The 58,856-nt window shown below is 33.3% G+C and overlaps 4 protein-coding genes across 7 annotated transcripts; 3 read left to right on the forward strand and 1 right to left on the reverse strand.

Moving 5' to 3' along the window:
• The first annotated feature begins 5,724 nt into the window (after nucleotides 1–5,724).
• On the forward strand, nucleotides 5,725–17,522 carry LOC101246452 (uncharacterized GPI-anchored protein At1g61900-like). 3 transcript variants are annotated; one of them, XM_004244694.5, is made up of 8 exons: nucleotides 5,725–6,008; nucleotides 7,367–7,506; nucleotides 8,006–8,857; nucleotides 10,293–10,538; nucleotides 10,644–10,658; nucleotides 14,381–14,524; nucleotides 14,654–14,701; nucleotides 17,283–17,522. In XM_004244694.5, the coding sequence occupies exons 2-8, from the start codon at nucleotides 7,473–7,475 to the stop codon at nucleotides 17,348–17,350; spliced, it is 1,407 nt and encodes a 468-aa protein (XP_004244742.2). In that variant the 5' UTR covers nucleotides 5,725–6,008; nucleotides 7,367–7,472; the 3' UTR covers nucleotides 17,351–17,522. The 3 variants fall into 3 exon arrangements, with proteins under 3 accessions (XP_004244742.2, XP_025888272.2, XP_025888274.2); XM_026032487.2 differs by having other exon boundaries at nucleotides 5,772–6,008; nucleotides 7,903–8,857; XM_026032489.2 differs by having other exon boundaries at nucleotides 5,772–6,008; nucleotides 7,903–8,857; nucleotides 14,384–14,524.
• Nucleotides 17,523–19,046: 1,524 nt separating this feature from the next.
• On the reverse strand, nucleotides 19,047–25,264 carry LOC101246738 (protein NLP9-like). Its single transcript, XM_004244695.5, has 5 exons — nucleotides 23,670–25,264; nucleotides 22,413–22,457; nucleotides 21,550–22,299; nucleotides 21,096–21,219; nucleotides 19,047–20,871 (listed from the first exon to the last, which is right to left on the reverse strand). Exons 1-5 carry the CDS (start codon nucleotides 24,492–24,494, stop codon nucleotides 19,730–19,732), a joined length of 2,886 nt encoding a protein of 961 aa, XP_004244743.2. The 5' UTR covers nucleotides 24,495–25,264; the 3' UTR covers nucleotides 19,047–19,729.
• Nucleotides 25,265–50,662: 25,398 nt separating this feature from the next.
• On the forward strand, nucleotides 50,663–53,048 carry LOC101247045 (cell number regulator 1-like). Its single transcript, XM_019215067.3, has 4 exons — nucleotides 50,663–51,408; nucleotides 51,500–51,571; nucleotides 51,831–52,046; nucleotides 52,751–53,048. Exons 1-4 carry the CDS (start codon nucleotides 50,847–50,849, stop codon nucleotides 52,843–52,845), a joined length of 945 nt encoding a protein of 314 aa, XP_019070612.1. The 5' UTR covers nucleotides 50,663–50,846; the 3' UTR covers nucleotides 52,846–53,048.
• A 2,693-nt stretch (nucleotides 53,049–55,741) lies between these two features.
• On the forward strand, nucleotides 55,742–58,426 carry LOC109120846 (protein PLANT CADMIUM RESISTANCE 7-like). 2 transcript variants are annotated; one of them, XM_019215068.3, is made up of 5 exons: nucleotides 55,742–56,228; nucleotides 56,490–56,561; nucleotides 56,963–57,175; nucleotides 57,679–57,802; nucleotides 58,192–58,426. In XM_019215068.3, exons 1-4 carry the CDS (start codon nucleotides 55,943–55,945, stop codon nucleotides 57,765–57,767), a joined length of 660 nt encoding a protein of 219 aa, XP_019070613.1. In that variant the 5' UTR covers nucleotides 55,742–55,942; the 3' UTR covers nucleotides 57,768–57,802; nucleotides 58,192–58,426. The 2 variants fall into 2 exon arrangements, with proteins under 2 accessions (XP_019070613.1, XP_019070614.1); XM_019215069.3 differs by having other exon boundaries at nucleotides 58,103–58,290.
• Nucleotides 58,427–58,856: the final 430 nt, after the last annotated feature.

Consider the following 58,856-nt stretch of genomic DNA (forward strand, 5'->3'; position numbering starts at 1 on the left):
AGGAAGGGTTTCATTTAACATTTTGATTTAGATGATAAGGTAAAAATATCAGGAATGTTGGCGAAATAATAAGATTAGTGAGCGAGACAACAAAAGAAACAAGAGTCTAGTATATTGAAGAGTTCAAGATATTTAGAATTTTATGTCATGGGAAAGGTCTCGTATAAGCCATTGATTTGTAGTTGAAGGATGTATTGGTTTTTGCCTGAATTTAGATATGATTGTGAGATGTGAACTAGTTTGGTACAGACTTATTAAGAGTTTATCATCAACTTCTTTAAAGATTGAATTTTTATTTGGGTGACAAGCAATGATGTATAAAAGATTCTTTGTGGTTATGCCAAGCTAGATTGTTCAAATTATAATAGGTATGATCAACGGTGTAGACCTACAATTTTATATGATTAATGAGGATTTGAGGGGATTGAAATTACTTTGTTGATGAGACGATACAAACCGTTATGATGTGCTGCATAGACATTTGATAGTGAGTAGAGGTTATGAGCTTATAATACACCGAATTATTGGAGTAATCAAAAATTTCTTTAAGTTTTAATATGAGGTATATGACAGGTTGAATGGTAATTGAAACTTGATATATAGGATACTGTGAAGTTGTATTTGGATTAAATTCAATAGTTTTATCTCGATGAAAAGGTACTATTAAATTTGAAATCAGTGTTATCAGCCTTGTGTGGGAATCATATTTATCATAAAATGCTTATTTGGAAAGAGAGAGCCCCATAGTTTGAAAATTTTGGAGGTTATAATGTGTTTGTTAAAAGACTTTGATACTAGTGACAATTTGAGAGTAAGGTAAATGATTGGTGTGGTTATGATGAATTGTTAGTATTAGAATGTTGACTTTAATGGAGTATTGTGAAGATCATGTGTGGTTTAATGAATTGAGTAATGTTTATGATTGTAATGAGGACTCGACTAATTATGAGTGTGTGGTGGTTGGTTAGAGTCCACTTCTGATTGTAGTCAATATCAATAGAATGTTATTTTTCTTATGTGAGAAAAGATTTGCCATGATGATTGTGTTTCGGTACAATGATTTTCATTTTAGATTGAGTTCATGGGTTGGTCAGTGGCTTGACAATCACTTCTAATTTATAAATTTGTCAAATTTTGATTCTAAAGTTCAGCTCTTAAATCTTGATGAAATGGTCCTAAAGACGAGGTTATCACTACTCGGAAAGATGAACACGACTTTAAAAAATCATACCTCAAGCTTTTGGTCTTGTTGGTTATTCTTCCTTCTTCTTTTTTATCTTCGAGACCAAATATAGTTATTAGTGATGTATAATGTAATGACCTGAAAAGTTATCTTTAGATATTTTCGTAAAAAAATTATAGTTTTATCCCTCCTGATAGTTGTCCTGAGTCAATTATGATTAGTCGGTGAAGTTGGTTTGAAAGTCTTAAATTATTCTATAACTATATGGTTATTTAATTGATGGGTATGTATTAAATAATTTACTTATTTAGTTGGTGGTTAATGAACAATGCCATAATTATTTAATACCTATACGACTTAACCCGTATTAAAATTAATTAATAAGATTTATCAATTTTAGTACATAATTAACAAAGACAAAAAAAAGGAAAACAAAAATTACTTGAAAGTGTCGCCGATGAGAACAATTGTCCAACTAATAGTCTTAATTGTGTTTTGCTGCATTTGATTGTCTCTTTTCTAATTAATTAGTAGTATATCATTAGTAATATTATGTTGTCATTATGAACGTGAGAGGAAAAAAAGTTGATTGTTGCATGATGTGATTCGACACAAAGAGAGTAAATTTTGTTATTAGTTTTTACTTAATGACATGGACAATCATTGGATAATGATGTCCAATGATTGCTGATAAATTTGATAATTGGTTTAAAATCTATTTATAATTACATAGTAAAGTTACAATTTAAGCTCTTGATTTTGGGTATGAAATTTTCTTGTGATTATCACATTTTGTTATTTGGAGATATTGAGCGAAACCTTAGACTTGAGATTTAAAAAATATGAGAGTTGACGTGTACGCAAGATAAGAAAATTGATGATAAATTTGAGTGAGCTTTTTGGATCTAGACTAAACATATATTAATATGGGGGCAATAATGCATAAACATGATCCTTAACTTGGCTTCAATTGACAATTATGACCTTTAACTTTGGGTGTGCACAAGTAGACACTTAAACTTGTATAAAATTGTGCAAATGGTCACATTCGTCCTACATGGCACCATACATGGCAATTTTGTGTCCTACATGGCGTCCTACATGTATTGTGTCATGTAGGACACTTGTGTCTACTTATTCAATTTGACTATAAGTTTAAGTACCTATTTGTGCACATTCAAAGTTGGAGGACACAACTATTCGTTGAAGCCAAGTTAATGGTCATGTTTATGTATTATGCCTAATATGAGTGTTGTTAGTTTGATAGATTATTGTGATTATTTATTTGAATAGATTGTAATTATTTGAAAGTCCAATGAAAGGGGAAGACTTAAGTCCCAGAGTGATTGTTCGACTATTTGAGACACATGGATTTCTAAATTATTGTTAAGTGTATGAAATTCATGTATTTATCCTTGCAATATGTGTTTGAGAGTAATGAGAATTAGTGATGGGTTGACCTGTCCATGTTGAATAATTCTAATGATGGAAAAAGGTAATAAAAAGGTAACGTGATAAATTGTTGGTGTGTGATATTTGAGTATGATTGAAAGTTTATTGCTTATTTATTGATGTTGTATCACAGTTGCATTACTGTAAATTGTGTCTTGTTATGAAAATGGTCATCCCATCATTATTTGTGTGAATATGTCCTTTGCATTGGTTCTGAGGCATGGTTGTGATAAGTGACATTTGATAAAAGGATATACCATTTTAAGAGACATATCACGCGTTGCGATTACTATATTTTGAGAGACGTATCACGCACCGTGATAGATATTATATATCAAGGGTCATATCGTACACCGCGATGGATGCATGGACAAATATGTCCTCCATGTGTTTCGGACGAAGAGACAACAGATGTATATCACTAGGTTAGACATGCATCACCATACTTGACATTACATTCCATTGCATTGCACATATTTATCATTCTTGATATTATATTTTGCTGATCTTATAAGTGCCTTTATGTGGAACTTTGATTAATGAATAATGAGCTTGTTGTTGAGAATATGTAATTGTTAGAATGTTGTTGTTGAGTTGTGTGCTATGTGAATCATGAACTGTTAGATTGGGCTGGTTTTAGGCAGATTGTAGTTTTAGAGGTTGTAATTGATGAATATTGAGTTTGTTGTTGAGAATATGTGATTGTTAGAATGTTGTTGAGATATGTGCTTGTAAATTGTGAATTGTTAGGCTAAACTGGTTTTATGTAGGTTGTAGTTGTGAAGGTACGGTTGGGATGTAAGGAATACCCTTATTTTATCCCCTTAGCTTGTGTTTCGAGTTTACTTGTTGAGTACCTTGTGGTTTGGTATTCACCCTTGCTTCTACAATTTTTTTTTGTATGTTATTAGCGTGAGCCTTTGTGATATTCTCTCTTATCCTTGTCAGAGGCTTCTTGTGGAAGTTTGTGAGGTAGTTGCTTGTCATTTTGACAGACATTCTTACTCTTATTTATGATTTTTTTCTATTCTAGAACTATTGTTTGAGACTTGTATTTTTCTTTAGAATCAATTGTAATAGTTTAGAGACTTGTACACGTGACAACCAGATTTTGGGGTTATTTTTGAGTTTATTATTCTACACTCAACACAAAGTCACCTTATAGACACTCAGAATTCATTTAGCATCCCGATTACACAAATAAGATATGATACCCAATTAAATTCGACGTTCCAAAATTGAATAGAACTATCAAAAAGGGATATATCGTCTCCTTTACCCAAAAACTATAAAAGTCGCAATATACTAACTTAAGGCTAATGCCAAACAATCCTCAGAACATAAGAAAATTTAACGTGACCTCTCGTACGCCTAATTTCATTCCTTGAAACCAATTGGAAATTTGATATGACCATCAAAACTCCGAATGTTGATAAAAATCATCTCATAATCTAAAATCACTTAAACTTCCAACTCAAGGGCTCAAATTCATGAAACAACTTTGAAACAGAAAATGACAATTGTTAGACCAAATTTCATATTTCGAAATTAACAGAATTGATGAAGTTTCATTTCGAGACTCAAAACTCCGAATGTTATCGAAAATTACCTTTAACAACTTAAACCTTTTCAAAATTCAAATCTTTCAAAGATCACACCTTTTCGATCAAATTACAAAACCAACTTCGCAAACTTATCAAACATGACTTGGTGTAGTTATCGAGATGTGTAAGATAATTTTTCAAAAATAATATTTCAAATCATTACATAACTAGATGATGAACTTTTATTACAAGAATGTCATGTTGATTATTTTTAGAGATAGATACGAAAACTAAACTAAAAGAAAATAACTTTAGTGAAAGTGTTTTGGATGAACCATATGATGAGACTATTTAAGAATTTGAGATGAATATGTATGACAAATGCCCTACTTGCTTGATACTTCATATATAATTTTGTACTCGTTTGAGAATGAACATTTGTTTATGTTAGGAAGAATATGACAACCCTCTCCCTCATTATTAATAACATTTTTATTTTTACAAGATAAGAATAAGACGGCATACAATCCACCATTTTTATAACCCATTTATAGGACTATATTTAGTATGATGTTATTGTGTTTTTAGAATTTAATGATACTTCGATTTTTTGACATACATAGCTGATATTTTCCACTGTTTCCATCAATTTTAAAGAATATTAGATCATCTCCAACCTACCTCTATTTTACTCTCTATTATCAGTTTATAAAGTTATTGAAGAATTATTATTCATACTCACTATTTCACTATTTGATTATTTTGTTATTATTTATATTATATAATATTTGTTAATATATTATAAATCATATAAGACCATTAATTAAATTTCTAAATTATTTTTAAATGTAATATAACATTTAAAAGAATATATTATTTAATTTATACTACTTTCATCTTAATAATATTTCATTTTTTTTGTCATTTTAAAGATATAAATTAAAGTAATTATTATTTTTACTACAAAGAGTGAACAAAATTTAAAAGATAAGATGAAAATTTAATTTGAAAATATTTACACAACATAATTATTTAGGACATAAATACTCATTTTTCACTTTTTAATCCATTAATAGAACATTTATGTTAGCAACGTAATAATCTTAAAAATTGAGTATTTCTATAATGTTTATCAAATTGTATTTCATTACTAATTTCACCTTTATTTCAATTGCTTTTTAACATGTATAATATCTAATATTTATTTATAATATATATCATTTAAATAAAATGTAAATCTACCTCAAATAAAGAATTTAAAAAGAATAAAATTTTTATATTATAAGAAAATTGTATAAGTTGATTATTTGAAAAAAATAATAATTTATATTTATGAAATAATAAAATATAAACAAAGAGAAGAAAATTTATTTTTAAAGAGTAAAATAAAGAAGTTTATTGGAAAAAAAATCATAATTGTTAAATATTTATGGAAGACTTAAAAAAGTTAAAAACAAATTTAAAGGACCAAAACTATTCAATGCATAGTTAAGGAGCTATTTTGTATGTACCTCAAACATAAGGTACCATTTTTGTCATTTTCTCAAAAAATGGAGTAATCAAAGTCGGTCAGTCGGTCAGGCGTGTAGACTAGAAACCGTTTGGCTTCATCTAAAAAAAAAAAGAAAAAAGGAAAGTTAACTTTACCTACTACTACTCTTCTTCTTCTTCCTTTGCCTCTGGTTCTAGGGTTTTTTATTGGGCAAATCCATTTACTTGAACAATTTTATTGATTTATTGAGTCTTTTAGGTTTAGATTTTGGAAGCAAACATTGTTTAATGACAAATCATGGGGAGGATTTCTGGTCTTTATTGAATTTTAACTTCAGGTATTCCATTATTCATGCTTATCTTCATGTTTATCTAAATGTAATTGTGCATTTAAGTCTGTAGTTTTTGTTTCTAAGCTTTTAGTAGTTCCGGATCTTACGGGTTTTGAGCTGCATTTTGCTTTTTGCTGCTTATTTAGTTATTGAGTTAGAAGAACTCAATTTTTGTTTAAACAAATATTAGATAAAGGCCCACAATTTTACTATGTCGGTTTAAGTTCTGTACACACTTGAGTTCCTTGTAAGAATAATTAAAGAGTGAGTAGGTCGTAGCTGGTATTTATGTGGCTTGACGTATACAAATTATCTATATTGTCAGTGTTCAATTAATATATCAAGTAAAAATGTGTTTTTTAAAAATTAATTTTCTCCTGTTAATGCCTAGTTTCTTTCTTTTTGGGTGTAGGTAGTTTTAATTTTCCTCCTTGTTTCTTTTATGGTGATGACCCTTTTTTTTGTGTGTGAGGAAAATGTTAGTTGGAATAAAGGAGGAAGGCAAGATTGGGTTGATTTACGTGTTGCTTGGATATTTATAGTATGTTTGAGTGAAGTAGAAGAGAGATTTTCTACTTTTTGTTGTCACAGAGAAAACATAGAAATTTGAGGTGAAAAAGCTTCTTTCTTGTCCATTAGTAAGTTAATGACCTAACATCTTGATTATGGGATGTCAAATCACGAGCGAATAAACTAGACACCTCTGTCATCCATGAACGGACTAGGATAAGTTCTGTTAAGATGGAAAGCTAGGGTGGAGGGAAAGAGTTGTTGAACTTTTCTAGGTCCGATTGTCACCTTTATGTGTATATGTTCTGCGACGAAGTTTCAGTTTTGTGGTAGAAATTTCAGCTTATACATAGTCGAGGGAAATGAGTGAACCTAATGTTCCACTTCTTATACAAATTGGTAAATCATTATGCAGTTACAGTGAAAGCTATGTTTAGACATTTGAAAACATTCAACCTTCTTTTTTCTGATAGCATCTAGAGCGTGCAATTTATGACAGAGTGATGAGATTCTACATTTATTTAGTTGTGTGAAGTTCCTGCACTTATTTTGCTACCTTATTAGTTTACTCATAGTAAGGTTGCTTTTTCATGATATGGAGAGACATCTAAGACGGTAAGACCGTTGGCTTGTTTATGTTTCTAGAAAGAGAAAATGATGCATTTGGAACTTCCTTCTTAACAGATGAAGAATGTTATGCTCTTATTAGATTGTTATACCTCTTTCTTTTACAAATAAGAGCATAACATTCATAATGTTTATGAGACAGATCCAATCACTGTATCTAAGGCAATTTCGAATTTTATTGTGTTTCCTTAATCTCTTAATTAACCCAGTGATTGAATCTGTCTCAGGTACAGGTACGTCATAATGTTTAAGTGACCAGCTCAACTGCTGTAGCATCAACAGCTTTAAGGTACCGATTGTGTGTCTCCATGTTGCCAGAGGGTTAGTGGACGGATGGCTTATGCAAAGACCGCCACTCGTCTCAAAGGTATAGTACTGGACTTATATGCTAGACTTTAATTTGTTAGAGATCTGTGAAGAAAATTTGGACTTCCCTATGTGGCATCTGTTATAAATGTCTCATATTTTTGTGGTTTTCTCTTGTCCCCTAAAGAATGACATCCAAACTATTTTTACTAATTCTAGCAGACATAATGTTGAGAAGGTTGTATAGATTTTTGGTTGCATATCCTCATTTCTTCCAGCTCCAGGTAGTGGCATTATGATGTACTTTTCTAAATGAAGATGAGCAAGCTGCCGTGTAGTTATTGATTTTGCCTTGTGGTTTCTTTGTTTCACCGACATATCTTTATAATGCTGAATATTTTGTCAAAAGTTATAGCTAATATTTACATAAATTAATTCCATGAATTACCACTTCCAGATGCGACATGATATTCTCAACTCCTGCTTATGCCTGTGCATGCGTATCATATCCAGCCCTTTGCTACTCTATACACTGAATGAGGACTTGCATCTGATTGCAGGTTCATTTATCCATCAACTGGTAGTAATTGCTATCTGTTTGACTAGCTATCAGAATGTAGTGGCTCTACATGTGCCACATAAGACAACTCAAACTTCTTCCACGTCTGAACTAGCTACCCCTCCCAGAAGTGGAATCTTTGAACCAATTGAGATACCACCTGCTGTCATCCCTCATTATCCTTTCCCCGGGAAATCATTGCCGCCAATGTACCCTTCCTTTCCGAAGACATATGACCCTGTCTTGACTGGAAGATGCCCTGTAAATTTTTCTGTCATTTCAAGCATCACAGAAAAAACAGCATCTGATTGTACTCGATCTTTGTCAACGATAGTTGGAAATGTAATATGCTGTCCACAGTTCAATAGCTTACTCCACATATTCCAGGGATTTTACAGCAACCGTTCTGATACTTTAGTTTTACAAAGTGCAGTAGCTGATGATTGTTTTAGAGATATCATCAGTATATTAACTAGTAAAGGAGCAAACAGCTCCATTGCTGGTCTGTGCTCTGTGAAGTCGTCAAATCTAACTGGTGGGTCTTGCCCTGTGAAGGACATTGGTACTTTCGAAAAAATTGTGAATACAAGCAAGTTGTTGGAGTCTTGTAGCACAGTCGATTCTCTTAAAGAATGTTGTAGGCCTGTTTGCCAGCCTGCAATTTCGGAGGCTGCTCTTCTGATTTCAGGGATCAAGACGGCTCTTGGTGGTAAGAACATAGTTGGAGTACCAAATGAAATTGATACACTTAGCGACTGTAAAGGAGTGGTCTACTCATGGATTGCAAGAAAACTACAATTTGATGATGCCAATTCTGCATTCCGGTTATTGTCTTCCTGCAAAGTTAATAAAGGTTAGTTTTTGTCACATCTATCCCTGAATGTGTTTGTGAGGTTTTTATTATTCTCAAAGAACTTGTGTTTCTTGTTTTTTACTATGCGACTCGATATTGGAATTCCTGAAAATTATTGTGGTGAAACCGATACTAATCTCATTTATGTTTTTGTCAATGCTGTGTTGCTTTTTTTTTTTTTTTTTGGGTGGTGGTGGTGGTGGATTTGATTTTGGCCAACTCTAACGGATGCTGACATATAGAATTTTTTTTAATTGTCGAAGGGGTTAAGAGTAGCTGCCCATGACCAGTAATTGTTAATGGAGCAAGTTTGCCTCAGGTATCTTGGATGTCCCTTGCAATACATCCAACTTCTACCCAACTCTTTATGCAAGGGACATGCAAAATACATACTTGAGGCGAGGATTTATGTAGCACTTGTTCCTTTATCGGTTGTTGAATCTTGGTTTGCCTGCATGTTGGCTTGCTGGTTTCTTTGATGCGAATTCTTCTAGTCTCTCCTTGGTCGTGATCTTCTCTCTTCATCCTTTCCGGTAGCCTTGATTTTTTATTGGAGAGCACCTTATCTTCATCTTCTATAGAAAGATTTGATGATGACTTCTCCAACTATTCTTCATTTGCCAACAAGTTTTCCAATTAAGATAAGGTTGGTTCTGTGATCCACCTGTGTGTGGCTACCACTATGCCTTAATACTTAATCCTCAAACCATGGACAAATTACTTTATCCTTGTGTGTATGATCGCGATTTCTGGATCTAATATTGATATTTCATCACATACCGATTTAACCGTTGAAAAGTATTAACTTATTTTCATGTTCTGTTGCAAGATTAATGGAAACTCATTCTGAAGTCTTGTTATCTCACATCATTTTTCTTTGTCAAAATCATCGCCAATGTGTCCCAAGCTTATTTGGGTGTCTTGGTGTTTCTAATCCATTGTAAGAACTCATATTCAACTGTTCCAATAGAGCATACATAGCCTTTTCAGCTTTGTCTTTCCACATTTTTGCTGCGTCAACATCAGTTGGTGATGTAGTGTTTGAGCTACCAACAGTATCCCATAATTCTTGGCAACTAATAGGAAAGCAGTGCAGAAATGTACACGAGGCATATATGCCAAATGAGAAGGATAATCAGTTAGCGACATTATCCCTGTTTATGTAGTGTGTTGACTTGGACATTTTTGTAATGCTAGTTGTACCTGTGTGCAATACCTTCTACAACAACAACAATAACAGTGTATTGACTTGGACATTTTTTAAAAGCTAGTTGTACCTGTGTAGAATACCTTCTACAACAACAACAATAACAAACATGCCCTAGAGCAGAACAAGTTAGGGTCGGCTTACGCCAGTGGTGTTTTACCATACCTTCTAGCATAAATCAGCTGTGGTTATGGGCATATCTTTAAGCAGTTCTCATCTGGGTTGCAGTGTGTCCCCTGGAATTCAAGCAGCCATTAGAAGTGGTCAATGCGTGCAGAAATTTAGCCGCTCCAAGCCCTTCGTGTTGTAGCTCATTAAATGCCTATATTTCTGGGATACAGAAGCAGATGTTGATTACAAATCGACAAGCAATTATATGTGCTGCGGCATTTGGTTTTATGTTACAGAAGGCCGGGGTCATGACGAATGTTTACGAGCTTTGTGATGTTGACCTGAAAGACTTCAGTCTCCAGGGTGATTGTTCATTTTTTACATTTTTTTTTCAATCTCTTGTTGATTTCTGTTATTTTATCTGATGTTTACTTTCTTTGTGATTGACATCTGTTTGCAATGGAGCAGCATACGGGCAAGAAGGTACTGATTCTCCTTGTCATTTTGTAGTTTTTTGGTTCTCTGATTAGTGGTCAAGAAATACTGATCTGTTTTCCCCCCTTTAGCATAAAATATTCAATTTATAAATTTCCATGCGTAGATATTTGGAAAATAAGTTGTTATGATCCCCAAAAACTCTGAACTGTGTTACAACCAAACATAGTTCCCAAAGAACTTAGAACTTTTAAATTTGAATTGAGAATTGTAGTTTTTGTTACTGTTGCAGGACTCCCCTTTTCCATCTGCCATAATGTTATAAATAAATTTTTTATTCTCCCACTATAGTTATTACCTCTTCCAACAGCCCTGTAACAGTTTCTTTTACATATTAGAATACAGTTAGTTTCGTCGGACTGTAAGTTGATATGAGTTTCTTTTCCCAGTTTCTCTTTAAACTGAATGTGTACTTCCACACCTTTAGTGATGAGAATATGAGTAATTGCTCAACTGTATCGTATAAGTATCACAGGAGTTTAGAATGGGTTCCCTACAAGTACCTTAGTGATCATCACAAGCAGGGGTGAGTCCGGGATATCAAGATGATGGGTGTACCATTACTGAGAGGTGGATTAAATTATATTTGACGTGTTTAGCCTTGAATCCGTAGCACTTCCGTAATTATATTATAATTTTCTTGTTGCAAATTTAGTGATTTTTAACATAAATACCTGTACCGTATGTCCAAAATGTTGAGATTAGTTGAACCCGTTATGATACTCCACTTTTACAGTAAAATACTAAAATGTAGACACTTGGCTTCATTATATAAGATTTAGCTGTTGGGACATTCTGAAGGAAGACCTAATGCAGACTATCCTCAACTTCGACCGGAGGAGCTTCCTTGAGAAATCTTTCAATGCTACTCTTATAGCTTCGATCCGAAAGAAGCCTGGAACAATAGAAGAAAAGGATTTCAGACCAATCAGTATAATTGGAGGGGTTTACAAGATCATCTCCAAGCTGATCACTGAAAGATTGAAAACAGTTATAGGAAGGCTGGGTGATGGACATCAAATAACATTCTTGAGAGGGAGGCAAATCACGAATGCTGTTCTGTTGGCAAATGAATTGGTAGATTCTAGGGGGGAACAGAATAAACCAGGCATCCTATGCAAGTTAAGACATTGAGAAACTTATGATCATGTCAATTGGAATTTCTTACTAAAAATTCTGAATGACATGGACTTTGGAGAAAAATGGATCTGCTGGATACGATTTTGCATTTCTAAAGTGTAAGATTCTCACTCATCGTAATTCGTAAATGGAGAACCTGATGGATTTTTTCAATCGTAGAGGTCTGAGACAAGGTATTTTATGTCACTTTTTTGTTACTTCCGACTATGGAGGGCATGAACCTCATGTTTAGAACAACAAAGTAAATGGGTGTGTGAAAGGATTTAGTGCTCAGACAGGGAGGGGTGATGATCTAGAAATTGCACACCTTTTTTATGCTGCTGATACCTTTTTTTTTGTTAGGCAGTAGTGGAACAAATCACACACATAAGAGTATTCCTTGCAATTATTTAGGGCATTTCACGACTTCATGTCAACTGGTCAAAAACTTTCCTCTCTCCAATTGATCTGGTAAATATTTTACAAAGTCTAGCTCAGAAGTTGGGATGTCAGGTAGCTTCTTTGTAGCTACTTTTGCCTGCAAATTACCTGGGCATGCCTGGGAGCCAAAAAAAAAAAAAAGGAATTGGCCATTTGAGATACTCACGCTGGCAAGGAAACAAAGAACAAAGAAGCTACAATCTGGTGTGATTGGAGATACTCACTCTGAACATAAATCAACCTTGGATTGAGAAACCTAAACAAGATACTACAAAAATGGTTCTGGAGATTCTGCATTGAAGAGGGATCCCTATGGAGAAGGGTCATAACATGGGAAATATGGCTTGCTTAGGCAATGGACTACTGAGGAGGTGATGGGGTCCATGGAAAGACCATCAGAAGGTTGTGGCCAAATTTGCAACAATATCTATATCAGTGTGGGTGATGGTCTAAAAATAGATTTTTGGAGTGAAATTTGGAGAGGGAATGATAGTCTGAGGAGCTTATTCCCGCACTTCCATATTTGAGCCTTCAAAGATTTGGTACTGTTACCCAAGTATGGAGCCAACAAAGGTGGAACTTAGTGTTCAAAAAGGCTGTGAGTGACTGGGAAATTGAGATTTTGCCAGGTTAGTGGAGGTGCTAAATACCTCACCAGGTATATCTCAAAGGATAAACCAATTTGGAGGCTGCATAGCAGAGGAGTATTCACAGTTAATCTTGCTATTGGAGGATGAATGTCAATAAATCATTGTCAGATAATTGGCCTTGTAAGCTAGTGTGGCAGACAAGACTCCCGTTAAAAGTATACATGTCTTGCTTGGCTAGTGATACGAAAAATTTGCCTAACCCATGAGGCATTTAACATATGCAATTCTGTCCAAGATGCTATATGTGTGAGCAGAAAACAGAGGTAAATAACCAACCATATGTTCTCCACTGTAAAGCAGCCTCAAATTTGTGGATTCTGTTTTTGTTTATATCAGAGGTTTGCTAGGTGATGCCAAAGAAAACCAGGGAGCTCCTTAGCAGCTGGACAGGAATTGGTGACATAGGCAAAAAAGGCTGGAGGAAGACTATACCAGCCTGTATATGATGAACTCTATCCAAAGAAAGGAATGCTAGATGTTTTAAAGGACAAAAAGAAAGTTTTTAGAAGATTAAAAAAGGAAATGCTCAAGCCTTTTGTTTTTTTTTGGGTGTAAACAAGAATGGTAGGGTAAATCGTAGGGAGAGTTGATCTTATAGGGAACTTGTAATTCTATATCTTTTGAGGGTGTGCACATCAACCTTGTGGGATGAAGTTTCCAATTCATCATCTCTTTGATGATGAAATTTTTGTGAGTACAAAGTTACCCTTGTCTCAAAAAAAATTATATAAGACTTTACTGTCAAAGGAGAATAGGGATTTCAATTTGTCAGATGTGGGGATTTTGAAAGAATAAATCAAATAAAGGAAGGAAGGTAAAGAAAGGTTCTTGATTAACACGCAAGAGGGGTCACTTGACATGCCCTCAAACATGGAGATTTGAATCCCAGATCAATTCCAGAAAGAGAAAGGAAAAGATAACAAGATAATTGTGAGATTTGAACCCCTACTTCACTTGTTGAGCGGCACCCAATAATCATTGCATCATAAAACTCTTTGAGCATGGGTGCCCCCGTATATTTTGAAGTAGTTTTAAAGAATATAGCTTTGCTATACATACTATAGGTAGAGGAGCAATGGTTCCATGCGTGCTCATGCTTCTCCACACAGATATACCCCCGATCAATGCTCCCTGATTCACCTTATAAATCAGTCATCTACTTGCTCGTCGATAAGTATGTTGAGTTATTCGGTTAATCCTACTTCAGTCTTCCATAATATGTATACATGCTGTTCTACTCATGAAAAGTGGTCACTTGGAGGTTATCCTCTAGGTTAGGGATAACTGGAACGTTATGCGTACAGCTGTAGCTGTTAGTGAGCAAACTGAAGTTCATCACTGTATTTGGCTGCAAAACTGAATTCAACTGCATGTTACAATACTAGTATGTTGTCAATGCTGCTTTTCTCCTGTTACAGTTGTATACTAGTATTTGGTGTGGAACGCGTTTTAGGTTTTCTTGGCTTAGGTTGTACTGATTAAGTTATTCAAATTTATTAGAAGGGTGCTTGCTTCGAAGTTATCCAGCAGATCTGGTGTATGACAACTCAACAGGTTTCAGCTTTACTTGCGACTTAAATGACAATATTGCTGCTCCATGGCCTTCATCATCGGCAGCCACATCCTTGACTCTTTGTGCTCCTGGTAATTTGACTGAACTTATATTTATTCTGATTCTGTCAAAATAGAGCTACTTTTGATATATAGAACTGTTATAAATTGTCTTTTGTTTTCATTAACCAAGTGCCTTGATGAATTCGCTTTAATTTGCAGAGATGTCTTTGCCAGCTCTACCAACATCAGAAATATTGGGAAATTATAGTGAGTATCTTTCATTTCCAACCTGTTTGCTTATTACTGTGATGCTATTTACTTGCGAAGGTCATCCTAGTAGGTAGTATTGTCTGCTTTCCTGCTCAAGCTAAAATTGCAGTTATCATCAGGGGTAGGCTTTATTTCCGAACTTTGGTTTCAATAATTGCGTAATTGTCAATTGAAAGTTTATACCAAATACCAAACTCCCAAAGTTCGGTTTGGTGCGTAAATCCGGATACGGTAATTCAGGAGTTACCTTAACTAGACAGGATTCTATATTTTTTTGAACTCTTCTTTGTTTGCTTTTAATTAATTGTGTACTGCAAATAGACACCAAATATCTTTGATAACCATTGGGAAACACTTTCCATGTCATGCTCTGCTTGTTTTTATGTCAATCAAAGATAATCATACAAGTCAAAAACATGAATATAAAGAAAAAAATCAACTACTATTGATAGCTGACACCATTCATATCCTGAAAAAAAAACATATCAAACTTTTCGTCTTGGATTCTATCGGTACACATATCAAAGCTCATGTGAGATGAGAGAAATACGTAATTCCTAGTAGCAGCACTGTCTACATAATTATATTATCTGTATAGTAGTTCAATCCATTTCAAAAGGGAGGGAACTGTTTCTCTTCATATATCCACTTAAGAGTTCTCCTATTCAGGATAAAAAAGAAAGACTACTGATTTATGAGATGCATGAAACATTTCCACAAATTTCCAAGAGCTAACTACTAACAAGTTTAAAGTGGTCTGAACCAACTAATAGAGCCAGTCATTCAATTCCAAAACATACCATTGTTATTGTCTTCATCCAAATTTAGAGCCCGTAGTTTTTTAAGTAGTTTTGAAAAAGTCAAACTTTAGCAACTTTTAAATTAAAAAAAGAAGAAGGGGAGTATCTACTTTTTAACTTTTTAAAATCATTTAAAACATAATTTAAGTTATTTTTCTAGCTTTGCCAAACACTCCAAAAGCTAGAAATGACTTAAAAGTAGGTTTGACCAACTTTTAAACCAATCAAAATTGGCTCTTAGTCTTAAATAAGAAATTGTGTTTACAAGACACCAAGAATAATATTAGAAGTTCAAAACAACCGATCAAGTAGGTAGAATTCCACTTAGTAAGCATAATGACTTGAACATTCTATGTTAGTTCACAACATTTATTAAATTTTCTAAGCCTTGCAAGAGTTAGTCTAATATACTTTACGATTTCTCTTTACACGCTTGATAGATACACCAACTTCTTTCATGCCATCTTGCATAATATAAAGAGAATTTATGGGATTACCATCTTCTAAGCCTTGCAAGAGTTGGTCTCATATACTTTACCATTTCTTGTTACACGTTTGATAGATACACCAACTTCTTTCATGTCATCTTGCTTAAATTAAGAGGATTTATGGGATTAGTTTTGACTGCACTATTTTATTATTGGAACTTTTCAGTTGGTTTATAAAGAGAAACTCATTGGAAAAGATAATCAGTTTTATAGGTTTGTTAAATAGAAATCTTTATAATTTAATTATTGAATATTCAGTAGGAACATTAATGTATAAATTACCTTCTATAGTTTTTTAAAAAATACCTTCTCTGATGGGATGGATTGTTTATCCAAATATACACCTGTATGAACCTTTGCTGAAAAACCAGGTAAAACCCCCCACATCTAATGACTAAAAAAGTAACAAAACCAAAGGAACATAGTCTAAATCGAAGATATAGCTCATAAAGGATATACACCTGTATGAACCTTTGCTGAAAAACCAGGTAAAACCCCCCACATCTAATGACTAAAAAAGTAACAAAACCAAAGGAACATAGTCTAAATCGAAGATATAGCTCATAAAGTGATCCATAACATTGTAATCCAAAATGTATTCCCTTTAGATAGACAGTACATTACTATACTTGGGGTTCGTTCGATTGGGAACTAGTTATTCGAGGATTAGTTATCCTTGGTTAGCTATCCTGGGATACTTATCCCATCACTATGATATAAATGGTGGGATAAGTTATCCCAAATATGGCAACCCAACAAGATACATAATTTTTATCCCATCACTATTCGACCCCTTAATATAAAGCATAAGCAGGGAAAGAAGCAGCAGGATAGTTTGGCAACAATCTGAAAGGGTTAAATCTAATGGTTTTGATCTTGTAGTATATACATGATAAACAGAAAGAGAGTTCCAATATATAGAGTCCTGTCCAGTTTATGTAAATCCGAAATCACCCGAAGTTTGGTATTTGTTATCTACTTCAATTAACAGACCGAACGACCACCCGTAATTGGATGACTATTGTGTCTTATCAAATGAGACAGTGAAGTAGTTTTTGTTTTACTTGTGGATATAAACCATGTACAGCTGCTTATAAAGCTGTCTTTTTTCATGAAATATTTTTGCAAACTTCTCCTACATTGTTGTTCTACCTTTTTTTCCTTTTCTTTTGGTGGAGTGGGGTGGGTGTGTGCCATATTCTATTCTTTAAAAATGTCTTGGTGTCCACGTTACTGTATTACCCCATCCAGAGGTATATATTGATGCATATATCGACGCCATGATTGCAGGCTGTCCCCGTGGTGGAGCGGATCTCCTTGTGCCCATTCTTTTGTTTTTTGTCTCTATATTGTTTTGAAGAGATTTGCCAGAAGCTGATCCAGTTTGAGTTAGAGCCCTGTAGGTACACTGAGTGACCAGATATTGTGTATATATGCTTTCGAATATCCTTCCTCGTGTATAGTTGCTGTCTGTTTGGCAAGTCAATTCATGGTTTTGCAATATTAGACTGTTCGACAGGTTGCTTGCAAGCCTTTTCTCAGTACTTCTAATACTTGTTTTGCTTTTTTCCCCCATGCTGATGCAAGAGAAGTTTTACAAGTCCTAACATTTTTTTAAAAGAGAACAAAGAAAAGCAAAAGCGCACTGCAAAACTTGGTCTCTGGCATCGACGGAAAAATTACACAAAAAAAGTAACAGAACAACAAATGAAGAGATGTGAATTGTTTTTCATCGCTAAGCGTGTCATTTCTTTGACGGTATGTTGCTGAATTTGATGATCTGCGTACGGAAATTCTAGACAATGTGGATTTGGCCACAATTAACAAGACCATATCCAATTGTGCAAGAGTTAAGGTGCAGGTAGATTTGCCGGCTAAGTGCCAAAATAACATCATGCCAAAAATGGTAAACTGCAGGTGACATAATGAAGAAAACTGTATAAGTTTTACACTGAGAGCTACAAAAAGAAGCGAAAAATGAAAACAATAAGGAATCTGCAGAAGATGAAGAGATGAATACAATGGAACAGTCTTCTAATAGAGGAGTTGGGAGGACCATACCTACCTGTGGAATCTTATGAAAGAAAAGTGTCTACTACTATGTCAAAGAAGTACAAATGGTGTACCAAATAATATTCATCAAGTCTGACAAATATCGAAACATAAAACAAGTTTTGAAGCCTCAACAACTACTGTATGACCATAGACAACAGCAAGGAGTTAGGAGAAGCAGAGAAGATGAGGAAGAAGTGATTAATCAAGAGATACAGGTGGGAACTCATATCAAGACACAAGGAAGTCAGGGGAGCTAATCATAAAAACAAGTCTCCTAATCAAAGCTTTATAGTCTTATAAAGGAATTAGCAAACTCAAACCATCTGCTTATAAGCTCTTTAATCCTTGTCCGACCAAGCAAGCACGAGAGATGCGGAGCACGAAGCTACCATCGTGACCTAGTCTGATTCAAAAGAAGGTTGAAGGGATTGGCAACAAGAAATAGGAAGGACGGAACAAGAACATAACTTTACGACTACTTTTTCATTTTAGTTCGACTTACTTGCATCTGTTAAGCATATAGCTAGGTGCTAGCGTTCTTTTGTGGATCTCCAAATTTCACTTACAATCAAGTGGTTGAACACCCCAATCCTTCTACTAATTCTTACATAAGCAATTTCAACAATCTAGAAGTTCTTACATAAGGAATTCGAACAGCCTTATAGGTGTAGATACAACAAGCTTGTATGTCAAATTCTATATTTAAAGTTGGCTACGCTTGACAAAAGCTATGCGTTCGGCGCAATGATAGTGGGTGCGTGTTCAATGAGTTTTGGGTTCAAACCCAAATATCAAGAGTATCTTTTTATTTTATTTTGATAGCCACACACCATTTATTCTTCAATACCATTAATAAAATTTTTGGATCTGCCACTGCTCTACAAATACTTCAATGAACATTTCAGATTCACTCTGATTGCATTTGTGCAGCCCTTTCATAGAACTACACCAATTAAAAAAATACAAAAGAGAACTAGGAATGGAGCAATCTTGCAGCAATTTGCAATGGAAAAAAAAATGTTTCTTTGTGGAGGTTGAAGTAGTTATGGATACATAGCAACAAATCACATTGAAACTGTTTTATGCAATATGTACTCTTTTCCCACTTTGATGTATGTTACATGTTGACTGTGGGAGATTGAGGCTTTGGACAATATCGATCTACTGGCAATGTCGTTGCCTTGGCTAGTGGGCGGGTGTTACAATGAGATAGTAAACGAGGAGGAAAAGATTCGGGGTTTACCAGTAGTGCCTTGAGAAAATGAGGACTTTGCCTTACCGAAACAACTTATGCAACTTCAACCATCATCCTTGCAACATTAGCTGCATTTTTACCATTTGAGGCACTTGCGATCTAGTGCCTTGAACTGTTGTAACCTTTTACAATCAATCTCTGACATATACTTTACACCGATAGCAGATTAAGCCTGATCCAGCAATATTGCATGTGTGAAGAAGGGCAATGCCACTTGTAAGGCTCTTTTGTCGAGTGTGAATCATGACAGAACTCAAGGAAGAAGGTCTACTCGACACAAGTTCCATGTTAATGAGAACTTTTCACCGGAATCTTTCACAAAATTTTGAATGATTTTGTTCTTCTGTGATTCTAATCCATGTATACATGAAATCCTTGAATTGCTGCCCAGACTATACCACACAAGAAGCATTTCTGTGCTGGATAACTAAGAGCCATTTGTCAAAAAGCAATTACTGCTGCCTGAGCTACCTACAGTACCTGACACATCTTGAACGAGAAATTTTACATTACGAGTTCCAAGAATGTCGAGTATTTCCAAGCACTCGTTCAAGTCTGCATCATTTACCAACATCACCCATTCCTCTTCATCATCAAGATAGTGGAGCTGGAACGTCCCTATCTGCAGTTTGAACCTCTTTGCAACCTCTTCATAGAGTTGGAAGCACCCTGCTGAAGGCTCAAATTTAAATCGGATTTTATCTTTCACGTAACTAGCTTTTACAGTAATTTGTGAGCCACCATCCTCAGCTGTTGTATGTTTTCTCTCACCAGAACTATGGGAGCTAGACGAACTTCCATTCATCGTTGAACGGGACGTATTTGACAAATCTGTCACACCTGAAGAACTCACCTTGTGATGTTCCATTACGCCATCATCACCATCCACTTCGATACTTCCTTTCATCTTCTCCTCAATATCATCAGTTTTAGCCATGGAATCTGGGCATAGGCTGATGAAATGGCAGCCAGAATTGTCCAACTTTAAGTTGCTTGTGTTCAAACCACAGCTCCTCCATCCTCCTTTTGTATGGAAAGAATCCAGTGACACATTTCCAGAACTGGTGCGTGGCATTGTGTCTGGATTCGCAGGCAAGGATGACCTTCTATCTAATGCAGCCAATTTGGAGCCATGACAAACTCCAGACAACAAACTATTTGGTTTATCCCCAACCCTGAAAGAGCTAGGACCGAAATGACTCGACTCTGGTAGTTGGTTTCCATCCACATTCAAGTCCTCTTCCATTTTCACCAGAGAGTCGTGGTTGTCAATGCATGAAGTTTGGAGCGCAGACACAGCATCTTGGAAAAGGAATTCAGAACTTTTGATTGAGACATCTTTGCAGGGAGATAGCATACTTTTCTGAGAGTCAAAATCTTGAAGGATAGAGGTTGCTGCAACTATACCTCCAGTAACTGTATCAAACTTCAATCCTCCTTCTATCCCTTGGACTGATTGAAGCACTGTCCGTATCTTTACTAAAGAACGATTCACTTTACTTATCTTCCGGGATGGCCATCTTGAGATCCCATATTGCCGACATATCCTTTTCAATGTAGTTGGACACACTACAAAAACACATAACAAACAAATGTTATAACCATCTTTTACAAGATCATATAATTTTGTGCTTTCAACTTCAAACAGTTCTATATGTACTACTCTTTTTATATCGTAAAGTGTCTGCACCGTTTGGTAATGTCACTTTCCTTTAAAGAAATATCACTGAAGAACAGAAAAAAAAAACATCAATTTAAATTTCAAGACACTTGACGAGGGTTTATATTCTTACCACCAATGCTTTGTGCAGCATTCTTGAGGCTTCCAGAGAAGTACTGCTGAAGAACACTCAAGCTGACATGTTTCTCTGCTGCGCTTCTTTTTTTCTCTGTCCGTTTTCTTAATACACTCGGTGTCTACAATATGAAACACAATATCTTCAGTATTGACAAACAAAAGGGATGAAATAGGACTTTAAAAACACATAGAAGGAATATAATTTGTCTAGGAGCACATAAACTAAGAGTTGTTGAAACACAATTATCGAGAGCGCAAGACAATTGTTCAAGAACATGTAAAAAGGGAGAAAGGAAACAAGATACTCGAGCACAGTGTAAACATAGAACAGTTAAGTATGCTATTGTTGACCACTTTAAACATTGTAAAACCAAGATTACGTGCTCCGCTAAAATAAACAAGGGGAACATAGACTAGATAACAGAAGGAAGACAAGTTGAGTGATAGACCTGTTTGTGAGAAATATTAGCTTCTATTCCAGCTCTCTCTGAATCACATACATCTATAGGAGCTTTACTCAAATCTAAAGTGCTGTTTAATAATGATTGCTGAGAACTCTTCCTTGACAAGTCAATTGGCGGTGGACTCAGAACAGATTCACTCTGTAGCCCACACTTCTCACCCCCTTCTCCAATTAATTCTGCATCTGATAGTGTTCTCAGACTTCTGCAAATTCTCTGCATGGTGCGTGAGAGGTTATTTAAGAGAAGCTGTTGTTCGGTGCTTCCCTCCATATCGACAGGAAGAAAGAACTCTAATACATAATCATCATCACCGGTGAGTATACTACGTAATCTGATAGCTACTGCAGCATTAAGACCAAACTTCCGTGCATGATGAACAAGCGGATACTCATTTATATGGTACTCTTTCACATCAGGGTAGAAGAAAGGGTGGTTGGATTGGAGGGATTTCCCAACAATACCTTGCCCTTCTTCAAGATCATGTCCCATACATGCATGAAGAAATCCTTGCATCTCCTTGTCACTCACATAACAAGCTGTATTCTCAACACATAATACACTTTTTTCATCTAAGCTTGCAATGCTTTCTCTAGCATGCGCTCTTATTTCATCGCCACCTCCTCCGCGACTACGGGGAATCCATGTCAAAGCAAGAGGCAGTCTATGAGCATGGCAAACTGCTCGCAGAACATCTTTTACCTCAGCTAAAGCAGCTCTTTGATTCTTGGAGAGACTCTGCAAGGAAGCAATAAGACAAGGGGATATTAGAAGGGAATACTATATCAAGACAATCAAATGGCTAGAAATAATGCATAGATAACTGATAAGATTAAGATATTGAGTATTACCTGCGAAGAAAACTGAGTAGGTGTTGTGCTCCGTAAGTTTACTGCCTGCAACATAAACCATCTATTCTTGAGGATAAATTAAAGCAGATCAAGAGATTCTCAAGAGGACAAACCACAAACAACACAAGGAAGAAAAAAAAGAAAAGAAAAGGAAAGAGCACACGACAACATTCCGTTACTTCATGCTTCCATTAGATTCAGACAACCATAAAGTCGAGCCCTCTATATGCACTGACAACCAACCTATATAACCTCCCATGACACTAGCATAACTTTTCAACCAGCCCAGCTAACATACAAAGATCTACATTTGATCAGACAAAAATGTTGATGCACTAGAATAAAAAGGAATAGAATAGCATATTTTATCATAAGAACATGTTTCCTTTGATGACCGTGGTGTCCGGGCCAGCTTGTGCGCACCTCGACCAATACCACGGGATACCTGCCACCCCCCACCCAACAGGTACCAAATAACTCTGCCCACCGGACAAATGTGAAGAATCACTTAGTGTTATTTGTCTCCGTTGAGTTTTGAACCTGAGACCTCAAGGTTCTCAACCACTTCATTGACCACTAGGCCACACCCTTGGATGCCCTCTCTTGGTTTCTTTTTCTTGTTAAAAAGTTCTGTTGCCACAGGTAAGGTAACAATTGGGAGGACAAAAGTGGATGTGTCACTATCTGTCTTTGACATCTACATGCCCAAACAAAAACATAATACTGAAGGAAGAAAACTAACAAAGCATTTTCCCTTCTGACAGGAAAGAACTTAATCACTGTACATCACAAGCATCACCAAAAAAAAAATAGAAAAAAGTGAAAAGTTACAATATGATGTTAAGTCAAATACTACATGGAAAAACACATCTAAAACAATCAATTGATGCAAAATTACGTTTTCTGCTCTCGCAAAATATTAGATACCGAATCAAAGACAGTTAACGCAATATTGTGATCTAGAGTTCATCCATTGATATGTATTTACAACCAAAACACCCGATAAAAAGTAAAACCAAAAAAGAAGAGAAAAAAAAAGAGCAAATGCCTAGTAGTTAGAAGTAATACTTGAAGCAAAGACTATTAGCCTGTTCATCAAGATTTCAAACAGGTTCCAAAAAATATTCTGAGGCAGATATTATGATTTCTTTAGTCATCTATTTCTATCCTCAAATACACTGAGTATTATTTCTCAGTGGTAAAGGTACATATGCAACAAAAGGAGAATAAAGGAATTAATAGAATAAAAGCAGAAACCTGCAGAGCCTGGCAAACATGACTTGTTTCCAAATCAAAATTTGGCCTCTCCTTCACAGTAACTAATTCTAATACTGCACAACACAGTGTATCGTATTCCTCATCCTCTAGAATCGGTAAAGCAATCGATCCACGGACTTCATGGTCAACTGCATATTGTACGCGTAAATACTCAGCCTCCTTATAGTACATAACATTTGATGTCCACTCCGGTATTCTTGAAGTAAAAACTCTACCAGGAAGACCAGGACATGATCCTGGTTTCATTTCCAAATCAAAAGTAAATTTCCTTGACACCTCTCGATATCCAGATAACACCTGATCTAGTAGAAATGGTTGTTCATAGGTGCTTAAAATGTACTGATCACCACTCTTCATCGGAACCCAAACCTGAGCCAAGATTCCCTCACCAGATGATTTTTTAAACAATTCTAATGCCTTGAGCATTCTCTCAGCAAGTGATTGACAAGGTGATTTTGGAATTACACATTTCTCAACAATATGAGTAACATAATTCTGTTTGCTCGAATTCTTCCCCATGCCTGTTTCAACAACCAAATCAGCCTCTTCACTAGACTCTACAAAACAAAACTGGTCATCATTCTGCTGAAACATCAAATTTACCCCTTCACATGGAAAAGTTTCAGTATTCTGTTCTTCAAATGGTGCATAATCAATAGACATTGGATTAATAGGCGAAAATGTTGGATACGAAGCAAAAATTTGCTCTATCCCAGCACATGTATCAAGATTCATAATCTCCATAACATTGTCATCTATATATGAACATCTTGGAGATGCCCAAAAACCAATACCATTTTCCATTGTCAATACAACTAACAAAAAATCAACTGATACTTTATTGCAACAATATGTCAAAACAACCCCAAATACTCCTCAGGACAAGTTCAATCTCCCTACAGTTTTACATATTCCAAGAATCCAACATCGTAGTATCAAATCTCAGTGAATCGTGGCAGTAAGACCATTCATACTACAAATTACCCCTCCATGGAAATTGTACTTACACATCAAGATTACTTAGCAAAAATACTACAAAGGTGTAAACTTTATATCTCAAGGACCAAAAGAACCAATTTTTAAGCACCAGATTCAAGAACTTCACAGAATCCAAAACACCCTAAACTAAAACAAAAAAAGAAAGCTTTTTCAAGCTGTCACACCTAAATTTCAAGTAATTGTAACAATTAACAAAACCCCATTTCACATAAAGAAAGAAACCATTAATACAAATCAATTAACAGATTCAAATCAAGATTTGTAGCTATTAAAAGTGGCTAAGAAAGGAAAATCAATAGGGGAAAAAGGGTGGATACTAAAACTAGTATACAGAGGTTTTAGATATTTTGTAAGGTGAAGGAAAGTTCCCAATGAACAAAATTGATTTGAACTCTTTTCTGTGTGTTTGACAAAATATAAACTGCCTGTGCCTTAAAGAACTTGTTACAGCTTTGTCCGGAGGCTGTTACATATTTGTATGTCACAAACGAGTATCGCGGTAGATTGATAAGTATTTTTTTTACTTAAAAGATTTTGAATTTTGATTAAATTTAATCGGATGATATCAGACATAGGTGAGAAATAAAAAAATGTATATTGTATTATATTTTCGAAATTTATTATTACATAATAACAAATATTTTGTCCGTTATTTTACCCTTTTTGTTATGGTTCTATCTTCATACTTCTCGTTTAGATTTATTTGTTTGACGTGTGATATTTATATAAGTATAAAAAAATAAATAAATTTATCTAAATATGAAATTTATCAAACTAAAAATACAGTAGGATATAATATTATTGGATATATTAGGAAACAATTTGATGATTTTGCTTTTTTATTTATTTCAAATAGTTTTTTTTTTCATAACTAAGAAGAATTACTTTTTTTAATCCCAAAAATGATTTTGTTTTAATATATGAAAATATGCATTATTAAATAATCATTTAGAAAAATATTAAATTACTTTTTATTTAAAGGATTGGATAATTTTGTTGAATAATGCATTCACATTAAATATATCATTTTTTTTGAAACAGAGATTTATAACGTAACGGCGGATAGCAAGGAGGAAATATAAAAAAAAAAATGTTTAGATCTTTAATAAAGTATAACATCTGTCTCTTGAACTATACTTTTAATATTATATTTTTATTATTTTATTTTATATTAATAAATGCTCTCACGTCATCAACTTGAATCTTTATAAAATGATTTGAATATTCCATTGGTTATATGTGACTTGAAATTTTTAATCTTTAAATTTTGTTACGATGACTTGTGTGATCATAAAAGCAGGTTAATAAAATTTAGAGAAAAAAAATGATTATTAATATTTCATATATTTTTTTGATAAAAGAATTTCTAAGAATAGTATGCGATCTTTTTTTAATGACTAATTAAAGTAAACAACTAAATTAAATATTTATCTTTAATATAAAAATCAACTAAAATAAAAAAATATTAAATGGATTATATAAAACAATAATGATTAAAGTTTAAATTTCAAATATTATTAATAAAATTTGAAGAACGTTATTTACGCTAATTTTACCTCTTTCTTTCTAACTTTTTCTTTTTTTAATTTATCGTTCAATATCTATATTAAAATTTGATTAACAGTATAAAAGCCACGTATTTTGGCCAACATGATAAGAATTTTAGAAGATACTCAGAATCCTCAATCCATGTGAGGCATTAGATTCCAAACTCATTTGATTGTGACAATATATATATATATCTTATACTAAGAAAAAATAATTAGAATCTGTCCCATTAATAATAATTATTTTAATTATTTTCTATTCGACATCTAATATTCATATTAGTATTTTATTATTTTAAATTTATGTTATATAAAATTTACGAGAAAATATTTTTCATCAAAAATTTAGAACTCAAATATGATATCTCTGTTATTGATGGTCCTTTAATGATAAATTAGTTGTACTATAATATCAAAGATTTTTTTTATTTTATCGATCGACGTTAAATTTATAAGATTTCTAATATAGTAAAATGGATGTATAGAGTAAAAAAAATTGCATAATATAAGTATGTATATAATTACATAAATTTTGTACCATAAACTAGGACTGAAATTCAGTTTAAATTTATAAATTATAAATATATTTATAATATATGAAATTATAGGATAATTTTTAAAAATTCTCAAATAACAAAATTTAGCACAAATATTAGTTAACGTCACTTTGCTGGGATTCTCCAGATCTTCATGCCTAACCTGTTGCCCACGTGTCCAGATGTGGGATCTACATGAAATTTATTTTTTTTTAAATATCTTTTTGAAAAAAAATAAATTCATGTGACGTATGCATAAAATTAAAAATTAGTTGATTCAATAAACCTTTATTTAAGATCAGAAGATTTAAATTAATTTTTTTATTTTCTTGAATCTTATTTAAAGTCAAAGCCATATAATCAATATTGGATTACTGCGTGTTATTATTGATAAATATTTCAAATTTTTTTAAAGAAATTAGAAACTAACTGCAAAATGATTATAAAAGCTTTCTAAAATAAATACTCCCACTATTCTAATTTGAATGAGTACCGAGTTTAAGAAATTAAAAAATAAAAGAAATTTATAATTTTAAATTATATAATATTTAGGTCAAATACATAAACAAATTATTAAATTTGTTAGGTTTTTTTTCTTAGGTACCTTAACTATGTCATTTTTCAATTGAATCATTAAATCACCCATAATTTGTTTCTTTAAAACACCGTGAGATGATTTTGATCAGCTTTTCTATTGTAAATGTCTTCAATTGTGTTCGAATTGTAATAATTTTGATTGAAGGAATGAAGACAAACCGTGTTAGTCTGAATTGTTTTCTAATGTGCTCAAATGACTTAAGTAAAACACAATTATTCTCTAACATTTTCACTATCAATTGGACTAACGATTTGTGTAACAACATATGTATCCTCGATCAATACCCCTCACAAATCTGGTTCCACATCAGACAACGGTGTTTGTTTAAACGGAATAAATTATAGGGGTTCAATAATTTAATAGGAAAATGACGTAGTTAAAATATCTGAGGAAAAAAATCTAACAAATTTAAAAATCTGATTATGCCTAATATTTATTATCTTTTTAGAATATATGATGCTAAACTACCATGTAGAATGTTGAATTTGAACAAACTTACTAAATATAAGAAAAAAAGTGTTTTAGATAAATCCAAAAAGAATAAAACACTTTACTTAAAATGAACAATAATATTATTTTTAATAAATATGACAATTAAAATAAATAAAAGTATATAATTTCACTTTGTGTTAAGTAATAACGTGTTAGGAAGGGAAGTTATAGGAGGATTACAGAGCACCAAACAAGTACGTTATCATTTCAACTTGTAGTTAAACTGCCTAGGATCAAACTAATTTAAAATTTAAAATCTATAAATTTAATATTTATAATATTTTTGTATTAGGTTTGTTATAATATTTTTTAAATTAATGAATCCTTATATATTATTTATTATAATTATTTTAAAAAATTATATAAATTATTTATTTCATACTAAAAATATTAAATTCAGATAGACTCGCGGTAGTAAACATTAGATTAGCCCTACCTATGACACTATGATTTCTATAGTCAACGCAATTGCTTTGCCAGAATTGTTAGATGAGTATTTCAATCATCAACAAAGGACTTGTTGCCACTTGCCAGTTAATTTAAAACGAATTTATAATTTAAAGTTTATAAATTTTTATGATGATTAAAAAATATAAAATAATTGAATTTATAATTAAATAGATATAAATTATTGAGTTTAGATAAATTTATATTTGAGTTTCTAAATCTCTCCAACTTACAAATATAATTTCATTTATATTCTAGAGATAAAATTCTTATAAAGAAAATTATCTTCTAGCAAGTACAATAACAATATTGATGTCTCAATCCAAAAAAAAAATGAGAGCGAATATAGAGTAATTTCTTTTAGATAATCATTTATGTTCGAAAAATTACATAATAATATCATTTATGTTTATTTTAAGAATATAATATCATCCAACTTTACTTATTTTTTTCAAAATATACTTGATACAAAAAAAACATTATCATTCCTATTAGGATGTCATGTCACATTTTTTATTTATTAATAATATTTTTGTTAGATTCTTTAAGTGTTTGTGCTCTTGATTTTCAATATTATTTATACGATGTTTTTTGTTTATTTGTTTGTACTTCTCTGATTTGAACAAATTATTTAGTTTGTTCTATTTTAACTTCATTAGTGGATATTTTTTTCTAAAATTATAGAATCTGTTTTGGTTATATCTTTTAGTTTAAAATTCATATTCTTTAGTAATATCTTTATTATTTTGGATGTCGGTAATATCTTTTAGCTACTTTGAGTATGAAATCAACCATCGATGATGAAAAATACTTTAATTATGGACATCTTAATGGACCTCTTTACATCAAAATTTTACAAACAAAAAGTAACTAACGACTTAAAATATCTATAATCATATTAAAACTCAATGAACTTTCTAAATTCTATCAATATCACATAAATTAAAATAATAGATAATCGGCTCGTGCTAGCATAGACACATGTGTCTAGTTTAAAGCTTACATGTAAGTTTTAAATTCTACTTCTTTAAAATAGAGAGTTCTAAATCAGTATTTTATATATTTTTAATAATTATAAAATCATAAATATAACTAAATTCTGTGTAACCAAAGGTTAGCTACGCTCTCAGTGTCTAGTGAAAATCGACATGATTTTATCTTTACGATTAACAAGGAGGTTTTTTGTGCGAAGAAAATCACACACATAATAAATATCACATGTGTACTAATTAATTACTTTTATAACTTATTATTTTTCAAGTTAATGATAAAAAAAATACTTAATTAAATATTACTATCCACGAATTTCGTATTTCAATTATCTATCTAAATTGTTTTTCTTATTTGTATTAGAATAAATCTCAATTTATAATGGTGGTTAATGTTTGAAATAAATTAGTATTAAGAGCCTACATACATTTAAAGAACTAAAAAAATATCATTAATAAATTTAAAAAATATGACGTGACATTCCATTAGGAGTGAAATAATGTTTTATTTGTGTCAAATATATTTTGAGAAAAATAAGTAAAGTTTAGTGATATTGTAATCCTAAAACCAACATAAGTGATACTATTAAGTAATTTCTCAAACATGAGTGAATTTTCAATTTTTTAGTAGTTAATACATAAAAAGTAATGACATCTTTTATTAAAATCAAAAAAATAACTTTCTTACGTGCTTATATATCTTTTCCTCAACAATCTATTAAAAATTGATCTATTTTTAAAAATACTCCTTCCATTTATATTTACTCGTCTGATATACTAAAGATTATTACTCAATAATATCTATTTGAGTTTGGAAAATCAAGCGATAATTTATCTGTTTATGTCTATTTTATTTTTGTTATTTAATACTATATGTATATTTTTTAAAATAATTAATTTAATATATACAACCTTATTTTTTTATTATTTCTTAAGACATGCTAAATTAATAGTGAACATCTATCGTTAAAGGGCGAAACATTCGATAGTTTTGGGTTCTATGTGCGCATAATTTAAAGTTGAACATATTAAATTTAGATATTTCGTGACTTTGTCATTTTAAGTTAATTAATATGGTTCGTTTTCTATTCTAGATATTTTTCAACATTTATTTTAGATCTAAGTGTTGTGTTTTTTTTTTTTTTAGCACAAATCATTTGCAACTTGAATTTTATTATCATATAATGGTATGGATCAACTTTGATCTTACATTTATTTATATTTATTAACTTTATCTCTCATTTACACTCTTAACAACTTGGTTTATTTCTCTTTTTATATTTCTCACTTTTGCTCTCACATTCTTTTCTTTTCTTTGCTTTCTTGCGTACTTGAGCACAACTCAAATCATTACTTTATATATATATATATATATATATATATATATATATATATATATATATATATATATATATATATATATATATATATATATATATATATATATATATATATATATATATATATATATATATAATATAAGGTACTCACAAAGCTATTTTTGTCAAATTTATAAAGTTAGTTTTCTTTAATTAACAAATAATATGTGTTTTTGACTTTTCAACTAGGATTTTGTATTTTTCCTCTTTTAGATTATTTTTGATTTTGTTTTGTTTTACTTTAATTGTCATCACATAATTTTGTAAATACTTGAAAAATGAGATATTTTCTAATGTTCCAAGTCAATATTTCTCAATAAATGAGTGATCAAGCACTCAAAAATATACAAAAAGTAAAGAAAAGATTAACAATTAAAAAAATTAATTATTTGAGATTCAACTCTATTCCAATACACATACTCCCAATTTAGTATGTTTAAACATATAATATAATAAAGAACGATTCAAATAATAGTCTCCATCTATAAATAGTAATGAAAGAATCTAATGAAGGACATTTACAATACCTTCATAGAATATTCATAAATCATAATTACTAGTACTACCTTTTTCTAAAACAATTCTAAAATTCTTATTATATAATTCTTTTCTTTCAATTTGTACAACTTTTTTGAATATTCTAGATTCTTGATCATTGAGATATTTAAGTATTATTAGTTAGGTTGGTAATGATGTTATATATAACACTAATTGAGAGAATCTTCTCACTTTTATATTTTATATGTGTCCATTACTAGCATTCTTTGGTAAAGGAGGTGGATAATGTACATCTTGCATAAGTTATTTAATTTTAAGTTTTGATAGCAAATCTTCACAAATTAATTCATTAAAAACCTTATCTTTTTTCCCCTTTAAAAGTTCAAACCTATCTCAAATATGAGGATACAATTTTTAAATATTTTTTTTTCATTTTCTCTATTTCTTTCTATACATTCATTAAGCAGACAAGATTTGGAAATTCAATTTTGGATTGAGGAATATTATATTTTTTGTCTGTAGATACTGCATATTTGATTTCATCCATAAATCTATTTTCTTCCCTATGAATTATAGTTTCAATAAAAATGCTAATTTTTACTGTTTATATATTATGATTCGAATATACCATATCAATTCGTTATGTATGAATGATGAGATTCATTGATACAGAGTCAATTTCAATAGACTTATTGAAGGTCATTATTATTTTTAAGTTTATCATTTAATAGATCCAATATGCAATATGAATATGAAATTTCTATTGGATACTTGAGAATCTTTTGATCACATGTGAGGCATAAGATTCCAAATCCCTTTTGATGACAACACTATATATATATATATATCTATTTACAACTAACCAAAGCTGCAACATCAGTTTAATTAATACTTTAATATCACTTAGGCCTCATTTAAGTTGGATTTCGAATGGTTCAGACTTTAGATCGTTAAATGAACTTATTTTCGTTAAGATTTAAGTATTTAATTGATTAGAATTGATCTTAATAATTAAAAAAATATTCTTGTGTGGATGATATTAATTATTTTTATTCTGTTCATAACCAAAGATCATCGCCACTATAAGGTATTAGTCATCTTTCGCGACTATCATCTATCAATTACCAACTATTGCCATCAAATACCTCTGTCATTATAATTATCACCGTCATTGATACTATGTCGTTTCACTTGCAGCTTCAATATTGTCGCCTCACGAACTCTACCATTACTATCAATCACTACCATCGACTCCACAATCACCATTATCACTGTGATCAATTTTTTTGCAACCAACCAACTTGACAATCATAACTGACACTGTTGGCATTGTCGTCGCTGCCACCTCCACTATCTCAATTAGTAACACCATTAGCTACCACAAATTCATCGTCTATCACCACACAATCTATAATGATCACCAACAACACTGTTAATTACTAATATCAAGTAATTTCACTATCATAACCTTCATCATTATTAAAAATTGAATCAAAATTGAAAGTCAAAATCGATGGACTGGATTAGGTTTTTTTTTTTGTTGAAAAAATCAATGTCAAATCGACAAACTGAACATCGTCATTTTAAACAAGGTCAATTTCACAAAATCGGTGAACAGAATCGGTCAAAACTGAGAAACAATCAATCCATGATTTATTGGTTTCAATAAATTAAAAATTGACATAGATTTTTTTTAAAAAAAAAAAACTAATGAACTTGATCAATTTTTCGAAACCATATATAAAAAGATAGTTGATTGAAATCTCACTCAAATATTTATTAATTGTTAAAAGATTCAAATGACATCAACATTTTCAAATAAGTATCACAACAAAATTACAACTAAAAAAATTTACTTACATCAAATATTTACATTCAATCAATATAAAATATATTATTACGTGATTTAATTACAAACTCACTATCAGAAAACAAATCAGACATGGTGACCAATAGTGTACAATAATATCATTTTGATGAGAAAAGATTCTATTTTAGGAGGAAATAATCAATTAGCTGCCTCCAAATAATCAGCAAATCTTCTGAAGATGTGTTATGTTTTTCTTTTTAAAGGAAACAAAATTAATATTTTGAATTGATATTTTGTATTAGGTGACAACTAATAGAGATTTGGAGATGTGTGCACTCCACATTCCAAGAAGATTCTAGTGTGCTATTGAATTTCGATTAGTATAATTTTTTTTTAAAAAAAATTACTTTTTTTCGTCTCTTTTTATTCGTCTAATTTTTACTTTAAATTATTATTTTTATTTATCATTTTTTATAAATTAAGAAATACAATAATTTTACTTACTACTCCTTCTCTCCCATTTATATGTCAACTTTCGAATTTCAAGAGTCAAATAAATCTATCTTTAATCATAAATTTTTCATAGATTTTTTAAACATTTTGAATTATCAATTATTGTGGCTCATAGTAATTTTTACGTAATTTACAAAAATATAAATTTCATTTCAAAAAATTGAAGATTTCATGCGCAAATTTCCGGTCAAACTTAAATTGTTTGACTCTCAAAACATAAAATGTGTCATATAAATTGGGACAGAGAAATATACCTTTAATTTGTTTAAAGCTAATATTTTTGAAAAAGATAAAACCTCTTTAATCAATTTTCTTAATATGTGTATTAATAAAACAATAAACAAAATTTTTCAAAATGTTAATATTTTAACATTTAAGAGGGCTCATTAGCAACACTTTCAATATTTAGTAAAAATGTCAAATTTTAGTTTGTTATGTATCTTATTGATGTTTTTATTTGAAGAATATAATTATTTAATAACAAAACAGAGAAATCAAAGGAGAGAATATTTCAACAAAGAAAAAGGTAAGGACCACTTAATTTTCTCATCAATTACATTTTCAAATAAAATTAAACTTTGTTCTTTTTTTTCTCCAGAATTTTTACCTTTTTAAAATTATATTCATTCCACAATATATTCTATTTATATTTATTATATTTTTTATTAGTTTGTATTCATTCCAATAGCTATGCCGAATGTATTTATATAGTCATTTAAGAAACATATTTGTATTCATATTTTTTTTCCTATATAGTTTTTTTTTTCTTCAAAAATCTTGTATGTATTCATTTCAATATGTATTTTATTTGTATTTCTATTTATTCTAGTTTTTATTTAGAATTTTGTATAATAATATATAAAATACAAAAGATTAGTATGATGAAAAAGTGAATAAAATATAAAATTGAAAAGAAATAATTGAATATTTGGTGTACTCATTCTTAAATAAAATACATAACAAGTTGACATACCTTTAGAATAAATACAAGGGATAATGCACAAGTACCCCCTCAACATATGCCCAAAATCTCATAGACACACTTATACTATACAAATGTCCTATCACCCCCCTGAACTTATTTTATTAATAATATTCTACCCCTTTTCAACTTACGTGACACTATTTTGTGGGCCCAACACTGGTTGACTTTTTCTTTCAAACTAGTGCCACATAGGCCTAAAAGGGGTAGAAAATTACTTATAAAATAAGTTCAGGGGGTAATAGGACCTTAGTATAGTATAAGTGTGTCTCTGAGATTTCAGGTATAAGTTGAGAGGGTACTTGTGCATTTTCCCTAAATACAAATTAGAAAAAAATGTCAAATTCAGAAACAATGCAACATAATTTTTGAATGAATACAACTATTAATTGTAATAATACATACTGACTAAAACAGTATCAAAATTCAATATATACTTCTAAATTTATGAATACAAAAAATAATATAACTATGAAATGCAAAAATAAATACCAACTGTTGTATATTGATATAACTATCACAATAAAAACAAAATACATAATGAATTAAACATATGAAATACAATTTCAAATCTATGGATACAAAATACAATAAAACAATGAAATACAAAAATACATACTGACTAAAACAACAAAAAAATTCAATATACGCTTCCAAATCTATGAAAACAAAAAACATTAAAACTATGAAATATACACAATCAAAATCATATAATGTGTTACATTGACATAACTAACACACAAAAAAAAAAACAGAACACAAAATACAATAAATATATGAAATACAACAATAAATACTAACTATAACATAATAAAATTTTCATATACACTTCCAAACGCATTGTAATATGAAATTTTTTTGAATCTTAAAAATTACTAAACAAATTAAACTAAACATGCAAGACACAGAACATACAAAAAAAATACATCTTCTCCAACAAATTTATAATGACCTGTTTAGTCGTTTTGAGCAGCAGATTTTGTTTCTAGAAAAACAGGCTGTGACGACGGAACCCACGACGGAACGTCATGGGCACGACGGACAGTCGAGGGTGTCTCGTCCCAAAACACTTAGAAATTCTGAAATTTGGGTGCTGAAATCGACTCTCTGAACTCTGTGACGGACCTGCAGGACGGACCGTCACAAGCACGACGAACTGTCGTGATCCACCGTTTCAAAACACTTCAACTCGTGAGAATTTGGTACAGGGAACGATTCTCTGAACGTCGTGACAGAAGTGCAGGACGGACCGTCGTAGGTACGACGGGCCATCACAGACTCCTTAAGGAAATCGAGTCTCTGACGAACCTGCATGACGAACCGTCGCGGGCGCGACGGGCCGTCACAGGTTGCGTAATCCCAGTCGGAGTCGGATTTCTGGTTAAGTTTTAAAGGGGTGTTTTGGACTATTCCTGCTATAATTATATATTTCGTGGGTTTATATTAATAACTAAATTTCTTGGGGGTTAAAAGAGGTAACCTTAAGTTAATTAGTGGGTTATTATTGCCACCTTTTATTCTTAATTATATGCTAATTAGGGTAAAAGAAAGAGGGTTTGAATAAGAAAATTTGAAAGCACAAGAGAGGGAGAAAACGAACGAACAGGGAGAGAAGAAGAACAAAGCTTTGGAAATTTGCTTGCTTGATCACTAGTCTTCGGTGGAGGTAGGTTATGGTTTCTCTTATGATATTCGTAGTAAACTCTTAATAGCGAACGATATGTATTGATAATATTGTAAACCCTGCTATGTACTTAATTGTATGCTTCCATGAATGTAATTATATGATTGTGATTATATAAGCATGATCAAGTTATTGAATCTCAAATCTTGCAAAACCCTAATCTCTTTGTTAATGATGAGGCCTTGGTATAAAAGAAGACGTGATGAACTAAAATCATGAGATTGATGATGCCTTGGTATAAAAGAAGGCTTGATGAATGAAGGTAGTGAGATTAGGGGATCGGGTGCCACGTTCCGGTACCAGGATAGAATGAGGATCGGAGTGTCACGTTCCGACACCAGGATAGAATATGGATCGGGTGCCACGTTCCGGTACCAGGATAGAATGAGGATCGGAGTGTCATGTTCCGACACCAGGATAGTATATTGAGGAGCGGAGTGTCGCGTACCGACACGAGAGGAATAAAGATAATGAATCTTGAAAGATGTTAATATACTCAATATAATGAACCTAATTCCCAAATGAGTATGATGAGGAGGTGTGAGTCCTCATTGATGAGCTTGGTGTTGTAACCAAGGGTTATGGTAATTGTAAATGCTGCATGCTAAGGATATTAGTTGATTTTATGATATTATCTGATATATACTGTTTTCTATTTTGAGTTGGCCGATGATACCTACTCAGTACCCGTGTTTTGTACTGACCCCTACTTTTATATTTTCTTCTTGTTTATTTGTGGAGTGCAGCAAACGTGCCGTCATCTTCAACTCAACCGTAACTCTAGCCAGTCTTCGTCACATCGGATATTCAGGGTGAGCTAATGCTTCTAGCTTGGACTGGATCTTCTTCCTCATGTCTTGATGCCTTGAAGTTTCGGCATGGACTAACTTTTACTTGTTTTAGCTTTTAGAATACTCTTAGTTTAGTAATTTGATCATAGATGTTCTTGTGGTGATGACTTCCAGATTTTGGGGAAAATACTAGTTATTGATTTTATTAATGAGTTTAAGTCTTCCGCATTACTTTTGTTTATATTATATTGAAATGTTAATGTTTAGATTGGTTGGTTCGCTCACATAGGAGGGTAAGTGTGGGTGCCAGTCGCGGCCCGGATTTGGATCGTGACAAAATTGGTCTTCTTCAACTTCATGGTTATGAATTTGTGTGGAATTTTGTACATCGGCGGATTCAAAAAATTTTCTCTGTCGTATATCCTCCTTAGATTAGAAGCGGAACCTACATTGTTATATAATTCTTGAGTGAAAAAAAATTAAATGATGAAAAATCGGAAGAACTTTGATTATTTTGTCCAATACTTCTAGTAACTCTCTTGAAAACGTCCATTGAAGAGACAATTATGTAGTCTCAAACTCTAAAAAATATTTTAAGAACAACAACAAAACAAAAAAATTAAATAAAAAAACTAAAATCAGTAAGTAAATAAATAAGGAATCTGAAAAATATAATACCCAAATCAATGTTAATCTTCAAATCAAATCTTGCAACAAAACTAAATGAGAACAATAGAATATATATATATATATATATATATATATATATATATATATATATATATATATATATATATATATATATATATATATATATATATATATATATATTGAATCGAAAATCTATGGAATTGATTTGGAAAAATGTTAAAAAGAGAAATTGAAAAGAAGCGTAAGTAAAGAGAGAAAAATCTGGGGATTTGATTAGAAAGAAAGTGTGAGAGAGAAAATATTAATAATATCAGAATAATTATTTATTTTTAAAATAATGACAATATTGACATGTTTACGAATATTATTAAAATATAGATATTATCACTAAATAAGTTGATTTTTTTGACTAGTTAACTAAATTAGGAATTCCAAAATTCTAGTGTGCAACTGAAATTACTATATTTTTTTTGGTTTTAACTATAAAGTAGGTGTTGGTCGGGCCCATATTGTTCTTGTATTTCTCAATAGCTAGGTCCATTGGGCTTATTTGCCCAAACTTGATAGGATTGAATTAAGATTTTTGAGAATACTTTTAAGAATAGATGGATCATGATAATAGTTCTTATACTAAAATTAATTAGGGAAAATTACGTAACAAAGCAAACTTATATTATTTAATTATTCATTATAGCTATAGTTTGCTATAATTACCACTCGCGACTAACATTATACATTAATTACGTGGGCTGACTTCAAATTTGTATAATTAGTCACGTTTGTATATGTATAATCGTCAGAATATACAAATACATATGTATAATATATATTTTTTGGACCTATATACATATACAATTCACCTCTCTCCCACTCTCCAACCTCTCTCGCTCGCCTCTCTCCTTCTTCTCTCAATCTCGCTCGCCTCTCTCCTCCCTCTCCCAATCTCGCTTGCCATTTGTACAAATACACATGTATAATATACAATTATATACAATTCACCTCTCTCCAACTCTCTGCTCTCTCTAGCTCTCCTCTCTCCTCTCTCCTCCCTCTCCCAGTCTCACTCACTTTTCTCCTCCCTCTCCCAATCTCTCTTGCCATATATACAAATACATATGTATAATATACAACTATCTAACCAATATATATATATATATATATATATATATATATATATATATATATATATATATATATATATATACAATTCACTTTTCTCCCTCTCTTTTCCCCATGTCTCTCACCTCTCTTCTCTCTCTTCCAGTCTCGCTCGTCTCTCTCCTCCATATAACATGTAGCTACAAATTGTAATTATCAAACTATAGCTATGGAGAGTAACTAATTATTTTTAAGTGGCTAAATGTGGAAGTTTCCTTAATTATGCGCTTAGCTATATATATATTAGTATTAAATTGACTAATTAAATGAAATGGATTTTTTAAAAAAAGGTATTGTGTGACGAGCGACGGTTATCTATTTTTATCTGTCACTACCCAAATCGGGCCGCGACTGGCACCCACACTTATCCTCCTATGTGAGCGAACCAACCAATCTAAACCCCATCATTTCAAACATAATGAACTAAATACATTGCGGAAGACTTAAAAACTCATTAACAAAATAAATCAAATAACTTCTAAAACTCAAACATTTATTATTATCCCCAAAATCTGGAAGTCATCATCACAAGAACATCTATCCTCAAATTACTAATCTAAGAGTATCTAAGAAGCTAAAATACATAAAAAGCTAGTCCATGCCGGAACTTCAAGGCATCAAGACATGAGGAAGAAGATCCAGTCCAAGCTAGAAGCGTTAGCTCACCCTAAAATCCGATGTAATGAATACTGGCTAGAGTTGCGGTTGAGTTGAAGACGACGGCACGTTTGCTGCACTCCACAAATAACAAGGAAAGAAACATACAAGTAGGGGTCAGTACAAAACACGGGTACTGAGTAGATATCATCGGCCAACTCAAAATAGAAACAATATATATCAGATAATATCATAAATCAACTACAATACTCAATCTGTAGCAACACCACGTACAAGAATCTTTGATAAATAACGTCAAGTACATTCATGAGGACTCAAGCCTCCATATCATACTCATTTGGGAATTAGGTTCATTAGATTGAGTATATTAACATCTTTCAAGATTCATCACCTTTATTCTTGTGTCGGTATGTGACACTCTGCTCCCTTACTACTATGTGTCGGAACGTGACACTCTGATCCCCTAGTTCTACGTGTCGGTTCGTGACACCCGATCTCCTAATTCTACGTGTCGGTTCGTGACACCCGATCCCCTAATTCTACGTGTCGGTTCGTGACACCCGATCCCTTAATTCTACATGTCGGTTCGTGACACCCGATCCCCTAATTCTACGTGTCGGTTCGTGACACCCGATCCCCTAATTTTACGTGTCGGTTCGTGACACCCGATCCCCTAATTCTACGTGTCGGTCCATGACACCCGATCCCCTAATTCTACGTGTCGGTTCGTGACACCCGATCCACTAATCTCATTCTATTAATTCATCAAGCCTTCTTTTATACCAAGGCATCATCAATCTCATCACTTTAGTTCATCAAGCCTTCTTTTATACCAAGGCATCATCAATCTCATTACTTTAGTTCATCGAACCTTCTTTTATACCAAGACATCATTATTAACAAGGTTTTTTTTTCAAGATTTGGGATTCAATAGCTTCATCATGCTTATTTCATCACAATTATATAATCACATTCATGCAAACATACAATTAAGCATATAGAAGACTTTACAATACAACCCAACACATATCATTCGCTATCAAGAGTTAACTACGAATAGTATAAAACCATAACCTACCTCCACCGAAGAATTTCGATCAAGCAAGCAATTTCCCAAGCCTTTTTCATTTTCTCGTTTCTCCTCTTTGTCGTCGATCCTCTCTCTCTCTTCTTGTTCTTTCTATTTTCTTTATTCAAACCCTCTTTCTTTTACCCTAATTAGCATATAATTAAGAATAAAAGATGGCAATAATAACCCACTAGTTTACTCAAGGTTACCTCTTTTAGCCCCTAAGTAATTGAGTTATTAATATTAAACCACTAACTTTATAATTATAAGCCAGAATAGTCAAAAACGTCCCTTAAAACATAAAAGAAATCCGACTCCGCCTGAGATTACGCAGCCTGTGACGGGCCGTCGTGCCTGCGACGGTCCGTCTTACTGCTCCATCACAGAGTTCAGAGACTCAATTCTCTGAAGAGTCTGTGACGGTCCGTCCTGTCATTCTGTTACGAAGTTCAGAGAGTCGATTTCAGTACCCATTTTTCAGAATTTCTAAGTGTTTTGAAACGAGACACCCTCGACGGTCCGTCGTGCCTATGACGGTCCGTCGTGAGTTCCATCATCTCAGCCTATTTTTCCAGAATTAAAATCTGCTGCTCAAAACGACTAAACAGGTCGTTACAATAGATACCAATTTACCCATCGTTCGTCCCCGAACGATCACAAGAAGGAAAACAAGGGCGAGAAGGAGTACCTGAATCTGTAAACAGGTGTGGGTATCTTTCTCGCATATCAGCCTCTTTCTCCCAAGTGGCTTCTTCGACGGGTCGATTCTTCCATTGAACTTTGATGGATGCAATCTCCCTTGACCTCTGCTTGCGAACTTCTCTGTCTAAAATGGCAATAGGTTCCTCCTCATAAGACAAATTCTCATCAAGCAAAACGGAATCCCAACGGATGATGTAGTTTTCATCCCCATGGTATCTTTTCAACATAGACACATGGAATGCCGGATGCACTCCTGACAGCCCTGGAGGCAAGGCTAACTCATAAGCCACCTCCCCTACTCGCTTAAGTATTTCAAAGGGACCAATATACCTTGGGCTTAATTTTCCCCTTTTACCAAAACGCATCACCCCTTTCATGGGTGAAACCTTCAGCAAGACCTGTTCACCCTCCATTAACTCCAAGTCTCTAACCTTGTGATCCGCATATTCCTTTTGCCTACTTTGTGCCGCTAGAAGCTTTTCTTGAATAGATTTCACTTTATCTAACGATTCCCTCAGAAGGTCAGTACCCCAAGGTCTAACTTCAAATGCATCAAACCACCCAATGGGAGACCTACATCTTCTCCCATATAGTGCCTCAAATGGGGGCCATATCAATGCTTGAGCGCTAGTTATTGTTGTAGGAGAACTCTGCTAAGGGTAAGAAGCTATCCCACTGACCACCAAATTCTATCACACATGCACGAAGCATATCCTCCAACACTTGAATCGTTCGCTCAGACTGACCATCGGTCTGAGGATGGAACGCAGTACTAAGGTCCAACCTAGTACCTAATTCCGCATGCAATGTTTTCCAAACTTAGAAGTAAACTGCGTACCTCTATCTGAGACATAGATTTTGGCTAACTTCTCTGCATTATAAGTCACCTTGACCGGAATGAAATGAGCAGACTTAGTTAACCTATCAACAATCACCCAAATAGATTCATACTTACCCAATGTCTTTGGAAGACCAACCACGAAGTCCATTGCAATTCTCTCCCACTTCCATTCAGGAATGGGCATTCTCTGAAGTGTTCCCCCGGGTCTCTGGTGTTCATATTTTACTTGCTGACAATTTGGACATTTGGCAAAAAACTCTACAATGTCGCGCTTCATTCTACTCCACCAAAAGTGTTGCTTTAGGTCACGGTACATCTTGGTGGCACCAGGATGTATAGAATATCCGGAACTATGAGCCTCTGTAAGAATAGTGTGGATCAAATCGTCAACACGAGGCACACATACCCTTCCCTTAATTCTCAAAACACCTACCTCATCCATTATTGCTTCTTTAGACTCTCCTCGCAACACCATGTCTCGAATTCGGCTTAGTTTCTCGTCATCAAACTGTTTCCCCTTGATCTTGTCAAGAAAAGAAGATCTCGCCTCTACACTGGCCAAAAATCCTCCCTTCTCATTCACTTCTAACCTCATAAAGTCATTAGCCAGAGTCTGAACCTCTCTAGCCAATGGACGTCTAGAAACTTGCAAGTGGGCTAGACTTCCCATGCTCCCTGCCTTTCTACTTAAGGCATCTGCCACAACATTAGCCTTTCCCGGATGATACAAGATAGTGATATCATAGTCCTTCAGTAGTTCCATCCATCTCCTCTGTCTCAAATTCAAATCTTTTTGAGTAAAGACATACTGTAGGCTACGATGATCCATGTGTACTTCACACTTAACCCTATATAGATAGTGTCTCCATTGCTTTAAGGCAAACACTACCGCAGCCAATTCCAAATCATGGGTTGGATAATTACGTTCGTGCACCTTTAATTGCCTTGAAGCATAAGCAATTACATTTTCTCTTGCATTAGCACTGCACCCAACCCCGAATAGGATGCATCACAATAGACAATGAAATTTTTACCTTCCACTGGCAAGGTAAGGATTGGTGCGGTAGTCAACAAAGTCTTGAGCTTCTGAAAGCTTTCTTCACACTCGTCCGACCATACAAATGGAACATTCTGTTTAGTCAAGTTCGTCAATTGGGAAGCAATGGAAGAGAATCCCTTGACAAATTGGCGGTAATAGCTAGCTAAACCAACAAAACTCTTTATTTCTGACACATTAGTAGGTCTTACCCAATTCTTTACTATCTTAATCTTAGAAGGATCCACCATCACCCCATCCTTAGAAACCACATGCCCCAAGAAGGACACTGCATCTAGCCAAAACTCACACTTGGAGAATTTGGCATAAAGCTTTTTCTCCCTCAACATTTCTAATACAATTCTCAAGTGCTCCTCATGTTCCTTCTTGCTCTTTGAGTATACCAATATATCATCAATGAATACGATCACAAAGAGATCCAGATATGGCTTAAAAATCCCGTTCATCAAGCTCATGAAAGCAGCAGGGGCATTCGTAAGACCAAAAGACATTACTACAAATTCGTAATGCCCATACCTAGTTCGAAAAGCAGTCTTTGGCACATCCGTTTCCCGTATCTTCAATTGATGATAACCGGATCTCAAGTCAATCTTAGAGAAGACACAAGCACCTTGTAACTGATTGAACAAATCATCAATGCGAGGAAGAGGATACTTGTTCTTAACCGTTACCTTATTTATTTTTCTGTAGTCTATGCACATTCGAAAGCTCCCATCCTTTTTCTTCACAAATAATGCCGGAGCACCCCAAGGAGATGCACTTGGTCTAATAAAGCCTTTGCTTAGCAACTCTTGAAGTTGTGCCTTTAACTCTCTTAACTCTGCGGGAGCCATTCTATAAGGGGGTATAGAAATGGGGCGAGTACCCAGTTCAAGATCGATGCAGAAGTCAATATCTCTATCCGGTGGCATGCCAGGAAGGTATGCGGGAAAAACATCTAAAAACTCACGAACTATCGAGACCGACTCAATTGGAGGTACTTGGGTAGTATCATCCCTGAGATGTGCCAAGAACGCTAAACAACCCTTACTAACCATTTTCTTAGCACGAAGAAAGGAGATGATACGAACCGGATTGGAAGTGTAGTCACCCTCCCACACTAACGGATCTGTCCCAGGCTTGGCTAACGTCACAGTTTTAGAATTATAATCCATGATTGCAAAATTTGGAGAAAGCCAAGTCATACCCAGAATTACATCGAAGGCAACCATTTCTAAGATAACCAAGTCTACATGAGTATTGCTCCCCATAAAAGTTACAAGACAAGACCTATACACCTTTTCAACTATCACAGACTCACCCACCGGAGTAGAAACACGAATAGGCATGTCAACCAATTCACAATGTAAATTAAGACCATTAGCAAATGCGGAAGATACATATGAAAATGTAGAGCCAGGGTCAAATAATACAGAAGCCATACAATCACAAACCAAAAGATTACCTATGATAACAGCATCTGATGTCTCCGCTTCTGACCGCACAGGAAAAGCGTAACAATGGGCCCTATCACCTGTTTGCCCATTGCCCCTACCATGTGGTGCTGTAGTGGCTTTAGTTTGCCCGTCACCCCGGCCGTTTTGGTGACCACCATTACCTCGGCCATCACGTCCCCCAGAATAACGACCTCTACCATGACCACCTCTACCTCTAGCTATTGGGGGTCTATAACTCTGGTTTGGACAATTCTTCCTAATATGTCCAGTCTCCCCACATCCATAACACTCTATGGAGTCAAGCATAGGTCTCTCAGAGAAGTGTTGACCGGTCTGAGGTGGACCTCCAACTACAGTCTGTAGTGAAGACTGAATTGGTCGGACTGAGTAACCTCCCGAACCCTGTCCTCTAGAGTAAGAACCATTAAACTCACCTCCCTTTCGAAACCTTTTTGATGTCGATGCCATGGTGAAGTCATCGTGCTTCACTCCTTCCACCTCTATCACGAAGTCTACCACTTCTTGAAAGGATTTTGCAGTAGCCGCTACCTGTAAGGCTGAAATCCGCAATTCTGACCTCAACCCCTTCATAAAACGGCGAATCCGCTCTTGTGGACTGAAACAAAGTTGGGTGGCATACCTGGATAATGCACGAAACATAGCCTCATATGCAGTAACCGACATCCTACCTTGCTCTAGGCTCAAGAACTCATCTCTTTTCCTATCCCTCAAAGTTCCGGGGGATATACTTCTCCATAAACAAGCAAGAGAATGATGCCCAAGTCATAGGTGGTGCCTCTGTTGGTTGACACTCAACATGTGACCGCCACCACATTTTGGCGTTCCCTTGAAACTGATAAGTCACAAACTCCACACCAAACCGTTCTACTATACCCATCTTGTGTAGTAGCTCATGACAGTCAACCAGAAAATCATAAGCATCCTCAGATTCAGCACCCTTGAAGACTGGAGGTTTCAATTTCAAGAACTTACTGAAAAGTTCATGCTGATCATTTGTCATTATAGGCCCTGTAGTCAGACGAGGAAACGTGCCTATTTCCAATGAGGCATCCATGCGGGGAGCCACAGTAGCCGCATGTTGTACCTCCGGAACCTGAGGTGCTGGTGCAGAAAACACTGGAGGTGTCTGGCCCTGATCAGATAACCCGCTAAGATAAGCAAGAACCTGATTGATCATCTCCGCGGTAGGTTGGGGTGGTAATTCCTCATTCTGTACTTGTTCATTTTCCCCATCCTCCCCTTCTCTTACTACTTCCTCAGTCGGTGGAGGAGTCACCGCCCTAGTACCAGATGGGCCAGGCGTTCGTCCTCTTCCTCTAGAGGACGTCCTCCCGCGACCTCTACCGCGGCCTCTTGCTACTGCACTCTTTGAGCTACAGTCTCAGTGGCTGGCTCAGATACATCTTGTCTTGTCGATGTTGATGTTGGCGCGGTTGTTGCTCTAGTTCTAACCATCTGCGAAATAGAGTGAAGATGGTCAGATACCAATTTGTATCACCTAGATACCAATTGGATCCATGTAATAGCACGAAAGAAAGAAAGAAAGAATGGAATTTTCCTAAAGTCTTATAGCCTCTCAAAGAAAAGTAAAGGCGTTCCCCTACCGTTACTTAAGACTCTACTAGACTCGTTCTTGTGTGATGAGACCAACGAACCTAATGCTCTGATACCAAGTTTGTCACGACCCAAATCGAGCCGTGAGTGACACCCACATTTATCCTCATATGTGAGCGAACCAACCAATCTAACCCCATCATTTCAAACATAATGAACTAAATACATTGCGGAAGACTTAGAAACTCATTAACAAAATAAATCAAATAACTTCTAAAAACTCAAACATTTATTATTATTCCCAAAATCTGGAAGTCATCATCACAAGAACATCTATCCTTAAATTACTAATCTAAGAGTATCTAACAAGCTAAAATACATAAAAAGCTAGTCCATGCCGGAAGTTCAAGGCATCAAGACATTAGAGGAAGGTCCAGTCCAAGCTAGAAGCATTAGCTCACCCTGAAATCCGGTGTAATGAAGACTGGCTAGAGTTGCGATTGAGTTGAAGACGACGGCACGTTTGCTGCACTCCCCAATTTAATAAAAAGAAACATACAAGTAGGGGTCTACACAAAACACGGGTACTGAGTAGATATCATCGGCCAACTCAAAATAGAAAACAATATATATCAAGTAAATAAGATAAAATCAACTACATTACTCAACATGTAGCAACAAAAAGTACTATGATCGTTAATAAGTACCGCCAAGTTCACACATGAGGACTCAAGCCTCAATACCATACTCATTTGGGAATTAGGTTCATTAGATTGAGTATATTAACATCTTTCAAGATTCATCACCTTTATTCTTGTGTCGGTAAGTGACACTCCGCTCCCCTACTACTACGTGTCGGAACGTGACACTCCGATCCCCTAGTTCTACGTGTCGGTTCGTGACACCCGATCCCCTAATTCTACGTGTCGGTTCGTGACACCCGATCCCCTAATTCTACGTGTCGGTTCGTGACACCCGATCCCCTAATTCTACGTGTCAATTCGTGACACCCGATCCCCTAATTCTACGTATCGATTCGTAACACCCGATTCCCTAATTCTATGTATCGGTTCGTGACACCCGATCCACTAATTCTACGTGTCGGTTCGTGACACCCGATCCACTAATCTCATTCTATTAATTCATCAAGCCTTCTTTTATACCAAGGCATCATCAATCTCATTACTTTAGTTCATCAAGCCTTCTTTTATACCAAGGCATCATCAATCTCATTACTTTAGTTCATCAAGCCTTCTTTTATACCAAGACATCATTATTAACAAGGGTTTTTCAATATTTGGGATTCGATAGCTTCATCATGCTTATTTCATCACAATTATATAATCACATTCATGCAAGCATACAATTAAGCATATAGAAGACTTTACAATACAACCCAACACATATCATTCGCTATTAAGAGTTAACTACGTATAGTATAAAAACCATAACCTACCTCCACTGAAGAATTTTGATCAAGCAAGCAATTTCCCAAAGCTTTGTTCTTCTTCTTGTTTCTCCTCTTTCTCGTTCGATCCTCTCTCTCTCTTTGTTCTTTCTATTTTTCTTATTCAAACCCTCTTTCTTTTACCCTAATTAGCATATAATTAAGTATAAAAGATGAGGAATTAACCCATTAATTAATTCAAGGTTATCTCTTTTAACCCTCAAGTAGTTAAATTATTAACATTAACCCACTAAATTTATAATTATAGCAGGAATAGTCCAAAACGTCTCTTAAAACATTTAAAGAAATCCGACCCAGCCTGGGATTACGCAGCCCGTGATGGGCCGTCGTGCCTGCGACGGTCCGTCCTGCTGGGTCGTCGCAGAGTTCAGAGACTAAATTTCTGTGGAAGTTGTGTGACGGTCCGTCGTGCCCACGACGGTCCGTCCTGCCATTCCGTTACGAAGTTCAGAGAGTCGATTTCAGTACCCAAATTTCAGAATTCTAAGTGTTTTGGAACGAGACCCCCTCGACGGTCCGTCGTGCCCATGAAGGTCCGTCGTGGGATCCATCGTCTCAACCAGTTTTTTCAGAAATAAAATCTGCTGTTCAAAACGACTAAACATGTCGTTACAAGAATACTTTAAGAATAGAGGGATCATGCAAATACTCACTACAATAAAATTAATTATGCTCCTTAATTATATAAATTAGTGTTTAAATTGACTAATTAAATGAAATAGATTTTTTTTAAAAATATTGTTCGACAATTATCTATCTTGACCCAACATGAAATAGAAAATCTCATAATAATTTAAGGGTATAGTAGGAAAGAAACTATTTGTAGAGTTTTGAATCGAGCACAAGATTAGGTAGGAAGTAATGAGTCAAACACTTAATTAAAAAATAATACATGCATTACTAATCCATGCGTTACCAATATTTGTATATAATTTGACACAATAAAAATAACAAGCCTTGCGCAAGTTCTTTAAAAAATATTTATTTATAAGAATATCCTCCACACTCTTTAGCTCTTAGAAATAGAAAATGTTTTGAGAGAGATTAGAGGGATAGTTATGTCATTAATTAATTTATACATGTGTTTAACCCTTTGTATTATTAGTAATACACACCTTACAATTGGTCTAGTAAAGTATATTAGTTAGTATCTTATTTGGTACACTTTTTCAACCTATATTGAGGTTTGTATATTACAAATATATGAAAATCTATGGTATCATTAATACAAGAAGATTTAATGCATTATGCATGCATTTAACACGATTAAAGATCTCATAGCTCCTCAAAACGATTTTTACATTTTTTTTTGTCATTATTGTAAAAGGTATTTTAATTAGTAAATATTTTTATGCAATGCATGCTTATTTTAATATACTAAATCAAATAGTGCATAAGACTGATGCATCTATATATTTATGGTTAATACAAACATTATAATAGGTCTAATCCATCGACAATCACCTAAAATTGACTTTAACTTTCACTTAAACACCTCAATTTTTATTTACTTTAGACAGCTCATGTCATGTTTCAGTGTACCATTTTGACATTTTTTTAGGGATAATGCACAAATACCCTGTCAACCTATGCCCGAAATTCCAAAGACACACTTATACTATACTAAGGTCCTATTATACCCCTGAACTTATTTTATAAGTAATTTTCTACCCCCTTTTTTTTTATAATCAACTAAATATGTAAGGCGTCCGTAACACATTCGGTGATGATGTTTTAAAATGACGACTTAAATAAATACATGACATATATATGAAAAATAATTTTTAAATAATGAATCCTGAATAGAAAAAGAATATCAACAACGCGATGACACGTGACAATTTTATCCAAATAGTTTTTTTTTAAAAAAAAAGTAACCACTTTCACAACCCATTTAATGTTGTCTTCTCTACCACCCCTACCCCGATCCTCAACCCCTTCCCCACTAGGATATTTTCTCCACAGTCCACAACCTTTACCCCTACCACACTCAAATCAATCCCTCCCTTACTAGAATGACTTCTCTAACCCAACACCCAACCCCAATCTCTCTTAATTCAGATTGTCTTTCCCCAAGATATTTTCATAGTAATTTAACTGTTTAATTTTTTTATATATATAAAAGCACTATCTCTTTACAAAAACTAATTCGTCTTACTTAATTTAAAATAAATTAAATACTTCAAATCCAAACAAAGAGTTCTCTATTAAAAGAATTTCTTTTTTTTTATTTAAAAAAAGTAATAATATGTCTTTCGAGGAAAAAGTAATAACAAAATAAGAAAAATTCTCTAAGCTTGAAATCTCTTGGTGCCGTAGCACCATTAAATCTATTTCTCCATCGAAGGAGTTTCAGTTTTAGAAAATGGTGGCTAAAATGGGGAAGAAGAAAATAAAATAAAAATAGGTTAAATAAGCTCTCCACACTCTGGTAAGGAGTGTATCACACTCACTATTTCATGTCAGTAACAAGTGTCAAAATGATACATCAGGACATGCCATGAAGTGTCTAAAATGAACAAAGTCTAGTTGAAATGTCTAAGTGAAAATTAGTGTCAACTTTAGGAGACCACCTATACATTATACCTTACTAATATAAACATTGCTTATGCAACTATTACTAAAACAAATTTTGGATGTGATCACCTTGCTTAGAGAAATATCATCACATAAAGAAATTTTGTCTTCAAATATCCACCTAGAAAATTTTTCAAACTCGATCAACTTTCGAGAGAAATTTCACTTTCACTTATATAAGTTCAAAATTTTCAAATACAATATATGTCCAAACATAACTTTAAATATATTTTTTTTAAAAGTTTCAATTTGGAAATCTACTTCTAGATGATTTTTTTTCAACATAACTTTCTCAACATATAATAAGTCAAATATTGTACCCATAAAAATTTGTGATTAATTATTTATTAGTAATTTCCAAAATGTCTATATTAATTGACACGTGTCATAAATCCAAAGGGAGCTAGCTAGCTCCTCATAATTCATATCCTCCAAACTACATCTTTGCATTTTATTTTAATTAGAGAAAATTAGCCACAAATTGTGGTTGATGATCAAAAGAAAGAAAAGTGAATCATATTAGATAAAAGTTGAAACCCTTTTCAAAAAGTTAGAGGGTAGAGTTGCAACTATTAGGTTACAACTCTCCCCTTTCATTAAATTACCTCTTCTTTTTCTTCTTCATTCTCTTCTTTCTCTTTCTGTAATTGATATCTATCTTATAAACATAAAAAAACATATCTTTCTTTTAACAATTTGTTGATTGAATTTACATTTCAAGAAACAATTCATTCAAAAAATGCAAAGAATAGATGGTAATAATGAGAATATTCCAACATCCCCTCATCATCAATTGTCACCACAAAATTCTATACAAAGAGATATTTCATTGCAATCATTACCACCCCGGTCCCAATCACAAAATTCAATGCATAGACATCTCTCCTCCTCATCATCGTCATCATCACAAAATTCGATGAATGAATCTCATTTAGCTATACCAGCAACACCACCACCAATTATGTCTAATTCGATATCATCGCCACCCAAACATCCCCTTTATGGACCCCCTCCACCATCACAATTATCATCATTATCGACACAAAATCCCTGGCCATTAATTCCACTACAACACCAACCACCTCCATATCACCAACCCCCTATGATGCCATATTACCCACCAATGGGGGTGCCACCACCATTTCCTCCACATTTTCCTATGCCCTTTCCTCATGACCAATTTCATTCATTTCATCATCCAATGCTCCATGGAAATAATAATAATAATATCTCAAATGGACAAATTTATAGTCAGCCTTGGTCCACAGGCCTTTTTGATTGTTTTTCAGACATCAAGAATTGTAGGTTCCTTTAATTATTTCCTTGATTTTTCTCTCATTTTAATTTTCTTTTAGAGCTAATCATGTTTTTTTATTTACAATATTTTTGTAGGTTTTATTACATGTTTATGTCCCTGTGTTACTTTTGGGCAAGTGGATGAGATTTTATCTCAAGGACAAATGAGTAATTTTCTAATTAAGATATTTTATATAGCAAAACACATATAATTATATTAATCCTCTGTCACAATTTATATGACATAGTTCGAATTTTGAGAGTAACTTTTTTATTTTGATCAAGCATTCAGACATGCAACTTCACATTTCTGTCTCAAAGATATTTTTGTTTGACTCTCGAAATTTAAACTATATGTCATATGAATTGGGACGGAGAGGAAATATATATTTTGTCTAATTTTTTATATTTTTCTTTTAATGTATAGCTTGGTGGGAAGCTGCATTAATGTTTGGACTTTTGGAGGCATTTTGTTGTCAAGCATCATTGGTTTTTGCATGGTATCATCGTGTGCAATTCAGAAAAAAATATAATTTGATGGGAAATTTATTCAGTGAGTTTGCAATTACTCTTATTTGTATGAGATTGGTCCTTTGTCAGAATTATCGTCAGCTTAACAAACTTGGCTTTGATGTAGCTCTAGGTAATTCTCTTTTCTATCATTCTTATATATGCTTCGTATCTTGCTATTTGATTATCATATATTCTTTTTTATAATTTTGGTTCGATATCATTGATCATTTGATTTGTGCACCTAACAAAAAGAGTCTCTACACTTACTCCGTAATGATAAAACTTTTTATGTATATTCTATTCTCATCAAACTTTGCTAATGGAATCATACGTAATGTGTTGTTATTGTTGATCATGGAAAACTAGTTATAAAAAAATTACAATACAAAAGTTGTTTAAGTAGTGAATGATATTGACGAGATTGTGATGTAATGAACAATAATATTTACTCCCTAAATTTATGTGACCATGTTTGACTGATCACGAAGTTTCATTTTTTTGAAACTCATGATCTAAAATAAATCTTATTTAACATTAAAAGGGAAACTGAAAGTTTAAATTTTAAAATTATTTTTGCCATAGAAATGTGTCATCAATTTTTAAAATAGAATAAAAATGAAATAGCGCCACACAAATTGATACATATTGTTATTCTTATGTCGTGATTACATACTATAAGAATTTATCTTTAAATACTTTTATCTAGCATTCTAATCTAAGTAAAATAATACATAAATTCATACATAACTCGATGTGATATTATTTCTTCTAGTACTGGACTATAGTTGTTGCATTATCAATATTACTATAATTTTTTCCTCTTATTATTTTCAGGATGGAAAGCCAATAAGAAGAAACAAAGAAGAATAGCAAGCCAAAATGCTGTTCAATTTGTGCCACCAATGGCTAATCCTGGGATGTTTAGATGAATAGAAAATTGTTGCAAACTAGTCAAAAGTGTGGTTGAAGAAAATTATTGATTCTTATCATTAGATCATTAGATGTTTAACAAAGCCAGAAGTTACATGCATTTCAATTGTTGAATTCTTCACATTGAAGAATCTATACCATGCTATGTACACAAATTTTGGAAATTAAATGGGATATATCATGATCCTTTTTTTTTTTATAACTACTAATTTCTCTAATTAGTTGATAACCCAATTGGCTTCAATGTTCTAGTAGATATTGTTGCTTTCTCTCTAACCATAGTAATATTATTTGATTAGATTATCGAATCTTTTATTTCTCTTGAGTTTTCTTCAATTTTCAGTTCTACACACGTTTTTATCGAGGTCTGGTTTGTAATTAAGGTATTACATAGTTGTAAACATTGAAATTTTGTTGTTGCCTTGGATTCCACACCATTTCTCTCACTCTGTATATGTCTTCTACCCACATTTCTCCAACTCTATTCGTGTTGAGAATATAATCAAATAATAAAAGTGTGTTCTCTAACAACTTAAGTTTAGATGAGATGGTCACACAATTTCAAATTTCGCTTCACTGTCATAGCCAGAATGCATCTAACCGTTGTCATCTTAACAACTGGTAAGTAGGTCTCATTAAAATCAATTCTCTCTCTTTGAGTGTCTCCCTGATAACTAAACACTCTTTATACATGTAACACCTCAGAATTTTTTGAGCCAAGACTCGAATCATCCTTTGTAATGAGTAAGTTTTTATCAAGGAATTTAAATTTTTCCTATGTGTTAAGGTCGCTAGATGTAGCACCTTGAGTTCCAAGAAGAACTAGAGAGAATTCATTGAAGTCATTCCTAAGCTTTTCTATGTTTTGGGTCAACTTCAAACGACCATAACTCTCGATATAGGGCGATTTAGGTGTTTCATGAGATGTAAAATGAAAGGTCTTTGAATTATCTTTCTAATGTCATTGAGTTTGCTAAGTTTCAAGGTCGGATGAGTGAAATATGCCCTTTTGAAGTCAAACTGTCCAGTTAAGGAAAGTTACCCAAAAATAATAAGGGGTGTTTTGATCTTTTCCTTTCCAAATCAAATTTTAATTCATTTTACTAAGGTTTAAGGCTCTAGTATTATTGGGTTTAATTTTATAATCCTAATATAAACCTAGGATTTTAGTTGAGATCTTCAAGAAGAGAAAATAAGAGATTAATCCCTAAGAGGTATTTAAGTTTTCATAGTGTTAGGTTCCTTCATCCACACGCCAAACATGATTTTCATATTCGAATTCACCCATAAATATTGAAAGATTTAAGTTCTTGATAAGTATTCTTGAGGTTTCAATCTAAAACTTGTTTTATTGGAATTTTGATGATTTCTTGAGATGAAAGTGAGTGTTTTGAGGGTTTTATAGAGAAGATTAATGTGTACTTATGTTAGGAAATTGAATCCAAGTGATTGGGGAAGAAACTGTTTGAATCTAGGTTAAACAGGGTAAGAAAACGAGTAAAGAAAGTTGTCGGCTTTTTCTAGGTTAGGGCAGGAGCCCCGCGCCACTAAGTGCGCCAGGGTCGCCTACCCCACCCGTTCTCAATCATTTTTTTCTGTCTCAGTTCTTTCGAAGGGTAAATTTACTCTCCTTTGATTTTGAACACTCTAAGCTACTTCTAAACAAACTAACAATCATTCATAGCATGAATCATAACCTTGAATTCATAATTCAAATATAAGGTAGAGCTAAGAGTCAAGTCTTGAGAGTTCTTTCGAATATTTTGAGAAAGCCTCTTGAGTCTTTATGATGAGTCTTCTACAACTTTTAATAACTTGTTTCAAGACTCAAGTAAGTGAGCATGAGAGTGAGAAGAATGTATTCATGAGTCTACTTTATCATCATGATATCCTTCATATCATGAACCATAACTCTTGAATTCATAATTCTCATTCAAGTAAGTTTTTGTGTTCAATTGTGGATCTTTTGAGATCAACTATTGATTTGAGTTAAGTTTTGAGGAATTAGGTATGAGAATAAGAAAATTGGTATACTTGAGTTCCATATTGTCATGTAGACCCTTGAGTCGAGTCGTTGATGCTCAAAAATTCCGCATGTACACCATAAATGAGTATCATTAAGAGGAATAGTATCTTCAAGTTCTAAGTATTGAGTTCCTAACCTCTTCGAGGTTATATTCCTAAGCATGAGACTATTACATGTTTCCAATGATGCCCCTAAGCTGAGTAGTTCATGTCCATAATTTCACATGAACTCTATAAGTCGAGTAGTCTTGAGATGAGAAGTATCTGTGAGTCCTTGAGTTGACTAGTCCATGCCCATAATTCTGTATGAACCCTCTGAGTCAAGCACTCTAGAAGATGTCCTGATTGTAGGTGCATGAGTAGTGATAAATACATGTAAATCTTGTCCAATAAGATAAATTAAAGAAAACATTCAACTATCTCCTTCTTTAGTTCCTGAAAATCATTTTTTTTCAATTTGTTTCTCCTTTCCCTTTGTATCCTGCATTCTTTTCCCTAGTTTTTCTTTGTTTACTTTGCCCTGTTTCTATTTACTCACATGCTATCCAATCAATTTTTGCACAACTTTTCATCTCATTGGGATATAGTTGAGTGTGAATAACCAAACACTCCTTCTCATTTATCTTGAATGTTTTGCAATATTTTGAGTTGGTATTAAGATATTGTTGTAATAGTAAAAAATATTTTTTTTTCTTTCCAATAATTGTTGATTTTTAGAGTAATATCTATTCAATTAGATTTGTACACACGCTTTGACTTAAAAACTATTCTAGTTATAAAATAGGCAAACGACAAGTGTGGGGGGTAGAATATTTTTTAAAATTTTTGCATACTTTATAACCATTCATTTAGTCTTCCTTCCCTAAAAGTGGAGTCAATATATCCATTTTTTTCTTTTAAAAAAAATAAATACTAGGAGCCAATATGGCCCTACCTAACCAAGAAAATTAATTAAATAAATTCTTGGGAAAAAAGTTCATCAAGAACTAAAGCCCTTTACTTCTTTTTTTTTTCCTCTCTCTCTTCCATGCATATTTTGTCTTTCATCATCATCTGTTTCTGCAAAACAAGATGTCTCCTCTCATGAACTCGAATGGGTATAACCAATTCGTTACTAATAAACCATTAGATAATAATAATAACGCATCGTCGCAATCATATTCATATCCTCATTTATTACCTTATGGATATGGTATGCCTCCTCCGCCACCACCGCCGCCACCACCATCACAACCATATGGATCTCCTGATGGGTCTTCTGTATATATTCAAAGAGCCCCTATTGGAATAACCAAACATATGGAAGAGACAACTTGGTCAACCAACATTTTTGCATGTGGTAGAGACCCTAAAAATTGTATGTATTCAGATAGTTTTACGTTGATTGTCAACCTATCGTTATTTCAAAAAACATCTTTTTTTTATGGGTTTAACGACTCCATTATATTGAGGGTTCACAATTTAATATTTTTATCCATCTTTGTCTTCTTTTCTATTGTTTTGAGATGGATAACGTGAACAAACTCACACATGCAAAGTTTTTGTTTTTTTATTTTCATGAATTGAGTTATTATTATTGTTGTTATTTAATTACCTCATTTTTTGTGCATGTATATAGGTCTTACAACATGTGTTTGTCCATGCATAACATCCGGGCAAATTGCAGAAATAGTGAGTGAAGGACGAACATGTAAGATCCACAAATTAATAGTTATATATAATATATATGATACAAGTTGGCATAATATATAAATCCGCCCTTTTAACTTATCTCCTAGACTCTTCAATTTTGGATATATGCAGAAAAAGACAATTAAGTTTGTATAAAGTTGAACAAGTGGATACGTGACATTCTATGCGGCAATTCACGTCTTACGTGACATTCTATGTGTATAATGTCACGTAGGACATACGTGTCTACTTATTCCACTTCATGCAAGTTTTAGTGTCTAGTTGTGACACTCGGAGAACTAAAATTTAGTTAAAAGGGACATGTATTGTGTCATATAAGTTTTAATTGAAGTTAGGTTTATGTTTAATTATTTTCAATTATTTTTTTTTAATTTTTTTTTTTTTTTGTATTTTGGACAGCATGCATGGAAGGAGTGATAATAAACATGTTACTCTGTTGTTTATGTTGTATTACACCACTTTATACTTTTTACTACAGAGTTAAATTGAGAAGAAAATTTAAGTTGGAAGGGAATGAATGTCTTGATTGCCTTATTCATACATTATGTTGTTATTGTGCCTTGTGTCAAGAATATCGTGAGCTTCATCGTCAAGGATTTGACCCTGCACTTGGTAAGTCTCGATGCACAAATCATTTCGTAAAAATAACCCTTTTAACTTGATTTCAGCTGTTAATATATTTTTACTTACACATGTCATAAGTGGTAATATGATATAATACATGTATGACGACAAGACACAAAATTATCACCAGGATGTCACGTAGGACGAATTGTCTATTTGTTCAATTTTATATAAATGTTTACTACTGCACATTAAAGTTGAAGGACAGTTAATGTCAAGTTAAATGACATATTTACGTATCATGTAAATATTTTATCCTATTAGGGTTCATGGTCCCGCATATTTTTAAAGTCAAATTATTAACATGTTTTTAAATTCGACCTCATATGTTAATTATGTCCTCTAACTATAGTACGCATTAATAGGCATTTGAACTTGTATAGACTTGAACAAGTATACACATGTATCCTACTTGACGTTTCATGTCCTACGCAACATCCTACCTGATATTTTACGCGTATTATGCTTATCTTTTATGTACATATGTTCAGGATGGGCAGAAAATATTGAGCGGCAAAGCCATGCTGTTGCTGTTTTCACTATTACCCCACCTCCAGTTCAAGAAGCCATGAAAAGATAACAGTTCAATTATTTTTTGATCAGTTAATTATCAAGGTAAGAATTATAGAGTTTTTGCTCTAAATACAGAAGACACAGCTTGTTTGTTTTTACATTAATTTGGTTCTAATAGTAAACTTTGCCACATATGTCAAAAATTGAACAAGCACACTCTTTGTGTATTATGTCGCATGATACACGTAGAACGTTACGTAGGACATACATAGTCCAATTTTATATAAGTTTAAGTATTTACTTAGATGCTATCTAAAGTAAGTTATAAAAGTAATTAATATAACTATAGTTATAATTCTTACACTTTGTTATTATTATTATTTTGTCAATTTATATGTGCAGATATAACCAACTACACCTAATGCTGCTATCTTTGAAAGGTCAAAGCTGGAATGTCCCAAGCTAACTTTAATTTGTTTTCCTAATTGTAGGTGAATTCTCAAATAGATTGTAATTATCAGAACAATCCACTTGATTACCTTCTTGAATTAGGATTTAAAAAAAAAAGAAACAATTTTGTATTTTGCATATATTTTACACTTCAAGTAGATAGAAATTAATCTCAAACATATGTTGTGTTGTGGACATTTCCAAAAACTAGTAGCATTGGGCATAAAGTCATTGTAGAGATATATATCTACAACTAGTTTTTTCCTTGTATGTAAATAGGTTGTATAAACTAAGTTCATGAATTTAAGCATTACTTGGATTATGATTAATCAAAAACTTCATGTAAATTCCAACTCACATGCATTAATAGGTTACAATAGGCGCGGAAAAAAAAAGACAGGCTGATGCACAAAGCATTCCATATTCATGTTGGGCAGCACCTCAATAGGTGTGCTGATGAAAGCATTAGTAGTAGCTTCTGCGGCTTGAGAATTTGGTTTACTAATCGCGAGGTTGATATTGATCGTGTGCTCCACCCGAGTTTCCACTTGCCTATTCAAACTACCAGAATACCTATATGACTAAGCAAGGCGAGTATGTATATCCCTATCCTAAACACGAATCTATTCCACGATTCGCGGGTTCAACCTAAAATCAACTTACTGATAAACTGATGATGACAATAATTAAAGAAGACAATGCAAAA

Source organism: Solanum lycopersicum, chromosome 8, assembly GCF_036512215.1.
Source record: "Solanum lycopersicum chromosome 8, SLM_r2.1".
NCBI lineage: Eukaryota > Viridiplantae > Streptophyta > Magnoliopsida > Solanales > Solanaceae > Solanum > Solanum lycopersicum.

Coding starts and splice junctions, on each gene's coding strand:
- LOC101246452 (XM_026032487.2), top strand. CDS start 7,480: ATGCAAAGACCGCCACTCGTCTCAAAG. Junction 8,858..10,292: donor TTCCTGCAAAGTTAATAAAG/GTTAGTTTTTGT, acceptor TCTGGGTTGCAG/TGTGTCCCCTGGAATTCAAG. Junction 14,525..14,653: donor CTTGACTCTTTGTGCTCCTG/GTAATTTGACTG, acceptor TTTAATTTGCAG/AGATGTCTTTGCCAGCTCTA.
- LOC101246738 (XM_004244695.5), bottom strand. CDS start 24,494: ATGGAAAATGGTATTGGTTTTTGGGCATCTCCAAGATGTTCATATATA. Junction 22,458..23,669: donor ATGTTTGCCAGGCTCTGCAG/GTTTCTGCTTTT, acceptor TTTATGTTGCAG/GCAGTAAACTTACGGAGCAC. Junction 20,872..21,095: donor TGCTGCACAAAGCATTGGTG/GTAAGAATATAA, acceptor GTGTTTTTGTAG/TGTGTCCAACTACATTGAAA.
- LOC101247045 (XM_019215067.3), top strand. CDS start 50,847: ATGCAAAGAATAGATGGTAATAATGAGAATATTCCAACATCCCCTCAT. Junction 51,409..51,499: donor TTTTTCAGACATCAAGAATT/GTAGGTTCCTTT, acceptor ATATTTTTGTAG/GTTTTATTACATGTTTATGT. Junction 52,047..52,750: donor TGGCTTTGATGTAGCTCTAG/GTAATTCTCTTT, acceptor TATTATTTTCAG/GATGGAAAGCCAATAAGAAG.
- LOC109120846 (XM_019215068.3), top strand. CDS start 55,943: ATGTCTCCTCTCATGAACTCGAATGGGTATAACCAATTCGTTACTAAT. Junction 56,562..56,962: donor AGTGAGTGAAGGACGAACAT/GTAAGATCCACA, acceptor TATTTTGGACAG/CATGCATGGAAGGAGTGATA. Junction 57,176..57,678: donor AGGATTTGACCCTGCACTTG/GTAAGTCTCGAT, acceptor ACATATGTTCAG/GATGGGCAGAAAATATTGAG.